Consider the following 72089-nt stretch of genomic DNA (forward strand, 5'->3'; position numbering starts at 1 on the left):
GACGTGGATAGCTGTGGTTACTCTGGAGGGAGAACCGTTCAGTAGTAAGGTGGGGTAGAACCTACTTTGACTGGAGGGTAGCACCCAGAATGATGATAATTTTCTTATATCAATTAGGTATTGAAGGTGTTAGGTATTCATATCTGATGAAGCTTGATAACCATATATTATTATGTCACATTCTATAATGAGATAATGTAAATATAATAAATATATAAATATAAATAAATATAAATATAATTTTTAAAAGTCATTTTGGTTTATCACCCAAACCTCAGCACTGCCATGTCTTGTTACTATCAAGGGATAACATAAATTAGAAAAACAGAACCTTAAATGTCAGCATCCATTCTTCTTTCAAGCACAGGGGGGAATGCTGTAATAAGATCATAGACCCTAGTCAATATGTAGTATTGTCCCAGTTGGGGACTATGACAAGAGCAGGAAGGGAACTTTTCATCAGCTATACAATTGTTACTGTCAGAAATTACTGCCAAATCTAAAAATAGAGAAAACCCTTCCATACAGGCAGTAAAGCACTGGTTGGCCATTTACTCTTTTGTAGACTTTGCAAAGGTGAGAGCCTCACATTAGAAATAATGATGTTTCTATTTTTTTTTTTTTTTTAAAGAAGACAAGGATATGCAGAGTTCTACATTCTGCAGCTCTTAATATTTTATGTGAGGTACTCTTCTGGTACTGCTCGGTGATGCACACACATACTCTCCAGTCTTTCTCCTGTTAACTGAGGGTTAATCTCCATAACAAGAGCTGGGTTTTCATGAGGAATAAAAAATGAATTAATTTTATTTGTTTTCCCTTCTATCCAACTACTTAAAAAAATTATTTATTTTTTCATTCATTTCTTTATTTGAGAGAGAGAGGACACCTTCCAGTAGGGGGCAGCGCAAGGGGGAAGGAGATGGAGGGGAGAGAATTTCAAGCAGACCCCACACCTTGAGCCGATGGAGGACTCAATCCAGGGACCCTGAGGTCAAGGCCCGAGCTGAAGCCAAGAGTCAGGCACTCAACCAACTGAGCCACCCAGGCACCCCACTTCCCAACTACTTTCTTAAAAAGCACCTTTTCTGGGGCACCTGGGTGGCTCAGTGGGTTAAAGCCTCTCCCTTCCGCTCAGGTCATGATCCCAGGATCCTGGAATTGAGCCCCACATTAGGCTCTCTGCTCAGTGGGGAGCCGGCTTCCTCCTCTCTCTCTCTGCCTACTTGTGGTCTGTCAAATAAATAAATAAAAATCTTTTTTTTTTTTTTTTTTTAAAAAAAAAGCACCTCTTCTATAGTTTGTTACCTTTCTAAAATTTCTACATCAGGGCCTGGGAGTAATAGTTCTGAAATCTACTCCCTCTCTGAATCCTATAGTCTATACCCATATATTTCTTTTGAAATGTGAAGGGCCAGAAAGCCTGGCAGCAGGGCCCCTTACTGTTGGTTCAAAGAAGTCTGAAGGAGGTCTGGTCTATCACGGCTTCCCACGCTCTGCATCTGTCACGGGAGGTCTACAACGCCTTCCACTTTCTCCTGCTTCTGGTCTGATGGCCTGCATAGATTGGAGGTCTTGCCCCCAGTGATCCTTCCCCTCCTCTATTATTGCCAATGCCCAGCCCAATAGTAGTTAAAGTTAATAGTTACATCTACTATATATTGAATAAATTTTATAATTATTTTTTCAAATGTTTTTTCTGAACTATTTTTCTTTCTTATCCTCTTGGCATAACAATGAAATACACATTAGTGTTGTCCATCACATCATTCTGCTTATTTTTTCACCCATTCTTCTTTGTGTGCTTCAAATAAGACAATTTCTGTTGATTTTTAAAGATTTTATGTATTTATTTGACAGACAGAGATCACAAGTAGGCAGAGAAGCAGGCAGAGAGAGAGGGGGAAGCCAGCTCCTTGCTGAGCAGAGAGCCCGATGCAGGGCTCGATCCCAGGACCCTGGGACCATGACCCGAGCCAAAGGCAAAGGCTTAACCCACTTTCCTGATTTGTGTTTAAATAGAAAACTTTTTTTTCCCATTTATAGTCTTCTCTTAAGCTCATCTAGTGATTTTTTAAAATTTCATATAGTCTATTTTTATTTCTAGAATTTCCATTCTGTCCTTATAGTTTCCATTTCTCTCATGGGTTTCTCTATCTCCTCCCTCATTTTGACCCATCTTTTCGCTTTTGTCCTTGAAGCTATTCATAATAGTTTTGTTAAAGCCTTTGTCTGCTGGCTCTAAATCTGCTTCATCTCAGGAACTGTTTTCAGTGCTGCCTTTTTCTTGATTTTCCTGAACATGATAGAAAGACTGGATTGTAGTGTCTATGTGAAATGGGTGTTGAACTTTGTTCTGATAGGCAGTTGAATTACTGGCATTTACTTTGCATCCTACCAGTTTGACTTTATCTTTTGTTAGGGTGAGTCTGTTTCATTTCTCCTTAGTCTAAGGCATGTCTCTAATGATAGAGAATGACCCTTTCTCTTAACTCATGACCTTCTTAACACAGCAACTTAATGCCTGATGTTGCCAAAATGGTCCCCTTCCCTGTCTGGACAGAAAATCTAATATCTCACAGCATTCCATGTCTTCAATATTTACATTCATCTCTTACTCTCACAACTGGTACTCTGATGGACTTTGGAGCTTCAAACAGTGCCTGCATTGTTAGCTCTTGGCCAAAGAACTAGGCTGGAGGGGCGCCTGGGTGGCTCAGTGGGTTAAGCCTCTGCCTTCAGCTCAGGTCATGATCTTGGGGTCCTGGGATCGAGCCCTGCATCGGCTCTCTGCTTGGTGGGGAGTCTGTTTCCCCCCCTCCTCAGCCTGCCTCTCTGCCTATTGTGAGCTCTCTCTGTGTCAAATAAATAAATAAAATCTTAAAAAAATAAAAAAAGAACTAAATCTGGACTGACTTTGAAGCCTTGCTCTTCCCTCTATACTTCTTGGGTCAAGGCCTCTCGGTTCAGGTCTCTTCTTTGTCATACCCTTTACCAGTCCCAGGCTGGAGCTGTAATTTGCCTGACTCCCAGTCTTCCTATAATTCCAGCACTGGGTTTTACTTTCCTGTGCCATAGTAGGCAAAGTGTCTCCAGTCAGATAGCTTGGGCAAAGGTGGGCCTCAGTGTACATGTCCCCATTCTCTCAGTGATCATATTGCTGCTGCCTGATACGTGATGTTTGAATTCCATTGCCTCATGTATTTTGCCCAATAGTAGTTTTTAGGGTGGATGGACAAATACTATACTAGTTACTTCATCAAGACTGCAGGCTGAAATTTACCCTTTCCTTTACATTTAAATATTTAAAAATACTTCCTTAATTTTTCCTGGTGATAAACAAAACTGCCATCCAATTCCTGCACAGATGATTAGATATTTTTCCTTAAAAACTGCAATAGTAGTGGTAATTTTGGAAAAACCCAAGTCATCAAGTTTAATTATTTTAATATAAAAATCACGAAATTATTAAATTCTCACAGAATACCAGGCATTGTATATAACACTGTATGTGGTTTTCTCATTAATCCTTACAGAACTCCTTAAGGTAGGCACTGTACGCATTTCAACTGTGAGAGAAAGGAAACAGAGAAACCAGCTAACTCGTTACAGTCTCATAGTTAGCTAGCACCTCCTGAATTCAGGAAGGAAACTCAGGGATTTTGCACCCAGAGCCCACGCTCTACTGTTACATCAAGCGAAGAATATGGAAGTAACTAATTAAACTGAGAAATGACACATTAGTGATCAGTGCTAAATAAACAATTTTTAGGGAGAAAACTTTAAAAGTCACAAAATGGAAGCACAGCTAATTAATATTTGTAAGTAAAACAAAAGAGGGAAGAAAAACATATATTTTGCAAATATGTCATAGTACAGAAGGTACCAAGGGAAACATAGGCTTGGTAATTAATGTGTAGAAGAGTGAAGTTACCGACTATAAATAACTCAAAGTTCAAACTAATTTCTTATTCTGTCTTTAGAGGAAGAGGCAGGAAACATAAATCCCTAAAACTGGATGCAGGCAGAGAACTTGTTTGAGAATCCCTGCTTGCAGAAGATTTGTAAACCAGCATGAATTTGCAAAACACTTAAATGATTAAAGGAATTAACTATCACTGCTAGGGATTAAACTAGTTAGAAAAGTCACTGGTTTCTGGCAGGACTGCCTGGGGGAAAATGAGCCCTGAATCATCAAGGCCGAAGGCAACTGGTGCTGGGCCCATTCTGACAATGATTGAGATCATTGACCTTGGGCAGGTCATTTCTCCACTTGAGCCGTAAGGGTAAAGAGAGACCTGGAGTACATAGTCTTTAAAGTACTTACTAGTTCTATCTTCTGTGCTTACTTTATCAATGAAACAAACAAACAAACAAACAAACAAAATCTTTAAAATTTTTACTCCAAAATAAAACTACTAAGTGAGCAATGCTTCATGGGAATTCTGTTATATTCTAATAGATTTCACTGCAAATAATTAAAGATAACCATCCTTGGAGTTTGAAACAATTGCACAGATAATCTAAAACAAATTAATAACTGGCACATTTCACTATCAGTATTCATTCAAATGTACTTTCAACTAGCCCTGGATTCAAGTTCTATCCTTGGAGGTTCTTGTAAATAGTTAGCAGAGACCATGGGAAATTCATCCAGGATAGGAAATATGAAAAATCCTGAACATTTAGACATCACAGTGCCCTTCGAATGTGGAACTTCTGTGATGATAGAGAGATGAGAAGAAACCATCAGTCTACTGACCAGAAGCTGATTTTGTTTCTTAGAAGCTGTGTGAAGTTAGGCGTTACTTTAATTTGTTGAGGTTCAATTTCTGAGTCTTTGAAATAGATCAATAATGCCAAATCTACATAGAAATTAGAGGATTGCTGATGATGAATATAGAGGAATGAATAGTAACCATTCACCATCTTTCTTTGATTCAAAAGAAAGAAAGAAAGAAAGAAAACAGAGCTGCTATTTTATCATGTGTATTTTTTAACAACCTTATTGGGATATCTCTGACCTAAAAGTAATACATGTTGAAGGTATACAACCTGATGTTTTGACATATGCATATACTGTGAAAAGATCACCATAGCCAAGCTAAATAATTTATCCTCATCTGCACAGGTACAATGTGTGTGTGTCTGTGTGTGTGTGTCTGTGTGTGTAGACTCAAATGAAGGTCTGTCCTCTTGAAAATTTCAAGTATATAAAAAAAATATTAACCATCATCACCATTCTGTTCATTGAATGTCCAGAACCCACTCATCTTGCATAACCAAGACTCAGTGTCCTTTGACCAACATTTCCTCATTTCCCAGTCTCCCATCCCTGCAAGCACCCTTCTACTCTGCTTCTATGAGTTTGACTGTTTTAGATTCCACATATAAGTGAGGTCATGCAGTATTTTTCTTTCCATTTCTGGCTTATTTTGACTAGCATTTTGCTTTCTAGTTTTATCCATGTTGTTGCAAATGGCAGAATTTCCTTTTTTTTTTTTAAGGCTGATTTGTATAAACTGCATTTTCTTTATTCATTTATCTGTTGACAGAGATATGGTTGTGTCCATATCTTGGCTATTGTGTGTACACCATTGGTGAGAATGTAAATTGGTGCAGTCATTGTGGAAAATGGTATGGTGGTTCCTCAAAAAATTAAAAATAGAGCGACCATATTCAAGGATTTCTACTTGTGGGTATAGATTGAAAGGAAATGAAATTTGGAAATCAGATATGGTTTTAAGTTTCTACTTATTCTTTAATTTATGACAGAAATAAGATCTCAAGACATGAAAGATATCAATATGCTTAAAACAATCCTGGCAATTAAGAATTTTTATAAAATAGCAACACATAAGCAAATATCAGATTATTTAAACAAGAATTTATAAATGTGTGAAGTTCTGGGGCACCTGGGTGGCTCAGTGGGTTAAAACCTCTGCCTTCAGCTCAGGTCATGTTCCCAGGGTCCTGGGATCAAGCCCCGCATCGGGCTCTCTGCTCTGCAGGGGGCCTGCTTCTCTTCCTCCCTCTCTGCCTGCCTCTGTGCCTACTTGTGATCTCTGTCAAATAAATAAATAAAATATTTAAAAAATAAATAAATAAATGAATGTGTGAAGTTCATTAAACATTTAATATAGTTTACTATTTTTAAAAAATGTAACTTAATTTATATTAAAGCAATTTAAAATTGAGTGATTTGCCAAATTATAGGCATTAAAATGTTTTTTTCATTTTATCTCAATTTCAGATTTAGAATGAAGGAAATATTCTGCTTCTTAGTGTTTATTCTTTGAATACTTTATTTAAAGAAAACTCATATTGCTTACTCTCTGTGCTAGATGTTGGAAAGATATAAAAATGAGTAAAATATGGATCCTGCTGTGAGAGTACTTATAATGACAAAGTGTGGTCATAATAGAGATAAAAACATTCTGAGGTTGGAGATAATTTTGTCCAAGGTATGAAAAGTGATATCCCAGAAGAAATCACATTTTAAATGGACTTCAAAACAGAGAAAAGCTTTGATAGATGGGCAAAATGAGAGGAACAGAGCCATGGGTAAGTGAAAAGTGTAGCTTAGCTTGGAAACCCATAGCGTGGAATAACTAGAGAGTGAAGTGTATAGAAATGTTAGTGGAGATGGTGTGGAGGTTGTTGACTTGTGCTAGATCATGGCAGCTGCTGAATGCAGTGTTAAGGAGTTTATGCTAAATATGGAGAGCAGTTTGGGACCCCTGATGTTTTCTAAGATGGTGAGCGGTCTTAACAGAATTAAATTTCAAAAAAATCACTTCAGGTTTGGAAGTTAAAGATTTGAAGCAGATCTGATAGGATGTGGATGAGAGGTGGGGAGATCCTAGGGTCATTCAAATGCAGTGCAAAAGAGGAGGTGGCGTTTCAGGACATCTAGATTCTTCCTGATATTCCTGGCACACTGTTCAGATGCCCAGCTATAACTGAGACATGACCAGGCCAGTTTTGTTGTCTCTGTTGGCTGTCTCCATGATCTTCCTTTGGGTCAGTAAATCCGGCTCCCCGTGGTCCTACTTTCTGGTCTCATTGGTCTGCTCCTGGTTCCTGAGACCTCTGAATCCCCTTTCTCCACTGAGTTGAGCCCTGTATCTCTTCCATCTCTCAGACCGCAGGTTCTTCAGCAGTCACAGATGTCCTCATGATTTGAATGTAAAACTGGGACCTCAATCAACAGCTGGTCAAGTGATTTTCAGAGGTCATTTTAATTTTCAGATGTCTCTCTCTATATTGTTTTCATAAAAGTCTCTCCTCCCAGCTGTTTACATGGACAATTTCCTCAATGCCAAGTTTCTACTCAAACATCACCTTCTTGAAAAGGCTATATGGACTTCTGTTTAAAATTTGAACAGCCCGCCTCACATCCCAAATTTGTCATAGCATGGTCTATTTTAAAAATATGTATCCTGCCTTAAGTATTTATTGCCTTCTAATGTACCATATTGTTATATTGAATTTTTTGTCTGTCTCTCCTACAATCTCTAAAGAATGTAAGCTACATAGAGAGTAGAGTCTTTATTTTCATTATGTGTCTGACACATAGTAGGTATTCAAAAAATGTTTTTGAATGAGGTAAAGACAGTTGTCATAAGGTATTCTATGAGTGAAAAAGACTTCAAAGTTATAATTAAGAAATGACATGGCTTCTTCAGGAAACTAAGAGATATTGATGAGAATAGATTATGGATTTAGCATGAGTTGGGAATAGCATTGAATGGAGAAAGAACCTGATGTTGATCATATCTTATAGCTAAAATCATAAATTTATGCCTAAAAAGTTAACCCTTACTCATTTTACAAGCGCTCAGAACTCTCTCTCCTCAGTAAAACTGTCCACAGATGGCACTCAGTAGGTATTTCTGATGGACTGGATTGACTTGAGAACATTTCTATGATATGAGTACCGTATCTGCTTGGTACCTGTGGTAGGTAGACTAGCAGCACCCCCCCCCCCCAAAGATATCTATGTCCTTATTTCTGGAAACTAAATAAGTTGTGTTCTATGGCAAAGGGAATTAAGGTTTCAGATGGAATTAAAATTCACAATTGCCTGACCTTAACATAGGGAAATTATTCTGAATTATTCACATGTAATCACAAGTTCCTTAGAAGTAGAAGTAGAGGCAGAAAATCTCTTAAAGATCATAGAGATATGATATGAGCTTAATTCAATTTGTTGTTGCTTGCTTGAAAAATGGAGGAATGTAACCATGATCCAAGGACTATGGATGGCCTCCAGAAGACAGAAAAAACAAAGAAGGATATCCACCCCTAGAGTTCCACAAGAGAATGCCACCCCACCAAGATCTTAGATCCATCAGACCTGAACAGGTCTTCTGATGTACAAACTGTACCATAATAAATGTATGCTGTTTTGAGCCACCAAATGTGCAGTAATTTGTTATGGCATCAATAGGAACCTTCATGAGTGAAGGGCTAATGTAATCACTTCCCTTTCCATGAGCTTGTAAGTTTTATGGCTGCTACTTCTTGAAATCCAGTCCTGTGGTTCTGCTTGTGTATGATTATAATTTCAGAAAACTACTGTTCTGAACATTTGGAAAATCCTTGGTAACAATCTTCTAGCATGTCTCCTGTTAAATAGAAAACTATAGACTAAAAATAAATCACAGAGCCCATTTCCAACCTCAAATTCTTGCTGTATTTTTACTCTTCTTTCTCTTCAGCTATTTTCACTACTAGTAACATCTGTGAAGAGGAGAGCCAGATGTGAAGTAGTATGGAATACAGTTTGCTGAGAGGTGCTCTAAAAAAAAAAAAAATGATCATATCAAATTGTTTTTACTTAAGAAAAAGTGAGAGTAACATTTGAAAACTACACGGACTGCATTATAAACATACTCTTCAAAGTGTATTTTATTTCAAGATAGTTGCTCATTAGGTAGAAAGTGTTGCTATATTATGGAAAGAGTATTGGATTGAGAATCAGGCTATTTTGTTTCTATTATTAGTTCTGTAATTTTAGACTGTATATTAACTTCAGTTTCTATCCATAAAGCCGGAGAACCTTAAAGTGTAAAGGGTGATGTTTAAATGTGAGGCAAACTACTGTAAGTAATGGAAAGAACATTAATTGAATAGTCACCAGACGGAATTTCATTTGTAGGAGAAAGAGCACCAGTTTTAGAATTACAATGAGCTTGGGTTGAATTCCCATGGCACCATTGCCTCTCCATGCTTAACCACGTTATTTACTCTCTTAGCTCATCTCATTGCTCATCTGTAATAACAACAATTCCAGGTTTAAGGCTGTTTGGGGGACTTAATATAATAATGCTATTGGTTTCTTCACGCAGTTTCTTGCCTTTAATAAATAAAAAGCTGAAATAGATCCAAGGGAGTTTCTCTGTACCTGGGATCTCCTATTAGACTTACCTCTCAGTCTTCATCTATGAGAAGTGACTCTTGCTTCTTTGGTGAGAATTAAATGAGACATCATATGGATTGCTTAGTATAGATTAGGTATTCAACAATTACTTACTAAAAAAATGCAGAGTCCAAAGTCTGTAGGATCTTCCTTCTGAGGAGGGCTTGACCCAGACTAAGATACATTAACATCTCACCAAAATGCCCTCATCTTACACAATGCATTTTCATCTTTCAAAGGAAGTATGAGTGTAATGCTGACCTTTAAGAAGGACAATATAGGCACATAACTCCCAGAGAAGGGGGATGCACATTGTGGGAGCCCTTAGCATTTGAGGCAGCTACCACTACAGAGTTGTAGCAACAAAGGAAAAGAAGGCTTTGGTGTAGATTGTAAGGTGATGAAAGTTAAGTCCAAACTGAATGAAAATGAAAAGACCAATGTAAGAAAGAGACAAAGAGAAGGAAGAAAATCACAAGTGAGATGTAGATGATCGAGCTTTAAATGGGAAATGTAAGGAGGAGAAAGTAGCTGCTGTTGATGTTCTCCTGTCATCACTGTCTCTCTCTGTAGGGCAAGGATGTTTGCCCTTTATGGTGTCATGAATCTCTTTGGGAATTTAATAAACATGTTGACCTTCCTTTACCAACTTTCGCACAGAATTACAGAGCATTTAAGAGTGACCTGAAGTTCATCCATGAACTCTAGGTTAAGACCTCCCACTGCGGAGCATATATTCTTAATCAGGAAATTACTTGATAAACATGAAATCAGAATCCAGTAAATCTTCAGTGACATTCAGGTGGGAAACAGAGGTGCAGTATAAGATAGAGTACTCTGAATGCCTTAAGGCAAATGTAGATAATTTGCTTTTTGAGTGCAGAAGCAAAGGGTACATTGAGTTACTTGGTTCATTCATCCCACAGTGATCAGCAGCCCATCTGCTACTTCAGGTTCAAGGGAAGTTAATGCAGTAGCAAATTCCTGGATGAACTGGATGGGAAGGAAGCTAGAGGTCGGAAGTATACATCCAAAGTCATCACCAAACAGTAAATAAGCAATTGGAAGTGTCAGATGACAAAGACGAAGAAAATGCACAACAGGAAAAGCCCGGTAGGCAGTTGGACACATGGAGTTAGGAGATATTGTTTCATTTCCTCAGAAATTAATTTGGTATCATTTTTCATCAGATTTGTTTAGTGTAATAAATACTCTCTCTTTATAGTAGCACAGCCATTTTGTTGTTCAAACTGCATCTTTGGAACAAATCCAGGAAGCTTTACTTTCTCTTACAAATGGTGTGATCCAGCTTTAGCCTGGGAGAGTGATAGAATAAGGATAAAGAATAGACAACCTATGGATACTAAAAACTGACCTCCAATTTATCACCTTAAACTGCACTGGAACAACTAATGTGCATGCATTCCTATTAGATATAATGTCCAATAGTATTTCAAGTGCACAAACCTTCCCAAGGTTATTACACTTCGAATATAAACCAGTAACATAGTGAAATCATTGAAGTATGAAAGGGAAGAGGTGTTACACCTGCATTTATTTTGGAAAACTGCTTATTATTGCTTGGGTATCTTGAGCCACCTACATTGACATATTACTATTTGTGGGGCAGAAAAACCGGGGTCGGCCTTGCTTCTTTCCTACGATTTCATTTTAAAACTTATGTTGTGAAATGCATACATTTGAGTATATAGAATATGCATATTGAGTTTATAGAATAAGGACAAATGGCAACAGGAAATGATTATCTAACCTAAGAAAGAGACTCCTGGATCATCATTTTCTCTCTCCCACAAAGAAAACCCCTGCACTGAATGTGTTTTAATAATAGTTCTTTGGATTTTCTTTACATCTTAGTGTTAACCCATTTCTCATGTGTAAATGAAATCATACCATAAGCTTTTTATGCATATGATTTTTTTCTACAAAAGCTTCATTTCTAGGTTACTTATCAAAAGGTCTTTCTTTATTGGGGTGCCTGGGTGGCTCAGTCAGTTAATCATCTGACTCTTGATTCAGGTCAGGTCATGATCTCAGGGGGGTGAAATCAAGCCCCAAGTTGGGCTCTGCACTTGGCATGGAGCCTGCTTAAAATTCTCTCTCTTCTCCCTCTGGGGCTCCCCTCCACCTCTTCCCTGCTCTCTCTCTAAAAAAAAATAATAAAATAAAAGGTTTTTCTTTTTATATTCCCTTTTCTTATGGAATATAATATGCACACAGATAATTTGTAAAATATTTATGTACAGTTTAATTACTAATCCTAATAAAATGAACACCTATATGTACCCCAAACAGCTTTAAAAATGAAAAATCACCGATAACTGAATACTACCGTGAGCTTCTCAGTAAATATAGACCCCTTGTCCAACTCAGAAAAAAAATCCATTTTTCAGTATTTTATTGATTTCCTAAGGGTTTGATCATAAATTTATACATTCCTATGCAGTATTTTAACTTTACATGTTTGAACCTTCATTTAAATAAAATCCCTATAAATATAAAAAATAAGTGAATTTTCTCCCAGATATTTTGCATTGTGTATCCATGTAGTTTTATGGAACTAGTTTTAGAATGTAGAATATATAATTAGTTTGAAATAATATTTTTATATTAAGTTATATATTGTTATGTATTTATAATTACACTTAATTTCCATTGCTGTAAACTATTCTGTTGTTTGATTATGCCAGGATTAATTTATCTGCGTTTTGATCATTGATTTTGTTATTGTTGTTATTGTTTATGTTGTTGATGATCTGCTCTGAACCTAGCACATGTCTCTAGATGTACATATGCAAGATTTCTTTAGATTATATACTCTAGAATACATTTTCAAGGGTCATAGGTGGGAAGTGATCAGTTTTCCATTTAATTCCTGATTATTTCAAAGTTATTGATTCAGGTATAGTACAATTTTCATTTTATCAGTATTCCCATTGCTTTATATGGCTAATGTTTATTGGAGTCTCGCATCTTAACTTTTTTTAATAACTCAATCTGTTGAAGGTGATGTGATGACTCATTTTGGTTTTCAGTCCACTAATTACTTGACAGGTTGAATACCTTGTTGCCGTTGTCATCGTTTTAATTTCCTGGATATTTCTGTTGTCTTATCTGTGAAATTCCTATGTGTTTCGCCCTTTTCTTTGATAGTGAAGTCCATCACTTTTATTGATTTAGAATGTTTCATTACATATTTTGGTTATTTGGTTAGACTCACATATTAAAAATATATCACTTAATTTGTTGTATCGTAGTTTCACTCTCCTTGTGGCTTCTGATAAACAAATGTTCTTTATTTTCATGCAATCAGTTTGTTAGCTTTACCTTTACCATTTGTTCTTTTTAAGTCTTAATTAAGAATTTTTTAGTTATTCAAGGTCATAAATACATTTTCTGTTATTAATTTTTTCTGGGTCTTGCTTTTCACATTTAAGTTCCTAAATTTACTGAAGTTTATTTTTGTAACTAGAATGAGATGAAGCTTAATTTTAATTTTCCCATATATACAACAAATTGTTCTATTCTTGAATTCTCATTCTGTTCTCATTGATATTAATGCAAGATCTACCAAAAATCAAATAGCCAACTTTTGCATCAACTTGCATGGGACTCAAGGAAACTATGCTGAGTGAAGTAAGTCAAACAGAGAAAGTCAATTATCATATGGTTTCACTTATTTGTGGAACATAAGGAATAGCATGGAGGACATTAGGCGAAGGAAGGGAAAAATGAAGGGGGAGAAATCAGAGCGGGAGAGGAACCATGAAAGACTATGGACTCCGGGAAACAAACCGAAGGTTTCAGAGGGGAGGGGGGTGGGGGGATAGGGAGCCCAGTAATGGGTATTAAGGAGGGCATGGATTGCATGGAGCACTGGGTGTTATATGCAAACAATGAATCTTGGAACACTACATCAAAAACTAATGATGTACTCTATATCTATAGTGACTAACATAACATAATAAAAAAAATATATGGATTTATTTATATGCCCTCCATTTACTATCATCTTCAGGTATCTCTTACTATGGAAACTTATGGTATTTTAATTACTATATCTTTAAGTTTTGCTTTCTGGTACAGAAGCTGGTTATTTTCCTTTATTAGAGAATTAGTAAACATTGACTCTGCTATTAAGGGAAAAAATTGGCTTGTAAATTTCCAGTTGTAAGAAAAAAATCTGCTCTGAATTCCTTGGAATTATAATTAATCTCTATATAATTTTTTGTGTAGTTACCATTTTTATGATAGTTAATGCTACTATTCATGGCCTTCATATATCTCTTTATTTATTTAGGCTATCTTTATTAGTTATAAAATAAATTTTATAATTTTTTCCTAAAGATCTTGCATATCATTTTTTCATTCAAAGGGTATTTTTTTATTGCTATTGAAAATAGCATTTCTTTTAAACAATACATTTTATGTCTATTGCTAGTAAATAGAAATGCAACTTACTTTTCTTTTTTTTTAAGATTTTATTTATTTATTTGACAGACAGAGATCACAAGAAGCAGAGAGGCAGGCAGAGACAGAGAGAGGGGGAAGCAGACTCCCCGCTGAGCAGGGAGCCTGATGTGGGGCTTGATCCCAGGATCCTGGGATCGTGACCTGAGCTGAAGACAGAGGCTTTAACCCACTGAGCCAGCCAGATGACCCACAAGTTACTTTTTCTTAGTACTAATCATACCTAAAAAAATTGTTCAACCCCTTCATTAATTTCATAGTTGCCTGGAGATTTCTTCGGGGTGCTATTTGGAAAAAAGTATTTTCTGGGAATGATGACAGATCACCTTCCCTTTTCAATTCTTAAAACTTTTATTTTTTCTTTTTGTTTTTTGTTAACACTATAAACTACGCAATCTATTCTCAACACTAAGGTGTAGTACTATATTTGAACTTTGGTTTCTTGGCATTACAGCAGGTATTCTACATAACCATGTTATTAAGAGAAAGTTAACATGAAACATAACTATATAGGTTCATGGCATACAATAAATGCCTAAAAATGTTTTTTGTTCCTGCCTTTACATATGCATAAAGAATGATCCATATTTATGGCTTAAGTTTAATGATTTCCCCAGATTAATCAAGATTAATAAGATTTCTCTCTTTTTTTTAGGATTTAATGTATTTTAGTGGGGGGCAGAGGGAGAAGAGAATCTTAAGCAGACTCTAGAGCTGAGCGCTGAGCTTGAGGCTGGATCTCGAAACCAAGAGACCATACCCAACCCACTATGCCACCCAGGGGCTCCTGAATAAGATTTCTTAATTGTCAATTAGATACCTGATGGGGATGGTGGCAGGGTGAAGTTAGAAAATGCACACACGCCTATACAGTACTAAAAAGGCAGAGAATATCTTGAAATTGCCTTGTATTTCTCTGTATCCAGTTAGAAAACTTGTAAAGACAAGAAAAAGAAAAAATGGACTTGAATTATTTTCGTTTAAAATAAGTACTCATTTAAGTGTCCCAAATCTCTGCTTAATATTTGTGTCCAGGGGTGTTACTTAAAATGTGTCTCCTACAAGTTAAAAATGACAAAGACTGTCACAGGAAGTGAAAAAATATGGAAACCAAACCTCACTTACATTGACACATTTGTTATGAACAGGGCCTTTGAGGAAGATCACTCTTATGTATTTTTTTTTTCTGGGTGAATCATAAGTAAAAATAGAATAAATTTTGTCTCAGGGATTATAAACTCAATTCTGTCAGGTAAATTTCTATGATTTTCTTTGAAGGCAGCTCTAATTACACTCTTCCAGGGGTCCTCTGTGAATGTTCAGTTTTACTACAGTTTTGACTTTCATTAATTTGAACATTAAAGGAATTCTCAGAAACCATCTGAGCAAAATGCTTTTACAATCCCAGCTGTGCTATTGATTCTAATAATTAAAATCTGAAACTAAAATGAGAAACTTATTTGGAAATCAAAAATATGTAGGTATTCCTAATCATAGCAATTTTAAGCCAAACTTTCTCTCTGATAGCAGAGTCAAGGTACTGAAGCAATTTCTATAACCTTAGGGAAATTATGGGCTTTTACATATAAAACTTTATATTTGCTGAATTATTTATTCTATTTTTTATACAGGGTCTGTTCTAATGTTATGCTCTTTCTGTAGATACACAGAGTTGGGTTAGAATTTTTAAAACTTCCACAAGTGTGACCAAGGATCTAGAGGTGGGCAGATTTCAAGGACTAGAGAAAAAATCAGGGGCACTGGGTAGGCAGGAAGCCAGGGTTCTGTTGCTATTTTGTGAATAACTGACTGTTGCTCTTGATCCGCACTCTTTTCCATCTGTAACGTGAAGAAGATATTGGGCTAGAATCATCTATGGCAAAGTATTCCTTTAAAATTGTACCTCAGTATAATTGGCACAAGGACCACTGAAGCAATCAGATGAGACTCAATCACATGAGGCCCAATACCCAGGCGTCAATAAGAAAGGCTCAATCCCAGGTAACTGAATGACTGGGAAAAACAAAGGGAGGTCAGCATTTTTAATCATTTACTTCTCTATGCCTCTTCCAGTTTTCCTTTGCTTGGCTTTCCTATATTCCTCATTCTAGAAGACCATCTTGAATTGATCTCTTACCTCTAGGAGATGCCTTTGGTTTAAGCAAATCCAAGATGGTGTTTCTCAATGAGCACTTGGAATTTTATTGAATGTGGTAGATCTTAGTTGGCTCCATAGCTACGGAAGCTCTAGTTGGTTTAGCTGTAAAATAGCATTGATAATTGCAAAAATTATACCTATTTAGTGTGTTCTAACACCTTGGGTGATGCATATAAAATGAATGCTCAATAAACATTAGCTACTATTAGGAATATCATGACAATTATTCTTTCCTGAAGTGATTATTAAAATTCAAAACTCCTGACCTCATCTCAGAGTCTGATGGGATAAGGTTGAGGCAAGTGGGTTTTTGTTGTTGTTGTTGTTGTTGTTTTTAGCAAGCTCTCATGTGTTTCAGATTCATACTCATTGGATTATTATTAGCCAAAGGAAAAAAGGAGATGAAAGGACCTAATTTTTATTTGTTCTTGGCCAAAGGAACAAAATGGGCCCCCATAGCTCTTTTGTGGTCCAACCCAACCTACTTCAGTGACAGTGTTATGTCTATTTGGTTTTGCATACACTGAAGTATCTTCTGGAATGTGGCAATGTGGTTGTAGTAAGAAACAACTATGTGGGGCCTCCCATGCGTAGAACCATAAATCAACTAGACTTTCTCCCTACTATCAGGAATAGCAATTTTTTATAAAAAGAAATATAGATCACTATCCTTTATTAAACTTGAATTCTACTTCAAATTCCAAGTGTGAACTTGAGTATTTTTGACTTGTGTATCTACTTATTTATTTATTTAAAATTCAATTAGCCAACATGTGGTACATCATTAGTTTCAGATGTAGAGTTCAATAATTCCTTAGTTGTATAACCAATTTTAAAAAGTAATTTTTCTCTCATGGGTCATAGTATGGAAAGAAAAAAACAAGTTAATATGTGGAATATGCCTCCTGGAAGCTCCTCCTCTTACTTCTCATTAAAAGCATATCACACCATACAAATCATTTCCTTTCCTTGCGTTACTGGTTTCTTTTCAGTTTGGTGTTGGGTTATTATGTTGAAATAGGTATTCTAATGCTAGCACTAGAAGATGGATGAATCAACACTCTACTATCGAGCGAGCTGTTTAGAAAGTTAGCCCCCTTTGAGAGATGACAGTTAGTCTTTGGAGCCTCTCTTTTGAAATGGAAACAAATATAGTGAAGATGATATCCGATCCCCTTCCAACAACACTTTTCATTATTACCTAACATTACCAAAGGATAAGGCAACTGACCTGAATGAGGTAGGGAGATAAGTGGGGAATTCATTTTTCCTTCCCCATCTTTAGTCTTCTGAAGCTTTTGCCAAATAAAAATATCTCAAGTTTTCTATGCAAAGTAGGAAAAACATAGTTCAGGCAGTGAATCGCAGGTATTTGCAGTGGTGACATCTGCTGTATAGGAGTGACCCTGCTGAGGTAAAGTATGAGATTGTCTTTAATCTTAAGATCAACGGGCACCTGGCTGGCTCAGTGGTTTAAGCCTCTGACTTTGGCTCAGGTCATGATCCCAGGACCCTGGTATGGAGCCCTGCAGCAGGCTCTCTGCTCACCAGGGTGCCTGCTTCCTCCTCTCTCTCTGTGATCTCTGTCTGTCAAATAAATAAATTTTAAAAATCTTAAAAAAAAATCAATTGGGACATAATTGGCATTTTAAAAGTATCAGGTATTTCAATCTATGAAAATTACATGCATGTAGTTTCCCTGTAATTTCTGTGATATTTTATAGTATTGCTAAAGGTATGGAAGTAGAGAATTCATAAAAAGCATAAAAAATTTTCAAGTCTTTTATTATATTGGTTCCTAGGTATTTTGATGTTTTAAATTACTATTTAATATGGTATAATTTTAAATGATTATTTTCTGGTTTTTGTTGTGGGCGTATAGGAGCACAAATACTTTTTGTATATTGTCCTTGTATCCAACAATTATGATATATTAAAAGATTAAGTCTCATTCTTTTTTTGAGATTACTTTAGATTTTCTGTGTGTATTAGCTGAAAAAAAAGAAAAAGCTAATGTTTTTTCTTACCAATCTTGCCTCATTCCTGAACCCCAGGAAAAAATGCTTTAAGTACCTCATGACCAAATGTGATTTACTTTTTTCTAATAGATAACAATTATACGATGAATTAATTTTCCTTTCATTGCTAATACAAAGAAACATTTATTATTATATTACATGTATTATTATATTACATTATATTTATGCTATATTACATATTAGCAATTTCCTTTTCTGCATCTATTCAGATCATCACATGGCTTGTCTCCTTTTTACCCATTATGTAATCACATTGCTGAATTGCATTAATTTAGTTTGTTAAATGTTAACCACCTGTGTTTCTAGAATAAACTGTACTTTGCCTTGATATATTATTCTGTTGGTAAATTGTTGGATATGATTTGCATTGTATTGCTTAGGATTTTTACATCTGTGCTTATGAGAGAAAATAGTCTGTGAATTCTTTTTTCTTGCAATGCCTTCATCAGATTTTTGACACTGAGTCTCATAACTTAGGAAATGTTACTTCTATTTTGTCCTCTGAAGGATTTTGTTTAAGAGTTGTATTATTACTTCATTAAATGTTTCTAAAAATACATGAGACTAGCCATTTAGACCCAGAGTTTATTTGTTTGGGAAGTTTCCAGTATGGATTAGAATTTTTAAAATCAACCAATGAGAATTTTCATATCTTGCCATGTGATAAATTTCATAGACTGTACACCCATGGCATTGTAAAATATTGATTCTTCGAAAATTGATATATAGAATAACTGCAATAATAAAATCTAGCAGAATTTGTGTGTGGACATTGACGAACAGATTCTGAAGTTTACTTTGAATTGCAAAGTGTCAATGTTAGTCATGTTAGTCCAAAAATAAAAGTAAAACCAAAAAGTTACCATTTCCAAACATTAAGCCCTTTTACTTTGAAACCTTGACAAATAGAAGTGTAATATTCTTTACATTACAGGATAGACCAACTGAACACTAAAACAGAGAGTTTAAACACTATTCACAAACACTCAAAAACACTGCCCTAAAATATGAGGAAGGAGACATGGCAGTATCTCAGACTGGGGTCATCACTCCAGAGATGTCAAGTCCTACAAATTTCAACTTGGAATACAGAAGCCAGTAAGCATATATTTGTCAAACAAATAAAGATTGGTAGGCATGGAGACCAGTAACCTGTGTTCAAATACAAGCCTAGTTATTACAATGGATAATTTTATGTATCCACTTGACCATACTAAGAGAGACCAGATAGCTGGTAAAACATTAGTGTGGGGTGTATCTATGAGGGTGTTTCTGGAAGAGATTTGTGTTTGATCAGTAGACTGAATGAAGATGGTCAGTCCTCACCAATAGGGGTGGGCATCACCTAATTCTATGAGGGACTGAGTAGAACAAAAGGCAGGGGAGCAGTGAATTCTCATGCTCTCTCCTGGAGCTGGATATTCATCTTCTCTGGCACTAGGACATCAGAGCTTCTGGTTCTGAGCCTTCAGACTCCAGGACTTACATTAGTATTCCCTCTTCCCCCCACACCCCACTCCCACATTCACTTTTGGACCTTCAGACTTTGACTGGATTTCCTGGTTTTCCACCCTGCACACAACAAAGAGTGGGACTTCTCATCCTTCATAACCATGTAAGCCAATTCAAATAAATCCATTTCCTCTTAATGTATCTGTACATATTTATTGCTTCCATTTCTCTGGAAAATCTTGACTAATAGAGTCATGTTCTAGCTGCATAAGATTTGGAGTGAATCACTTAATTTTTTTTTAATGTCAATTTCTTCACCATTATAGAGAAATAATAATGGAAGCTGTATTCTATCATTTCTGAGACAATAAAATAAAAAAAATGTCCAATACTTGGTATAATGAAAAGACCATAGTAAGTATTTAATTAAAGTTGGTTATTACTATAACTATAATTTCTTGAAACATGATCAGCTCTTTAATCGATAGAGATCTTTTGGTATAGTCTATACTCTATATCATGAGTTCCTCCAGAGTTACCACATTCACTTTTGTTTATGCTCCAGTGTGACTATTTCTCTCTCTCAATGACATTGGTTATATAATATCCTTTAGAGTGTGTACTTTGTAGTCTAAGTTGACTAGACCATCCACTATGAAAGTAAAATTCACATCAATAATATAATTCAACACAATATGTGTTGTTAATATTGAAGATGATGAACATTTTCTGTGATACATATTATAGTAGCACTATTTTGTCTGAAAAAAAAATGGTTTAAGTATATGTTTAGACTAACATGCTTCCTCACTTGCAAACTGGTGAGAAATAAAATGTTCATATTATGTGTAGACTGTCTTATATGACAAACCTTCAGCAAATACCTATGGTTTTGTATTGATCCAAATAGAGGCATGATGGTCTTTACTTTTGCTTAGTCGTATGTTGCTGTCTCAATTTCAGTGAAAGAAAAGGGTTCACAGAGGTTTACACTGAAGTTAGAGAAAAGAAACAAAGATGATGGAAAGAAAAGAGTTACTTAAAAATTGATTAAGAAGTTGATATTATTGATTCAATCTTTACCATGTAGCATTATTCATCATGAAAGTTGTGGAAAATCTTTTTATAGGTGTATCTTTCATAGTTACCTAATTAAATCATTGGCCATTAACATACTTTATTTCTATCAGTCTTTGGAATTCCACATATGATTCGATTTTGTAAAACAGTACTTAATTTTCTTCTATGTTTTTAGTGACACTTTAGTTGGTCATGGGAGACTGATGAGGACGTTCTAGAGTGGCGTTAGAAATCTCAGAAGCCTGCATTGAGACTCCTCTCTCTCCCCAGTCTGTTTTCCACTGGCTCCCAGTGTGTTCTCCTTAAAATGTAAATGATCATGTCACTTCCTGAGTATGTCATGTCATGGCTGTCCTGTACAACAAAGCTAAATTCCAATATCCTTTATAGAATATTCAGCGATTGTCAAGTTCTGGCCTTTAATTTTTGTCCTCAGGCTCACATATCGCTATTCCCTCATGTCTTCATGCTTTGATTGGCTCACCTCCACCTGTGTGTCTAACAGAAAGCCTGGTAGACCACAGGCACGGGAGAAATCCAAGTGTGAAGTCTGAGCAAGCCAGGGGCGATGGCAGCATACCGTTGCAAGTTCTGTCTCCTCTCTGAAAGCACACACAGCAACCAAAGAAACCAAAATGCATGCAACGTTTATATAATAAAACCAAGCAACCGGGTACCCTCATGAACTCTAAAATATGAGAATGAGTTACCAAGTAACAATCACTAGCAAAGCCCAGCCCAAACTATTCCCTGGGCAGGAAAAAAGGGAAGGAAAGCCCTGGGATCCGGCAACACAGAATCTAATCATTACCACACACTGACTCTGGGAAGGATCCACACGCTGTGTGAGAAGCCAAGTGCACCGATCAGTAACAGATGAAATGAGGAGGGATTTAGACGGCTTTATTTTGCTAGGAAGTGTCAAGAAAAGTCCAGCAGTTCATGGGAATCTGTGACTTAGGAATATCCTTGAGGCTAATGACCCAAGTGCTTTAAGACAGAGCCTTCAACTAAAGGAAAAGTCTTAGGAACAGAATCTTAATTAGGGCTGAGGTACTAGAGGCAAAAGAAAGAGAAACCTTAATGGGAACCGGAGGGGGAGCTGTGAGGGTGGATTTCAGAAACCGCAGGGCTTAATTTTTGAATATTTTGCGTTAGCAACATGAGAAGAGACTACAGAATCGTGAATCTAGGAAAGCTATCCTCGTCTAACCTTTCTTCTTGAGAATAAAATAAAACACATCTGATTTAAATATGGACAAAGAAAAGGAAGTTGAATGAAGGTACAATAAAAGCCCATGCCATCCTCTAAAAAGATTTTAGCCTGCTGCTCAAAACTTAAAGAATTTGAAAAGACAGCTGTTAGAACTAAAAGAAGAATCCATCTATTATTTTCAAAATGGAAGATTACAAGGAACGTAAGATCAAAGGAATATTAAAAATAATGCCTCAGCTAAAAGCAATGTAGAAAAGAAGACAAATTTTAAATGAAAAATTTTCAAGGGGAAAAAGATTAAAATTATGTGATATAAGTGAGAGATTTAAGAAACTGAAAAGAAAGTCAGACATATAAAATAAGGGTTCTGAAAGAATTCCAAAGCAATGGAAAAAGGAAACATTATAAAGCATAATTGAATAAAACTTTCCAGAAATAAGGAGTTTTTGAACCTATATATTAAAAACATCCACTAATATTTTCAAATAACCTTACTAGATTTTATTTTTTTAAAGATTTATTTATTTTCGAGAGGGGGGCTAGGGGAGGGTGAGAAGAGGAGGGGAGTGGGAAGAGAGAGAGAGTGAGAGAGAGAGAGAAGCAGACTCCCCCTGAGGATGGAGCCCACCGTGGAGCTGGATGTCCTGACCCCGAGATCATGACCTGAGCCAAAAATCAAGAGTCAGACTGCTGAACTGACTGAGTCACCCAGATGCCCTAACTTTACTGGACCTTGGAAGTTAATAAAAAAAAAAAATTATGGGCACATCACAGGTTCTAAAAAAAAATAAAATAAAATAAATAAGGTAACAAAAATCAGATTGAGGTCAGAATTTCTAATAACAACATCCAGCAACCTATGTAAACTATGAATAACCCTAATAGAAAAAGTTTCTAAAGAAACAAGAAAATGTTCAACAACCTAATAGAAAAGTATGCAAGAAATAAGAACCACCGAGATGCCTGGGGTGCTCAGTCAGTTAAGCAACGGCCTTTGGCTCAGGTCATGATCATAAAGTCTTGGGATTGAGTCCTACATGCATAGGGCTCCCAGCGGGGAGCCCGCTTCCCCTGCTTATGCTCTCCTTTGATCTCTCTCTCTTGTGCCTCTCTCTCTCTAGCAAATAAATAAAATCTTGGGAAGGAAGGAATAAAAGAAGGACGAATGAACAAACAGTAGGTTCACACTTAAGAGAAAAGAAAAAAGGACAAAGAAATCAAGTGGTCCTAAAACATAGGAAAAGACCTTAAGAGCAATGAACGTTAAACTACATGAGATAGAATTTCTTGACAGTATTTTTTGGGGGGGAAATTTAAGATTGCCAGCATATTCTGTTGGCAAAGATGTAGGGAAACAGATTTCTCTCATACATTGCTGATAGCAATGCCAAAGGATATGAGTGCTATGGAAGAGAATTTGGCAATATCTAGCAAAATTAAATATGCACTTTTTTCTTTGAGCCAACGATTTCACCAGCAAAAATCTATCACAGAGGTGCACTGCCAAAAATATGAAAAGTTGTATATACAGATCTACTTGTTGGACCAGTATTTGCAATAGCAAAAAGCTTACAGTAACCCAAATGTCCACGAGGGATAGAAGAAAAAATATATAGTAATTACATGGTGGAGTACTATACAGATATGAGTGAGGGATATTTGGATAAACTCTTCTGATAAAAGCAAGGTAGAGAAAAGTGTGTATAATTTGCTACTATTTTTCTGCAAATGTGATCATTCTTCAATAAAATAGTAGCAAATAAGCTATTGCCTTAGGGTATGATATCTTCGAAGCCCACATTAAAATACATACCAAAGATACCTGAATCAATAAATGCATAATTTCTATAAAGTGAAATAAGAGAAAAACATTATTGGCCACCTTAGCAAGGAGCTATGAAACCTAGTTTTTATTTTTTTTTGTATTTTTTTAAAGATTTTATTTATTTATTCGACAGAGAGAGAGAGATCACAAGTAGGCAGAGAGGCAGGCAGAGAGAGAGGGGGAAGCACCACTGAGCAGTGAGCAGCGAGCCCAATGTGGGGCTTGATCCCAGGGTCCTGGGATCATGACCTGAGCCGAAGGCAGAGGATCTCACCCACTGAGCCACCCAGGCACCCCTTAACCTAGTTTTTATTTTGAAAATCAAATATCTCAACTGTTTTTTCCTGTCAAATTGTACCTCTGGATAACCCAAGTATTGATGGGAAATACGTTATTTTATTTTAGAGGAATTGTAGATAATATATACTAGAATAGTGATAAAATTACAATATTAAAATTTTAAAACCCCTACTTCAATAATTGAGTGAGACAGTAGTCATCAGTAATCACAGCAAATGAGTTGATAAAGTAAAGTGTGCATTTTGATGGAAATACAGTATACCAGCTATGAAGTGGTCAGACCATAAAACCTAACCTGAATCTAATCATGTTCCTGGACCTAACTACTAATTTAGAAGAAATACAAGGTGTAGAGGGACATAATAAAGAAATCATCATAGATTCAATCATCAAAATTCACATTATGAGACTATCCAAGGAAAAATTATCTGCTATTTTAAACGCAGACATTACCAAAAAATATTTAAAAATAAAAAAGTCGAAGGAGGGAAACCTATAAAGTTTTTTAAAATACATAAAAGACATTAAATATTTGTAGTGTGTGAACTTTATCTCAATCCGATTAAAATACGAAACAAAAAATCTGAGAGGTGATAGAAGAAATTTGAACCCTGCCTAGATATGATATTTAGGGCATTAAGAAAATGTTATCATATTTTAGATGTCATGTGGTATTTTAATCATGCATTAGAAGAGACATGTTCTTAGAGATATGCAGTGAAATATTACAGATAAAATGAGGTGCTACTAGGGGTTTGCTTCAAATCACTCTATTCATGGGGAGGTTGGGGGTACTGTTAAAATAAGACAGTCCATAACTTAATGATTACTGAAGCTAGGTGAAGGGTACATGCTTACTATACTCTCTCTGCTTTTGAATATATCAGAACTTGTCTTATAGAAACTTGGGAGAAAAAAGAAAGAGAGAGAAAATGTGTGGAATTAAATTGAATTCCGGTCCTAATGCATCCATTTACGACTGCCATCCATAAATATTTCCTGCTCAGGCAATGTCTGCTCACTCTAGATTAGAACATGACTCATACTCACAGCCACTCGGACTTTCAGGTGGGAGAAGTTCCCACATCTTACAGCTCTACCGTCAAGAACACCTGACCTTCTTTCTTGCAGTAGGAGCAAGAAAAACATGAGAATCATTACAAGGGCTTTTCACTGCCTCAGCCAAAAAATGGCAGTATCCCTTCTGCTCACATGTCATCGGCCAAAACTAGTTACATGGCCCTGCCTATCTGCCAGGACTTTAGAGAAAGAGCATCTCACACAACAAGGGAGGAAATTGATGGGAATAAGTACTGGTAGCACCCATAACATTTATCACAGCATTCCATTGGATCTTTAAAAATAAATAACATTTTATGAAGCATTTTAGAATGTATTGTCTCATAAAATTCTTGAAGCAGGCTTGAGAGACTTGCATAGGCTAATACTCGCATTTAAACACGAAGATGTTAAAAATCTCTTAAGTTCATGCAGTGAAGCAAAACATATATTCAAGGCTCCTGACTTAGAACATTTCTACCGATCTCCTGTGTTTGTGTAAGAACTAAATAGGCTTATATATTGGGAATCACTTGGTGTGCCGCAAAGCATTAAGTGGGTTAGTTAATTTCTCTCTTGAGGAAAGAGACTCATTAATGTTGCTCTGTGCCATATGGGGGATAGCTTGGTATGCTTTGAAAACAAGGTGCTGAAAGGCACGGTGAAATCCTGTTACTATCAGCTGGCCAAGTCGCCAAGGACCCTCCTTTGCCAGAAAGAGAGAAGAATGTGCTTTTCTTTCCAAGGACCATCATTTTGTCTTGTCCTCTTCCATTATGTCAGCAGCTGAGTCTATACCTTGAAGTCTCAATCCACTGGCATAATTCGCCGGAAATAGTCATCTGTGACGCTCACAGAATACATAGCCATAAACCATGGCAGAGTGTTTCCAGAGGGGAAAGTCCCACAGCCATTCCCTGGGTCCGTGTAACAGATGGCAGCCTCCCATGGCGCCCCATCAATCTGGTTAGCACCAAGTCCTTTACACAAAAAGAAAGGAAAGGGAGAATTTGTTTGAATCGTAGTTTTGGAAAGACATTTCCTGAAATAGACCCATGCAAATGAAAAAAAAAATAGAAGAAGAAGAAGAAGGAGAAGAAAAAAGAAGACAAAGAAAGAAAAGAAACAAACAAACCCCACAATGGACATAGCTTATTCACTGCCATACACACAAGTTCCAGGCACAGTATGAAGCCACGGCGTGAGTACAAGATGAAAACCCCGGCTTCAGTGAAGGACTCCCTACTCTACCTAAACGCCAAGAACTTCCATGTTCCAGAACCATGCCAACAGTTCTCCCTCTGGCCAAGAGTCTGGGACACTCAGACTATATTTAGAGATGTTCTTCAGCATTTAAGGACCCAAGATTGTCAGCCTATTAAAGCCTTCTTCAATTCCTTTAACTGTGAGAAAAGCCTTCTCTCCATGGTTCCTACATGTCCCCCCAATAAGCTGTGCCTAATCACTGTACTTCTATAAAAAATAACTAGTTTGATTGCACTTAATTTTTGACATGCTTTCCCATATTTCTTCCTGTAAGTTTGCAGAAGAAGAGACTGAGTCTTGTTTTTCTCTCTGTTTAGACTGTGTATTACGCTGATGATTACTAGAATAGAGCAACAAATTTGTATTTAATGGATAATCATAAAATGATGGAGCGGAAAATGAATGAAGGGGGGAAAAAGGCCTTGAATAGAAAGATGAAATCGCAAATATAGTTGGCATAGACTCGGGACCTCTGCCTTAGAAAATGAAAATGTGTGTGCCTAGATTGTCCAACTCAACAATTTCAGGACTAAATGTACTCTGAGAACTCTAAAGGCTTCTGCTAATACTCACTTATACTGAGGGGAGAAAAATAGTTAAAAATCAATTTCACATCCTCCCTCATCTTTCACACTTTAGTGCAGATGCCCAACGGTTTTGGACTGTCATCTGTTGTGCTAGATCCTGGCTGAAGGAAGTGTTAGGACATGCAGCTCCTTGCTCTGCAGAAAATCACCCTATTCCAAAGTTAGGACACAACAAGCCTGACTGAAGAATGAGATCTGGCTTTTTGCAGGGGGAGCAACTTGCCTTCTGAATCTGGAAACCGCTTATTCAGGTAACAATCATGTTTCTCTTTGTATTTTCTCTCTTTGCTTAATATGTGTCTTTAACTACTTAGGTGCTAATTAAATTTTCATAGTCACATATCTGGGTTTTTTTCTCATATAATATTTTACATTGTCTAGGACTTGAGTTGTGGCCTCATATTTTTTCAGTCTCCATCGAGACCAAAAGAATGACTTTCATATTTTTGCTGTTCAATTAATATTTGTTTGTAAATTAATAGTATGCATCAAATATATCCCTAAGAATTAAGAACTGAAGTTGGCTTTCAATCTGAGGCATCATTACTAAATAGTCTAGATATACAATTTTGGTCTTCCCATTGACCCAGCAGATATTAAAGTTGCCCTCATTTTAACCTCTAATAATTGGTAATATAGAATTTTATTTCTTTACTATCTTATTTATTTATTTTTACATTTTTAATACTGCTAGGAGCAGAGAATATGAATCAAAACTTGTTGAGATTTTATTTGTATGTGTAACTTCCTCTTAGTGGTTATCTGCTATTTTATTCCCTTAGATGCTCTTTTCATTAGAGGTTCAGTCCCTTCTTGTGTGGAAGGGGCTGATTCTGCCTTTTACCCAGTCAGCTACAGGGAGGGGACCCATTGCTCAGACTTGGATAACTTCAACATCATGGCCACAGTGAATGACTAATAGTAAAGGCATGATAAACTCCAATGAGAATAACTCTGGGGTTTTTCTCTTACACATATTAGAAAAAGATTCTTCACTGAGGTCGATCACACTGGCAGAACAGAAGATGGATGACATTGATCATCTTGCTCATCAAGTAGAGAGTCTATCTAAGAGTAAAGTAGACAGAGCCTTAGTGCCATCTTCTGGATACCTCATTCCAACTGTGAGAAAGCCAGCAACACCTCTGGACTCCTGTTCACAGAACCAAATATGTTCCCTTTTATTGGTCAACCCATTTGAAATAGACTGCTGTCAACTACAATGGAAAGAATACTGATAAAATATCTCTAGGATTTTATTGGTTCTGATTTGTGTTTTCTGTCAGTACTCTTGTAGTACATCCAACGGTTTTTGAAATTGTGTCATAGTTTAATTGTCATCATTGTCTTTCTTCACAGTACACAAAATAATGATATGTCTTTCAATTAGTGCTTAGTGTCTTAGAGCTGATGAAATGTTGGACAGAATCAATGCTCTGTCAACATGCCATATATACTGGAAAAGAAAATATGGTCAACCCTTGAACACCATGGGTTTGAAGTACACTATACACAGGTGTTTTTTGATAAATGCAGTACAGTACTGGAAAGGCATTTTCTCTTCCTTATGATTTTCTTAACTTTTTCTTTTCTCTAGCTTACTTTATTGTAAGAATACACTATAAAATATATATAGCATACGAGATATGTGTCAATCTACTCTTTGTGCCCTTGGTAAGGCTTCCAATCAACAGAAGACCATTAAATAGTTACGTTCTGGGGGAGCCAAAAATTATATGTGGACTTGTGTCTGTGTGTGTTGTCAGTGCCCCTGCCACCCATGCTGTTCATGGGTCAGCTGGACATTCTCTAAAGCTGCATTAAACCAATAGTGTAGACAAATCATTTGGTCTTTGACCATGAATATGGCTAGTTTTAGTTGAGATATTTAAAGTTGTTTAAATTAAACAACATAGAGTTGAATACAGGCTTGGTTGCCTATGTATTCTCTCTTCTATGCTCCCCAAATTGTTGGGTCTGTTATCAAACAACGAGTGAGCTTTCAAAAACTTTGATCATATTGTAACATTTCCCTGCATGATATAAACCTCTAATAAATTTTCTATAACACTGAGATTAAAAACCAAGTGATGTGCTGTGACCAAGAAGCTACAGATGGTCTGTGGCCAGTCCATCTGTCTGTCCAACTTGATCATGTTCTGTCCCTCTCTCCTCCTCTCAGCCCTGCCCTAACTGCAGGATGCCCCATCCCCTCACATCTCCAGGTCTTTAACCTTGTTCCTCCATCATTCCCTCCAGCTCTCTGCTCAAGAGTCATTTGCTTAGAGAAGCCATCCTGGACCAACCTAAGTTAACATAGCATATCCCTCATGATTCATTTCCTTCCCTCAGTTTTAATCTTTCTTTGGAGCAGTTATTACAATTTTCTATACTATGTGTGTTCATTTGTTTTGATTTTTACAATTCATCTTCTCCCATCAAGATGCAAGTTTGTTGGACATAGAAAAATCCATCCATCTTATTAGCCACTATAGTCCCAAAACAAAAAAAGACATTCACTACTTAGAAATTTAACAAGTGGCAATTCACACATACCATTATCTTTGCTACATTTGGAAAAATTATTATCAAAGGTGGTTATGCAAAATTACCTTTCAAACAACATGGCATCAGTTAGTGGTTTTCCTCATCTTTGTGACCACTTACTATTAGCAGACTTTGTTTCAATTGCTGGGAAACAAATGGGTATAAAATTATGACCACTTGGAGGCACCTGAGTGGCTCAGTGGGTTAAGCCGCTGCCTTCAGCTGGGGTCATGATCTCAGGGTCCTGGGATCCAGCCCTGTATAGGGTTCTCTTCTCAGCAGGGAGCCTGCTTCCCTCTCTCTCTCTCTCTCTGCCTGCCTCTCTGCCTACTTGTGATCTCTCTCTCTGTCAAATAAATAAATAAAATCTTTAAAAAAAAATGATCACCACTTGTGTTTTCATTTGATTTTTCTCTATTTACTCTGAGGCTGAGTATCATTCTCTTTCTTGGCCTTTGAGGTCTCCTAAGTTATGGCGTCATTGCTCACACATGTTTTCAGAATATTTAAGGATTGATATTTTCTCATTCATTGTAGGGGCTTTTTTGTACAATCTCAATATCAGTTGCACACATGCATCTGTTAAATTATCTATGCAAGAATGCCAGTTGCTTTTTTTTTTTTTTTTAAGATTTATTTATTTGATGGGGCACCTGGGTTGCTTAGTGGGTTAAAGCCTCTGCCTTTGGCTCAGTCATGATCTCACAGTCCTAGGATCGAGCCCTGAATCGGGCTCTCTGTTTGGCAGGGAGCCTGCTTCTCCCTCCCTATCTGCCTCTCTCTCTGTCTCCTTGTGATCTCACTGTCAAATGAACAAATAAAATCTTTAAAAAAAAAAAAGATTTATTTATTTGAGAAAGAATGACATGGGTAAGGGGATGGGCAGAGGGAGAGAGTCCTCAAGCAGATTCCCTGCTGAGCAAGGAGCCCAACACAGGGCTGGACCCTGAGATCATGACCTGAGTTGAAACCAAGATTCAGTTGCTCAACCCACTGAGCCACCCAGGCACCCCTGCCAGTTGCCTTTTAATGTAAAATGATGTTTCCCCCTTTTTGTACTAAGTACAGAAGATATACATTTTCTTTCAAAATTTAAAGATTTTCTTTTTTATATTTAGAATTTTAATCATCCTTGGAGTACATTTTAGTGTATGACCTAAAGTTGAAATCTAGTTTTATACTATTGTTATATGCAAAGTTTATTGTCATAATCATTTATTAACATCCCATTAGTCTGTCATATGTGAAATCACCATCTATCAGTGGGTCTGTTTCTAGGCTCTTTATTGTGTTCTGTTGGACTCTTTCTATGCCCACTCCCTGCTGCACTATTTTAGGTACGACTGCTTCATATGAATCCTTTATGATAGAAAAAGTTCTCCCTCATTATTTTCTTTCCAACAATTTTTGATTCATTTAGGGTACTTACACATCCATATATATTTTAGGATTAGGAGACACATTCTGTGGGGGAAAAAAAAACCAGCACACCTTGTTAGGATTTTGATTAGAATTTTATTTAAACACCAGTTTAAGTTGATAAGAACTGACACTATTAAACTAGAGATCCACTGAAATTTAAAATAATAATAATAATAATAATAGTCTTTGATACCAAAATCTATAAATAACTTTCGGGAAATTCAGGAAAGATGTGAAGAGAATTTTTTTTTTTTTTTTGAGGCTGGACTTTCACCTGTCCAGTAAGCCATGTTCATAGACTTATTTCTCTGCATTGAGATTGTGGCTAAAAGAAACAGACGTTTATATATGTCCTTCAGCCACTGTGGAGGGATGTTTATCGAGGGAGACCAGAGAGAAGTGTTCTGTATCTTTCCAATTATCTCAAGCACTGAATATATATTGGTGTAAGTAAGCAGTTAATTACTGCCAGAGCCATAGAAGCAGGCCAAATCTTTAATTTCTACCAGCCATTAACAGTTTATTCTTGATAATAGAGATAGGTTTACTGAAGCTATCTATTTAAGTCCTTAACTGCAGAATTAATTTTTGTATGGGGAATGTTTCCATAAATTCATGAGATGGAGGAGTATTCTCCTCAGCCCCTGACCTTCCTGTGGTGCTAAACCACGAGGAGATGCATATTCAGCTCTTCCCGAGGAGAATAGTGACCTGCAGAAAAAGAGGGAGAGGATGATCATCCATTCAAGTTGAAGATTTAAAAAAAAAAAAAAAAAAGTCCTACCCACAAAGCACAGAACAGTGAATTAGGGAATATATAAAGCATCTGATTCTGAGAAATTGAATTTTCATTGCAGATGTTGCAAAGAGATAAAGTTCCTCCCTGAAAATATATGCCTGTCATTGCAACAAAAATATGAAAATGATATTAAAGCAACTCTAGAACATTTTATTATTTCTATGGGGAGAGGAAAAAATAACATTTTTTTGTGCTTTGTAATAAATTGGTTCCCTTAATTTTCTTTTCTGCCAGGAGTGACAGATGATTACAAAGTTGATCACACAAACACAGAGCTGATTTTAAATTATAACAGTGCAAGCAAAATAAGAATACTTTCTTTTGCCCCCAAGGCAATTTTGGAAGACAAATCATTAAAAGGAGTTCACTAATTTTATATAGCAATGCCAACATTTTTCAATTACATTACATTAATCTGTGTGTTTTTAAAACTTTAATAAACACTTAAAACTATATCCCATTATAAAACAACAAATAGAACAAGGATCTGAATGAAGAGGAGGTTGCTCTAAGAGCAAGAAAGCCAGTGAATGAATAAAATTGGAAAGAAAACAAAAAATAAAAGTATTACTCAAAGGGATAATATTTGTTATTCTGCCTCAGGCTATTGATACTCATGGCTTTAGATTTACTTTCTTGACATGGGTGTAGAGTAAATGTAATGGGAAAATGTTTTAAAGATTGAAGGAAAATATTGTAGGCTATGAATTTGCAAGGTTCTACTTCCCGTCAATTACTGATAGTGTTCTATGCGCTCTCTCTGCATAAATAGATAAAATATATATGTATATATTTAAATATATGTTAAATATTAAATATAATAAAATATATACATATATTTATATGTGTGTACATTTATAAATTTATATATTTATAAATAGATAAATAAATATGGAGGTATTTCCTTCCCCAAAACACAGAAGGCTTTAAACAGGGAGAAATGCTCAAAGTCACCAGTGGGAAACATCAGAGAAAATGCAAACAGCACCGTCACTGGCCTCATGTCCGTCACAGCTCTAACCCGCCCCATCCAGAGAGGTTGCAGGCGTGCTAGTTGGTTGAACACACACTCCTAGCAGCTTCTGGTCATCAGCAGTTATACCATTTATCCCCCATAACTTCAACTCTCTGTTATTAACTGTTGTCTAGTTTCAGATTCTCCCAAAATACCTGTAACTTCTGTATGTTTTCCCTTCTCACGTCCTCTGAAAACTATGGTAAACATATTTTTAGACCCCAAACTCAACTGAGATTATTTTTTTTCTTCTTTAAATATTTTATTTTTAAATAATTTCTACACTCAACCTGGGGCTCGTACTTATAACCCTGAGATCAAGAGTCACATGCTCTACCCACTGAGATAGGCAGGTGCCCTTCAACTGAGATTGTTTTAATAAGAATCACCATTAAATGGCTATTTGATAAACGTGGAATATTTTTGATCCTTTTCAAGTCTGTTGTGTCTATCACTACTAGTCTCCTCTTCTTTGAAATTCTGTGCAGTGCCAACATCCAGATTTACTTTCCTCTTCCTTCTTTGACCTTCATAAACATCTCATTCTCAGCTCTTTCCTGTACCAAGTCTCTGCCCATAATGCATTATTCCTGCCTTAATTTAAGTCCGTTGTATCCTATCACACTGTTTCACCTGCCATCTATCTACTATGACTCCAAGTGGTTACTTCCAGCCTTATTTTCTTCTTTGTTGTCCCCTGTGTCAGACTTGTAAATCCAATTATGCCTGGAAATAATCACCTAGACATTTTGCACACGCCCAAGTTTAACGTATATAGATCAGATATCATGTTTATGATGAGATTAGAGTAGGTAACCTTTCTTTCCCGGAAATGTTCCCCCTTAAGGGAGAAAGTGGATCATAGGCCCACTGCTTTAATTCCTCTCACCAATAAGCAGCTCTGAATGATTTGTGTTTTTCTCCATCTTATTATTATGTCAAAAAGGCAGAGAGATACAGATACGTGTGTGTGTGTGTGTGTGTGTGTGTATGGTTGGGGACTTTGTTGTTGTTTTGACAAAAGGATATCTTTCCTTTGAATAGGAGAAAAGTATTAGAGGAACCTCCCCCTAGACGTGGTAGAGGTGGGAAGAAAGGGCAGCAAGAGAGCTGCCTGCTGGACTCTTACATGAGTTCCTTCACAGTTAGTCTTAACTCCTGATCCTAGGATTGTGAAACTCTAGACTTTCTGTTTTCCTCTGTCATTGTGGACTCGACGACCCAGATAGTGGGTAAAACATTAGTTCTGGATGTGTCTGTGAGGGTACTTCCCGGAGAGATGAGCATCTGAGTTGGTGAATCGAGTAAAGAAGAGGACACTGCCCAACGGGAGTGGGCATCATCGAGTCTCTCGGGGGGCCCCACAGGAGCCCCACAGAACAAACAAGTGGAAGAAGGGTGAACTCACTCTCTGTTTGAGCTGATACATTTACCTTCTTCTGCCGGTGAAGAAGCCTTCTCCTGCTTTCTGCCTTCTCAGACTTACAGACCCAGCTGGATTCAACGCCAGCTTCACTCATTCTCCAGCGTCAGAGCATGAGACTTCTTGGCTTTGGTAACTGTATGAGGCTCTTCCTGATAATGAATCAGTTGCTCTCTTTCCTTCTCTCTCTACCTTTCTTTTAAGATATCCCATTGGTTGTCTGAATGACCCCAACAAATACATCGTGGATCCACACTGTAATAGACATACCACCTGAGAACAGAAACTGCTGGAATATTTTTCCCCGGAGCAAGGGAAACTGAAGGGAATAATTCTATGTCTTTTATCAATGGTATATATTCAACCTTATGTCACTCAATCACTCTGTATTCCTTATATCAACACTTCAAAGGAGATAGTATTATCTCTTCATTATCTCATTTTATAATAAATTGAGGCTCAAGAGATTTTTAGCTGCTTTTCCTCAAACTACAGCAGAATTAGAATAGAACACACATGCACTTTCTGGAGCTGCTCTCTACTCTGCCACCATGACCTTCAGCAGAGTTGAAATGATCATCTAAGGTCAAGTTCTGCTAAAACTTTTATTTTCATCTCTTGCCACTTTGCCTCGCCCTTGGCATACCTACCTTGATACAGCATGCTATTCCGTGTCTCCGTTCTTATAGTCATGATCCTTCCTCACTTTAAATAAATTCCCCACTCACTCCTCTTCTGGCTATGACTTATTCAACTGCCTGCCTGCCTTTTTACCATCCTTCCTTCCTTCCTTCCTTCCTTCCCTCTGTTTTGTTGTTTGAGTAAATGTATCAGAGAGCTGTTAGGGACTTGACAATGAAGAACGAGACACAATCTTTACCCTGGAGAAGCTCTATTTAGTGGGGTAGATGGACTTTACACAGGTAATTTCAATAAGGTGTGATTAAAAACCATAATGAGATAATTGTAAAACACTTTACCTAAGCCCTTTACTTCCCGATCCAGGAATCTCTCCAAAACTCCACCTGGGTAGGTACAGTCATCCTCCTATAAGCTTCTGTAGTACCTTCTATGTATCTTGCTGCAGCAATTGCATTCTTCAGTTTACATTATCTGTTTCTATGTATATTTTCTCCACCTGATCATTAGTTTTCAAGGCAGGGATCATGACCTATTCATATCTGTGTAGCCATTTTGGGGGAAAAGTTAATGATAAAGAGCATTCAAGAAATAAGGTTGCAGATAATTTGGTTTCTTAAAAATTCAGTGTTGCTATATATTATATGACATTTACAAAATAATTTTTAAAAAACTGATACATAGAAGTGTTTATGCTCAGAAATTTTGGTTTTGCTCCATAAATGTTTCATTAGGTAAGTCATCTTTATTCATATGAAATATTTTGTAACCATACAATCTGTGTTCTGTAAGATTACAGATTGAATTCACCATTTTGGGAGTCTTGTTCTTGCCACACCTGGTGTTTCTCAGTAAGGCTCCACTGCTTTAACTTAACACCTGAGAATCTGTGCCTGCCTCATCACTTCCACTGAGGAAGTGGGGTATGTAGGGAAGTTTTGGAAATTAGACACAAGATGTTTCATTCTCTAGAGGAAAGGTCAGCCACAGATGGTGTGAGAAAGGACCAGATATGGTATCAGGACCAATAATAGGCTGGGCCCATGAAAGTAATTCCCATGGACTCTGTTAGAACATCTTTAAAGCTAACCTAATACCACACAATTTAAGTAAACAGTGTAGCTGTTTTGCAAAACAATTCAAGATGTATATTCTAGTCTTCATCATTCCTTTACCAGGAGTGACTCCAAATAAATACAAAATCACTGTTTGCAAGGTGCATAAAGGCAGGTTTCAACACAATCCCTTTTCCTACCAAAGTGTTATCCATGATCTACAAATTCTGAAGAGAATGAAGCTAAAGGAGAGCGTGTTAAGAAGTGAAAAACCTTCCCAAAGTCATCCGAGTAACTATAGTATGTGTTGTCATCTTTGTGGGTGACTAAATTGGCACAGGAGACCAGTTAAACTCTCAGCCTGTGGTGCCATGCTGGGTCCTTTAAGATATGAATGGTTCATAGGCTCTTATAAATTAAGGATGACATCATTTTAATGTTAAATTATTTATTTGGATCTTCATTTTCACCAAGGATCTTGTTTCTGTTTGTAATTAATGATTATCCAATACTGATCAGAGGCATTCTGTTTCCCCAGCCCAGGTAGTATACACTGGGGGAAAAGATCATGTTTTTATGAGACCATCGACATTTTTTAAGGCTTTCAGTTTTGCTCACAGAGGAACACTCTGATTCATCCCTCCCATGCTGGTTCATCCTCTGGCTTTTTATTCCTCAGGATTTCACTTGCTAATTTTAATTTGCTAAGGCATCAGAAAGTGGACATCTGGACTAAGATAGCAACAATAGGTCTTTTAGGATCTTTTCTGTGTGACACATAAATATGTGGCCCTGAGCTTTTATCTAGAGACACATTTAAAATATACACGTATATGAATTTGAGTTCTTCATTTACTGTGCAAATCTGTGAGAAGACTTGGTTGTTCATATTTTATCATCTGTGTAAAACACATGAAGGGAAAAAATCTTTCAAAATTTAGTCTAGGATATTCTGAAAATAATAATATCAATAACAATAAAGCCTCTGCCCCTGAGAACCTTCTCCATTTCAATCATTCTACTAAGTGCTTAATGGACAGTAGACCCTCTCCGTGCTATAGGCATGAAGACTACATTCAAGTACTTCTTTAATCATAATGAATTTTTTTTTTTAAAGATTTATTTCAGAGAGAGAGTGAGAGAGAGAATTGTGAGGTGGGGAAGGGGCAGAGGGAGAGAATCTTTTTTTTTTTTTTTTAAAGATTTATTTATTTATTTGACAGACAGAGATCACAAGTAGGTAGAGAGGCAGGCAGATAGAGGGGGGAAGCAGGCTCCCCACCAAGCAGAGATCCTGATGTGGGGCTCGATCCCAGGACCCTGGGATCATGACCTGAGCTGAAGGCAGAGGCTTTAACCCATTGAGCCACCCAGGCACCACAGGGAGAGAATCTTTAAGCAGAGCCTCCACTGAGCATGGAGTCTGATGTGGAGCTTGAGCTCACGACCCTGAGTTGAAACCAAGATTTGGTCGCTTAACTGACTGAACCACTCAGACACCCCTCATAATGTATATCTCGACACATCATGTTAGCAAATATATTTCCTCCTTTTCTCAACTCTGTTTTCTCCTTTCAACTTGTGTGTTGTTTTTGTAAGCTTATTTAATTCCTTATTTTAAAATTGAGGTTGTAACATCAATGTTTGTTTATATTAGCTGGTTTTCTGTTTTATTGCATTTCATGTAATTAAATCAGAGTGTAGTGAAAAAATGTAGGATTTGCAATAAGAAAACCAACCTATAATGCTCAACTATGAATGTAAACATAAACATTCCAATGAAATACTAGAAAGCCTACAGGAACTGATAGGTTTTAGAGAAATCGAAGTTATGGGAAACTAAAGATTTTTCCTGGGAATGTGAGAATCACTTAATATCAGAGTAGGTATTACAATATTATACCATACCAGTTTGTCCAAAAGGAAATATCACTATATACTATCAACTTGTGTTTAACTGATATTTCACTGATTTTTCAAGATGGTGATGCTTACTTCTGTTTCCCTACCTATGGTGCTTTCCGCTCAATCAGAGCAGCTTCCTGAACTTTGATTAGACTAACAGATTCATTGAGTTTACTTTTTATCATTCAAAAATACTCACTGGATAGGATTTTTATGACAAACCCTATTCTAGACACCAGAGGAAAAAAAAAACTAAATGTAAATGTGTGGTCCTGTTCTATAGGAGCTCATATTATATAACATAAGGGGTTTTATAGTTCTGGACACTCAGCCCTGACACCTGAGCTAAGCCAGCTCCCCAAGGTCCACCTGGAGAAGGAAAAAGTTAAACTATAGATTCCTGGTCCCCAGCAGAGCTACTGAATCAACACCCTCAGTTGTGGAGTAGAGAAATTTGTATTTTTTAAAGGTAACATGGATGAAATATCTGGGGCCACTGGGTAATCATATGTTGCTTCTAACCATTGACTGTTTCAATATCTTAAGAGTACAATGAGCAGATTTCTTTCCTCCCTTTTTTTTTTTTTTTTTTTAGAGAGAGAGAGAGAGAGCATGCATGTACAAGCCAGGGTTGGGGAGGAGCAGAGGGAGAGGGAGAGAGAGAATCTTAAGCAGGCTTCATGTTCAACATGGAGCTCACAACCCTGAGATCATGACCTGAGCCAAAATCAAGAGTTAGACACTTAAATGACTGAGCCACCCAGGTGCCCCTAGAGGACAATGAGTAGACAGAGTGAGAGATAAGAAAGAACAAGGAACTTAAAGTCTGGAATTATAACCTAAAGACTCAAAGGTCATTTTTTTTTTTTCTTGAGAATCACTTCGTTATGTGCTTTCTGAAATATTTCCTTCAGACTCCAACGAAAGTAGGCCTGAAAGATATTTTGAATATGTATATCTCCTTATTAAATTGAACACCCCCAAAGTTTATGGGACTCTTATAAGATAAAAAGGGGGTAGTTGTATTCACTTCAACACTGATTGGATCCCACCTGGAGCTGAGTGGACAGTGGGACAACATAAACCCATGGTCTGTTCGGAAGTGCAGCAGGATTATCATGGTATCAGAAGTGCTATTATTGTATAAACAGTAACAGAGATGTTAAAATGAGGTTTTCTAGTCTATAACATCGAAAATGAATCTGAACTTGGAGTCCAATCCTTGCTCTCACACTTACCAGGTAGTAGACCCAGAACTTCCTCCGTGAGCCCCTCTTCAGGCTGATACACTCACCAGTAGTTACCAGACGTATGTGGGCCATACTCTCAGTCACCAGATTCTGCCTCCACAAGTCTTTCTTCTCCACAGGTGGCCCATTGCCAGTGGCAAGCTGATGCGGGTTTACCTATGTTCAGCGCCTTTGTCTTAATTCGGGACATCATGGAAGGGCCATCCCAGCTCCAGATCTCCTCATAGGAACAAAGGAAATCTCACTTGAAACCATTGTGGTTCAACTTTTTCCTCTGCTGGGTCCTGCTTTCCTCCTTCCTCACTGTGTACCTCCTGAGAAGACAACCCACCCCCCACCCAAGGAAACCCCTGCATACAAATCTCAGTCTCAGAGCATGATTCCAAGGAGGCTAAACTAAGACACTGGGTGTATATAATTTAACAAAGCAACATCTTAGTGCCTCAGTTTCCTCATCTGCAAAGTAAAGAATGAAAGAGGTCGTGGAGGATTAAATGAGAGAAACCGTACATGTACACACACAAGACATAGACAGATGCAGATTACTCAGTGGTTATATGTTTACTTATTTTTTAAAATGCTATAACATATACCAACCAAAACCCAATTATTAGTTGGACAATTCCTCAATTTATAAATTTACATTATATAGAACATCATTAGATTCACGATTTCATGAGAAAGCAGTGATTTTCTGTTGGGAAGATAACAACCTTTCCCAATTAGGAGCTTACAGAAAGCTTCCTGTTTATCCTTTCCAGTGGGAAATGACTATTGTTATTTCATGACATCATTTCTGTGGTTAATTGAGCCTTTATTTATCATTTCTTATTTTTCTCAAAGTTTGCACATGCTATATAAATGAAAAATAATTGGAAATCTGGTTCCCTATTAGCTACTTTTTCTCTTTTTGAGAGACAAGAAACCAACTTCTATCCATAGGTAAGCAAAGGGGAGTAACTTTTTTTGGTGTTAAAATGCAGGTGGTGGGGGTGCCTGGGTGTCTCAGTCAGTTAAGCAGCTTCCTTCGGCTCAAGTTGTGATCCTAAGGGTGCTGGGATCGAGCTCTGCGTTGGGCTCCCTGAGTCGGGCTCCCTGCTTAGCCGAGAGCCTGCTTCTCCCTCCCCCTATGCCTGCCACTCTGCCTACTTGTGTTTTCTATCTGTCAAGTAAGTAAGTAAATAAATGAATACATACATACATACATTTTATTTTATTTTATTTTATTTTATTTTATTTTATTTTATTTTATTTTATTTTATTTTTAAGAGACGGGGTCTCGCTATGTTGCCCAGGCTGGAGTGCAGTGGCTATTCACAGGCGCGATCCCAATACTGATCAGCATGGGAGTTTTGACCTGCTCCGTTTCCGACCTGGGCCGGTTCACCCCTCCTTAGGCAACCTGGTGGTCCCCCGCTCCCGGGAGGTCACCATATTGATGCCGAACTTAGTGCGGACACCCGATCGGCATAGCGCACTACAGCCCAGAACTCCTGGGCTCAAGCGATCCTCCTGCCTCAGCCTCCCGAGTAGCTGGGACTACAGGCGCGCGCCACCGCGCCTGGCACATACATACATTTTAAAAGAGAGATAAAATGCAGGTTGTGCAAGTAACCAAAAGCAAGGATTTGGAAGGGTGTGTGGTGGGGCTGGGGAGTGAAAGAGAATAAAAGAAGAATCAGAAGAACCTAGGGCCAATCAGGCTTTAAAATGGGCTATACACCACAAGTTTATTGTTTGAACTGAGTTTTTACAAAGGGTTAAAAAATGCAAAAATGGGATTAACCATCTAAAAAAATAGGGAGTGTATTTTATGAGCCGGGTGCCCATCAACAACTAATTGACCAAGACGTTACAGAACACAGTGCATGAACTTCTCTGTAATCCCAATCATGGTCTAAAGCTTTCCGCTTGAAGAAATTAACTTGTCCAAGGCCTCACAGCTAATAAAAGGCTGAGCCAGTATTCAAATCCAGGTCCTTTATTCCAAAGTCCTGCATGGCGCCCCATAAATCCAGCGTATGCATTATATCAAATGTTCCTCCCTGTGGAACACATTAGCGGGTACACTATTTTTATGGAGCATGTAAATAAAAACAATGAATAGGAAAGTGCCTCGCACGGTCCTGGGAATACAGACAGACACTCAGCCAAATACTTGTTAAATCTAAACGCATAGCTGCATCCGCCAACCCATCTGTGCTGTTTATGCATTCTTAGGTAGTTGAAAAAATTAAGTGACCAGCAATTCTTTTGTGTATGAGCTGCAAATAGAGAGCTGTAATTTTAATTGTAATGTAGATCACTCTGTCAGTTGTGGCTTTGGGACAGCCTTGCTAACCTAGATCTACTTGTTCCTAAAAGGCAAGGGTTGTCTGCTTCTGTGTCATACACTGTCTCCCTGTGGTCTCACCTCCGAAGGCACCAGCTTCAGAAGGGCCTGGGAGTTCAGAATCAGATATGCCTGGGCTTGTGTCCTGCCTCAAAGCACATTAGTTTGATGACTGTGTCATTTCACATTAAAAAAAAAAAAAAAAAATCTCTGTAGAGAGAGAGCACGTCTGATGGGGGTGCACAAAGCAGATCCCCCAACAGTGGGGGGGCTCCATCACATGACCCTGCCATCATGACTGGAGCCAAAATCAAGAGGTTCCACTTAACCAACTGAGCCACCCAGCTCCCCTCACATTTTTGTGCTTCAAATATACATATACAAAATAAAAATCACAATATCTCTCACACAAGTATTGTATGATAGACACTAGATAAAAGAGATATAAAATAAATAAAAAATAAAATAAAAAGAAATATAAAATAAGACTCATAGTATCATTTCAATGAACATAACTTTCCCCTTCTCTCCCATCTGATATTATAAACAAATGCACACACATATATGCATATAAACATTCTATATACATATAGAATATACATACACACACGTGTGTGTCTATATACATATACATATATATATATATATCTTTAGTAAACATTAGTTTCCATCCCTTTGTAAGTAAAACAATAAAAATATCAAAGGTTACATTTAAATACATATATTTGGGGTGCCTGGGTGGCTCAGTGGGTTTAGCCTCTGCCTTCAGCTCAGGTCATGATCTCAGGGTCCTGGGATCAAGCCCAGCATGGGGCTCTCTGCTCAGCAGGGAGCCTGCTTCCCTTCTCTACCTGCCTGTCTGCCTACTTGTGATCTCTGTCAAATAAATTCTAAAAATCTTAAATTTAAATAAATAAATGCATATATTCAGTAATCGTAGTAACCTTGTAACTTTAAAGGCAATTGGCCACCATTTGCTAAAAGTCAATTTTATTATTTTTATTGCAGCAAATATTCTTTCTCCTGTTGAAATGGAACTGTGTCGGTGATCTAAATGGTACTGTGACAGCGGATGTTCTTTCTTGATTCTTCTAAAGCCCCCAGTGGGCTTATTGTCCCCAGAGCAGCAGGTGGACTCTCACCCTTAATTGAAGGGAAATCTGTGGCTCTTTACCGACCATTTCTACTCCCCAAATGAAAACCCGGAACAACCAAGTAAAGCATTCACACTTGATGCTGAGATTTTCCAGCATTGATTTTTTTGTTTTCACAGCTCAGCAAAAGGTTGTGAGAACCAATTTTTTTTCCTTTTCAACTTTTCTCCTAAATTATTACAAAGGGCTCTCATTTTACCGAATGTGTTCTCTTACGGATGCATTTCCCCTCCCTGCCCCAGTCACTAGATAAAAAGAGAAAGCTCTTTTAGATGAAAAGAGGAGTGAGAATTCTCTGCTTTCCTGAGCACTGCCAGAAATGGTATGGTAAACACATCTTGCATTTGCTATTTCTAATTTTCCCCCAGAGTTCTTTAATTTTTCCCTTTGTGTTTGAAGGAACTCTATGCTCTTTTCAGCCAACGAAGAATTAAAACCAAACCCAGTTTTTCAAATACAGACATTTACATTTCAATGTTCTTTAGAGGAAGAAAGAAAGGCAGCACGGGGCCTCTGAGCCCTGCAGGTGTCTGCACTTTGTGTTTCCTTTCCTGCTCTAGAATAAACCCTGCCCTTGGCCCAGAATGGGAATGGGAGGGCTGAAAATAAAGACACAAATTTGGCGCAGGACTGCTGGCCTTTCACAGCTCAGCTCGGGGAGCTGTCCCTTCACCAGTCATCAACAGAGCAGCTAATCTGCCATGCGTGGGTGACATGGCTGTGAATAAGGCGAACAGGAAGCCCCCTGACAGGCGAATACCACCGTCCCTCTCACTGATCTCTCAGGGCAAAGCTAATAGGTGATCCGGGGCCGGACAGAATGCTTGAATTCGTCAGAGAAATACAGTCATGCAATCACGTTTCTATGTGCAGATAGATCGACAGATTGCAGCAACTAAGGAAGGGTAGCGCTGTTTTAGAAGACATATTCAAGTTTTAAGTTTTTTTCCCCAAATACAAGCACACAGTTTAAAGAGAAAACAAAGGAGCACAACAAAAAGACACAAATTGGGAAATTGGGTAGGTCTCCAGGTGCTCATTGAAACACCCAGCAGTCGGCCATGCTTCACACAAACCAGGTCCCCGTTCTCCAGAGACGACCTGTGACTCATGGCTGATTTCCTTGGCAGTATTTTCTCCACATCTCTCAACAGCAGGATGACACTGCTGTTTGTAGGTTTTCAGTCTGAGGCATTGTCTGAAGACTCTGCCTGGACATCCTCTGCCCCACCACATAAAGCGTACACCTCCCGCACCCTCCCAATTTTGCAAATACAATCATGCGGTCATTTGCATAGGATGAATAGTCAGTCCCCAAGTTATTATGACCAGGTAAATGCTGTTCACTACGATTATTATCCATTCTCTGCAAAATATTTTGTTAAATTTGGAATGTTATTTCAGAGATAATTTCCTAATTTATTTTCCTTGCCTATTGTGTTGTTCACTAACATTTCCTGGGTATGTACAATTTTCCATCCCCAACATTTCCCTGGTTAGGTACAATTTTCTCTACCTAAATCCAAAAGCATGAGGTGTTCTGTTCCGTGGCCTCTTCGGAAATGTCTTGCAGAGCTTTTGAACAAATTCAGTGTGGGCAGATTGTTATCTGCCTTTCCCTTCACCATTCGCCCCGTGCAAGTGCAATCTCTTCATCTCTAATTTGTTTGACCCCCTCTCTCCTCCATCCCACAGCTTTCTCTCTTTGGTTTTATTTCTCCTTTAGGTAGAGCATAGCATCTGAAAGTTTCTTTAGAAAAAGTATATAGCGTGTAATTTTGTGATATTCTAAAAATCTAAAAATGTGTTTATTCTACTCTCACATTTAAGTGATAGTTGGGATGTAGACATTTAGGTTGGAGAGGCGTTATTATCGCTGGTTTTCAGTGTTGCTGATAAGTGCACTGCATTACTGGTGCTTGTCGTTTTGTTGGAGATTTTCCCCCACTCCCTGGAAATTTTAGGGCCACCCCATTGCTCCTCTTGTTCTGCGATTTCACCATTTTATCCCTAGGTATGGCCCTAAATTCATATTTTGAGCCAAGTACCATCTATCCATCCCTAATGTGAAGCATTATTTTCCTTTTGGGAACTGATCTGGAAACATTTGATATGTTCTCCTTCTCTTTCTAAAGGCGTGTTTTTCTAGTGCACAAATAATTCAGACACTCAACTCCTGTACTGGTCCTGTCATGTCCTTCTCTTCTTTTTCTCCTATTTCTGTTGCTTTATTTTCTGTTATGTTTTTGGAGATTCACCTCACCTTGTCTTCACAGAATTATGAAACATTAGATGTGAGAGACCTCAAAACACAACACAAAATGAAACAAACATCAGTTCCCTCAGAGAGATGTTCTGAGTCTTTGGTAACAGACACATTCCTCCAGGGACTGGTGGTCTCTCCATGTCTGCTTTTATTTACAAATAAGGCATGAAAAAGTTGACTTAAAGAAGTACCCTATAGCGATTAAAAGGGATGAGCTACTGAAATATGGGACAGCATAGGCCAGTCTTAAGAATATATTGTTGAACCAAAGAAGTTAGGCTAAGAGTGTACATGATTTCATTTATATATGTTTTAATCAGGCAAACCTCAATCGTGTTGTTAGATTCTCTTGGAGGAATTGCTGGTTTGGGGAGGGCAAAGACTTGTTCAGGGGTGCTGGCGATGTGTTATTTCCCGAGCTGGATATAACCTACCTAAATGTGTTTTCTTTTCTGATAATTCATCAGGCATAACCATTTTGCATTTTCAAATTTTAAATCTTAAAATTCTTATTGGGACAGTCCTTACACATTTTTTTTTCCCCTAATGCACCAAAAGCTTTTTGTAGGATAAAGTAAAACACAAGGATTTAAAAGCACAGGTCTTGGGCACCTAGGTGGCTCAGTTGGATAAACTTCCAAGGCTTGGGTTTGGGCTCAGGTCATGATCTTGGGATTCTGGGATGGAGCCCCACCTTGGCTTCCATGCTCAGTGTCAGTACAGAGTCTGCTTGTCCCTCTCCCTCCCCCTCTGTTCCTCCCCCAGTCTGTGCTCTCTCTCTCTCTCTCTCTCTCAGTCACTCTCTCTCAAATAAATTAATAAAATCTTAAAAAAAAAAAGTCCCACAGTTGTTTATTGTAAGGTCATCTACCTAAGCTTGTCCTATGGAGAGGAAATCCCAATATTAGTATCTTTCATTCTTTCCTATTAGGCTGATTTTTCTAGGATAGACTATGCGCATCTCCTGATTGAAAGGTAGAGCTTTACCACATTCAAGCAGCTGAGTTCCTCCCTCAGATATGAAGGAGCTATTTGCACATATATACAGACTTCTTAAAAATTAATAACCTATTTATTAAGATGTAATTCACACCATAATGCTTTTTGAAGTATACAATTCAGTGGTCTTAGATGATTCAACTCAATCCTCACAATTCAATCCTACTAACTATAAAGTTAGTATTAATATTGTCCCCACTTTATGTATGCTGACGCTGAGGCCAGAAGGGATTAAATGGCTTCAAATACCTTTAATGAGAGCATAAATACAAAGTACTAAGCAACATGCATTCAACAGGATAGATAGTCTATTAATATGAGCTATCTTTTCCTTTTGTTGAGTAATGAAAAGACATTTTGGAGATTGTCATAATACACTGATCATTATTTAACATTGACTTAGTCTGTGTTCCATTCCAGGCACGTGTGAAATCCTAGGGTACAGTGATGATTGGCCTTTGACCCTGTCCTCAAAAGTGCTCACAGATGCCTCAGAAGGAGACTCAGAAACAAACTCATAAACAAGTATGTGTTATCTGGCGATGACTGTCACTGTATCTAGCACAAAGTGTGAGTTAAAGAAAGCAAGTTGGAATCAATTTTTCACATGTACATCATTTTTTAAGCATGTACTCTCTTAAGCAGAATGTAAACATATGAATAGAGCAAAACATTCATTGCTCATGGAGTTCTCCCACTCAGCCGAGAGATGCAGCCTATGACCACCCAGTAAAATGAATAATATCTAGCTCCTATGGGAAGCAAGAGCCCAGAGGAGAGCAAATGACCTCCAGCTGGGGCTAGTCTGAGAAGGCTCGAATTAGCACTTAAAAGGAGAGCAAGAATTTAGAAGCTCAGAGAAGCAAAGTGGACACTTAAGATAAGAATGTGTTTAAAGGATAAGAATGTGTTTAATTTTATTCACTGATTCATGCCACACTTATTTATTAAGCGTATAAAATATCCAGGCATAAGGAAATCACAAGAGGCACAAAGATGAATAACATATCATTTGTACATGAGAAGAGCTCACTATCCAACAGGAAACAAAGAATAGCACAGAATGAGCCCAGAGTCATGACTCTGTGAATGAATCCACACATATGGGGGTGAAGAGGGCCCTTGATGGGAATTTGGTCCTCCGGGAGGGTCTTTCTCAGAGCGATCCAGAAAAGTGGGTTAGCTATATTGCTGCTCGTGGTGCTGGTGGTCAGGGTTCTCTAGGGCAGTCTCCGCAGCCAGAATCAGCAAGGACAAGTGAAAATACAAAACAGGCAGAGTAGAAGCAGAGGCAAACCACGAGAGTGGGCTGAGATGCGAGTCAAAAGAAGTATGTTGGCAGCAGAGTGACAAAGCCCTCAGGGGTTCTTGCAGCAGGTGCTGGAGTGGTCCGCTGAGCTTCCATTGATTGATAAGTGGACAACAAGCCTGTCTACAAGTAGAGTCAGGACAGATGTTCTGCTACTGCTCTGAACAGTATTCTCTGATCAAATAAGGAGATAGGTCAATGTTGCTGGTCAAGGAGAAACTTCACGGAGGTGGTGATGTGTGTGTTGGCCAGATAGGTTTCTGCAGGGTGCAGATGGGGAGCCGTGAAAGGTCACTTGATGCGGGGCTCACAGCATGCTCAAAGGTTTGGGGGTGAACGAGTGCATGGCTACATGGGGTGTTCAGGGAATATGAGCATTCTGGCTTTTTTTTAGCACAATGCATGAGTGGGAAGAAACAGTGGGATATGAGGCTTGCAGAGAATTTCAGAGAACTCTAATTAGATGTGAAGGGGGGAAGCTTTGTTGCAGAAATCATGTGTTTTTTTCTTAGTTTTCCAGTTATATTTATTTTCCCTTTACAAATTGAATGGACTTCATTTTTTTTCCCCCAAAAGAAGGACTTAACGGTGGTGTGGGGGTTAATTTTATGTGTCAACTTGACTGGGGTGCCAAGTAGGTGGTCAGACATTATTCTGGGTGTTTCTGTGAGGGTATTTTTGGATGAGGTTAACATTTAAATCAGTAGACTGACGAAAGCAGACTGTGTATGTACACACACACACACACACGTGCACACACACACACACAGACACACACTAGTGGTTCTGTTTCTATGGAGACTCCTAATTCAAATGCTAAGAACCTCTTTTCTGACCTACTCTCCAGCCATTCTTTATCCAGTTATCAGACTTAGGTTTTGAAATACCCCATCATTTCGCAAGCAGCAGCCTGAGATGAATCTGTGGAACAAAGAAACAATTTAGTAAGTGCAAAGCATCCCAGCAGCTTTCCAGGGGACACGGGGCGAGGGGTCATGAGTGCCTTGATTTCTGCGTAAACACGTGTGCACTAACATCACAGCACAGAGAACCCTGCTCAGGAATGTGTCTCATGGCGCTCAGTCCAAATCCTTGCTCGGTTTCCTGCCACTCATGTAATCAGAGGCAATAGCTTAAGTCCAGAGGCCTCGATGTGCTCTTCAGTACAATGGAGAAGCAAGAAGGGGCTTACCTACAGGTCCGGGTGAGACGACGTATCCAAAACCTTGGCATGTGAAAAACCACAGTAAATCCCAGTGCCTTCCGTGAGTCCTCGTGAGTGCCAGACTATGCTAGTCCTCTGTCGTCTCTGCCTCTCTGACCTCCCCCATGAAGAGAAATGCACGGTAATTGCAGGAAAATCCCTTTTGTAAACCTTTTGGTTTCCTGTGTCTTCTGTCTTCTGAGCACATACAAGTTTCAGTTGTTCCTTGGCTTATCATCATTGGAAACACCAAAAAACAAAACAAAACAAAACAAAACTTTCATTATCTATGGCCAGGTGTACCATATACCATGTAGTCGTCATCTGACATACAGCTGGTTGTACCCTAAAATATTTTGCTTTTTAGTATGTATGAATTCATTCAGATAATGAAATCTCGGGAAGAAATCTAAGGGATCATGCAAATCCGTTCTTGCAGAGCTGGGCCTGTGATCACACACACACACACTCACACACACACTCACACTCACTCACACACACTCTCACACTCACACACACACACTCACACTCACACACACTCACTCACACACACACACACTCACACACACATTCATAAACATTAACAACCACCCACAAATATGTTTTATGAACTTTCATGAGACGCCTCCAGGGCCTTTTGCAAAGTCACCTGGTTAATCTCTAAATTAATCTTTGTGCAAACAAAATTCCTGTAAGCCGTTTAGCGGGTGACTTCAGAGACAGGGCAGTATACAAGCTTCTGACAGTGCATTGTGGGCTCGATGTCTTTAAGAGCTCTCTTTTCCACCCCGACCAGCATACTGTGTGCTTCAAACTGTACTCCTTAAGTCCTGGCGTATGTGTGCCTATATATATATATGTGCAGTAGCATTTTTTTTTTTTGCCTTTCAATTAAACTCTCCAGATTATAAACATACCCTCAATGTCCTAGGAAAGAAAGAAAGATCATCTGGCCTGAACCCCTCTTTTTTGCAACTGCATAAGATGATAGAAGGAAAACATCAACTTTTTTGTGTTCCTGTTATGGGTTGAATTGTGACCCTTAAAATGATGTGGGAAGGTTCTAACCCCTGGTACCTGTGGATGTGACCTCATTTGGGACTAGTGTCTTTGTGGGTGTAGTTAAGTTGAAATGAAGTCACACTGCAGAGGGTGTGCCCTTACTCCAATGTGACTGCTATCCTTCTAAGAGGAAAACTCCATGTGAGGAGAGATGCACAGAGGTAGGTCCCATGCGAGGGCACGGGCACACGGAGAAGGCGGCCGTGTGACCCTGGGGAGAGAGAGACTGCGGGGATGCTGTTCTAAGACAGGAAATACCAAGGGTTGCTGAAGACAAGCAGAGACCAGGGGAGAGGGCATAGCCCTGCTCGTGCATTGATTTTGGTCTTGCAGCCTCCAGAATTGTCGGAGAATAAATTTCTGTTGTTTTGAGTCTCCCGGGTTGTGGTACTTGGTTACAGAAACCCTATGAAGTGAATAGAGTCCCACAATAGCAAACAAGCAGACCGTTACTTGAATCCTCTGCTGAGTTTCTAGGTTGATAAAATATGAAATGAGAGCAGCAGAATTTCTTTGTAAGAGGGATTGAATAACGGTTACCTGATGGGCGACTGAAGGTGCCTGTGCACGATATGAGAAAATGTCAGTTGCTGATACCAGAACACGGGAGGGACGATTGGAATCACCGTAGGTTCCGCCTCCAATCCCTGTGCCAGCTTTTCCTTAATACTCCTACCGTGCACTATGTTCAATTCCAAAATAAGGAAATAGTAAGCATCTTAATTATCTAGACAGAGGATTTGGTGCTCCTTTGGGAAGGCAGAACATGTAAGAATTTTAAAGCTGGACCTATATTGTGTATAAACCAGACCCGAAGCCAGTAATGCAAAATGGATACCCATCGGTGCTAGAACCAAACTCTTGGACTTTGGGCAAACTGCTTAAATCTAAACTTCATTTTCCACCCCTGCAATAGGCATATAATAATAGCTTCTATATATAATTTTAGAATGAAGCGTGGTGATGCAATGCATTCCGAGGGGTTAGTTCAAGTCCTCGTGAGAGCACTCTGTGTATATTATGTGCTCAGAGGAGCAAGGGAGGAAACATGGCATAGGGCGGGGGGAGGGCGGCAGGTGGTTGTCCCGGTGAAGGAAAGAAGAGGTGGCCCACGATGAGCTTTGTTCAAATTACAAATAAGAGCATTTTAAATATGTTTATAATGTGTTTGTCATCCCACCCCCTTGTCTCTGCCTTTCAGAGAAGAAAGTGCCTTATTTTTAGAGGTGGATTTCTTTCAACATTCGGTGTGAAGCTCATGGTTTATAAAAGTCATCGGTCTGGTTCCTCTTTACGCACTCTACGCACCCACCCTCAGAGCCCAATAAAAGTCATCCTCGCTCTCATCCATAGAACTTTAAACTTGAAAATGTGATTTCACACATGGTAACCTATTTGATTATTCAGCAACCAGCAAGTGGTTGGCATGAAAATGTGTTCTGTGCACATAACAGATGAGGACACAAAGGCGTGATATGGGGGGAGCTGCCCGGGCCACAGCCTGGGGGGGTGCTGACGTGCAATGCTCCCCTCCTCCCCAGAGCCTCTGCACACACCCAGGAAGGTGTCCTCTCTTCCCATTCGCCCTGCCTAATGTCTCCCCATTATTCAAAATTCAGTGTTTCTTCTGGGAGGACATAACCACGAATATCTTCTGTGGTTCCTTGGATTTGTCTTACTCTCCCTCCTATCACTGTCGTACCACACTTGAGTGAAGCATTCCCTTCTTCTTCTTTTGTTTTTTTTTTTTTTTTTAAGATTTTATTTATTTATTTGACAGACAGAGATCACAAGTAGGCAGAGAAGCAGGCAGAGAGAGAGAGGAAAGCAGGCTCCCTGCCGAGCAGAGAGCCCGATGCGGGGCTTGATCCCAGGGCCTGGGATCATGACCTGAGCTGAAGGCAGAGGCTTTAACCCACTGAGCCACCCAGGCGCCCCTGAAGCATTCCCTTCTTTGTCAGATTATCCCCACTAGACCCTGGTCTCTTTGAGGAGAAGGAACATGGCAGCAGAGTGTAACACAGAAAGGGGCGGGGGTCTTCTCTGCACAAGACAGAAGGTGGTGTGGAACCACACACAGAGCACGGAGCTAGAAGAAAGCTTTTGTTTAATGGCATACTTGACTTCTTCTCACCCCTTCCTTAGGTTAGCCGTCATTCCTGAGCACTGTCCACATGCATCTGATAACTGTAATATAGTCTGCGCTCTTTCTTCTCATGGCCTTGCTTAGGGAAGTTTGAGAAAGATACCACTCATGCTTGAGACAGTTTTTATTTTGAATTTTTAAAAGGTTTTATTTATTCATTTATTCATTTATGTGAGAGCGAGACAGAGAGCACGAGTGAGGGGCTCAGTCCTAGGACTGGAGATCATGACCCGAGCTGAAAGCAGACGCTTAACTGACTGAGCCCCCCAGGCACCCCTTGAAACAGTTTTTTTCACCAAATCTTGATCAAAAAGCAATGAATATGATTCACTTTGATGGTGATGATAAAAATAATCCAAGTTCCACCAGATCTGTTGCAAGGTTAACCTTACCACAAACGTGTGCTCTGGGGCCAAACCCAGCCAAACTGAGAAGGCTAACCCAGAGAAGGAATCAGTGAGCGTGACAATTTAGACTCAACCAAGAATGCTTTCACGTCAGTTTGCCATTGAACCAGCAATCAAATGAAGCAAAAGGTTCTCATGAGACCAGGGGGACTTGGAAGCTTGAGCTGTGACCAGTCTTTCCCTCAGTCTACCAGTTCTCCTTATCTCAAAGGGGTAGCCCAAGGTCCACGTGTTTTCAGCAGACCTCATGATAAAGTTGGAAGATCATAGAAATGCTGCCTTGAGGTGGATAAGAAACTCCATGTAAGTCTTCTAGATCCACTCGAGTAACAAAGTAACTAAAAAGTAAAAATAAAAAACAAGAATACACTCAAGTTTCATATTTTACATGGCTATTTGTTATTGCCTCATTGGGTCTTCTTAAATTGTCCTCTAATAGGTCCAACCATAGACACCATGTTATGTATGCCCTTTTAATATATTTTCCAGAAACAGACCAAATGTGTTACAAAAGCAAAGGGTTTTTTTTTCCTTTCATCTCCTGTCTTGAGACATGCTGTGTAGATCCTCTCTTCGCTTCCTAATGATGCTATTTTAGACATACCTCATAGGTGTCCTGTGACTTTTCAGTTATAAGAGTAAGTCTCATTTTGGGCGCCTGGGAGGCTCAGTCAGTTAAGTGTCTGCCTTTGGTTCAGGTCAGGATCCCAGGGTTCTGGGACCAAGTTCTGCATGGGGCTCCCTGCGCAGCAAGGAGCCTGCTTCTCCTTCTGCCTCTCTCTCTGTCTCTCATGAATAAATAAATAAAATCTTAAAAAAAAAAAAAAGAAGAAGTCTCATTTTGAAAATTAAGACACTCTGGTTTCAGTAAAACCCTAAAATAAGGGAGCATATCCAAATGGCCAATACACATGTGGAAAAAAATAATTGAAGTCACTCGTATCCAGGGACATAAAAATCAAAGTAACAATACCATAATGCTTTACATTTAAAAACTGGTAACAATTTTAAAGTTGTGCAGTACACAGTGGAGTCAAAAGTGTCACAAAAAGATCCCCTATTACGTTTTTGACAGAAATGTGAATTGTTACAGAGTTTTTTAGACAGTGGTCTAGCAACAGCCATGAAAATGTGAAATTAAACATTTCCTTTGACCCTCAGATCTCACTCCTGGGAATCTCTTTTGCAAAATGAAAACACAACTGTGTCAGGGTATACATGATGGAATCGTTATTAAAACATTGGTATGTAGAGGGAAAAATTAGAAAACCAGTGAAAGTCCATCAACTGGAGACTAAATAAATCATGCCGCAGTCCCCACAGCGATATTGAATAGCGTGTAGTCATTAAAACAAAACACAGGAAAGTTTATATAATAGGGCCTCATTGGGAAAAACAAGCAAAGAGCAATGATCTTATTAACTTCAACGTATGTACAAATAAAGAGATATATTTATGTTTATTTACTATATATAATTATATATTCTGTTATATAGGAATAAATATTGATTCATGTTACATATAAAAGAGTTTAATGACATGAATTATGAATCACCTGGTTGTCGTGAAGGGCAAATTTGGAGTTGGGAAGACAGAAAGTAGAGGGAGAGCTTCAAGCAAAGTAAAAACAAAGTAAACTGATAATAATAGCAGTGTGTATGTATATTATGATCACACTGGCATGTGTATGACACAATGATATATGCACAATTAAATCAGAGACAAATTAAATCAGAGACAAATACAAGTATGTACAGATAACTAGACTTGGTGAATCTGACCATTTCCAAAAATTTGGGACACAAAGAAAAAATAAATCAGTAAAGCAAGTCCTTCTTCCTGTTTGTTGTTCTTGCTGTTATTGTTTTTAGAAGGAGAGAGAGGGAGCCTGAACTGGGGGAGGGACAGGGAAAGAGGGAGAGAGAATCACAATCAGACTCCACACTGAACACAGAGCCTTGCACAAGGCTCAATGTCACGACCTTGAGATCATGACCTGAGTGGAAACCAAGAGTACAGCGCTTAACCAACGGAGCCACCCAGGTGACCCCCTACTTTCTATTTTTTAACAACCTGTTTATAGGAGTTTTTACTTTATTTTAAAAAGATTTTATTTATTTATTTGACAGGCGGAGATCACAAGTAGGCAGAGAGGCAGGCAGAGAGAGAGAGGGGGAAGCAGGCTCCTGGCTGAGCTCCCGATGTGGGGCTCGATCCCAAAACCCTGAGACCATGACTTGAGCTGAAGACAGAGGCTTTAACCCACTGAGCCACCCAGGTGTTCCAGAATTTTTTTTTCTATGTAAAAGTTTTATATGTGCCAGAATGTGCCAGAATCAAGAGGACAAGTTTGACAAGCTATCTTCCCTGGTAGCTCCAGTATTTCCTAGTCCAAACTGGTGTCAAAAGATCTACATTTTTCTGTCTAGTCCCTGAAGCTTAATGGCTTTGTGCCGAATTACCATTTGCTCAGAAGACACAAAGTGCTCCATCCTGTATTAAGGAAAGCTCTCAAAACTTTTGGGTTCTAAAGGAATATTTACCCATCAAAAGGACCACATAAATACATCAGAAATTCTAAAAATTCAGAGGTTGATCGTGGAATGATTAAGCCTCTCTCCTGTGTGTGGAAAGGCATTTATGCTTCATTATTTATATTTCTAACCTGAACAAACATTCCAGGAAGTCATTCAGTCTATAAATTGTGATTATCAATTGTAATAAATGTGTTTGTATCTTAGAAGGAGCTATTCCATAATTACGCTTATTTCTTAAACAATAGAAAATGCATGCGCTGCATAATATCTTTATTGCAGATATTCTCTTGTCATTGCTGTTCTTTTTTTTCTTTTTTAAGATTTTATTTATTTATTTGACAGAGATCACAAGTAGGCAGAGGGGTGGGGGGGGCAGCAGGCTCCCCGCCGAGCAGAGAGCCCGATGGGGGGCTCGATCCCAGGACCCTGGGATCATGACCTGAGTCAAAGGCAGCGGCTTTAACCCACTGAGCCACCCAGGCACCCCTAATGTTTCAATTTTTAATGGAAATTTCAGAATCTTGTATTATCACTGACATATTTGCCTTAATGTCTTAGAGAAACACCTTGCACTTGTCTTTGTTTTGTCTTTCAAATATTGAAGAAATTCTGGTAAATAAGACACATTTTCCCAGAACACCCAGAAAGAATAAATATCATGGCATGTTGGACAACTGTCCAGTTTCAGTACTCAGGGTACTTCAAGAACAGGGCTTACCCCTGGATGCATCTGGACACATCCCCGTCAGTCATGGGAGAAAACAGAGCTGCATCAGCCCTAAAGTGGGAAATCCTTTCCCAAGTATTTTCTAACAAATTACTGTTTTATGGTCATTGAATTTTTACCCTCGAAGACGAAAGAGAAAATACATTTACAGGAAAGAGGAAGCAGGCCTAGTTCAATTAATATCAGAAGAGAAAAAGAAGGAAAGAACATTTCTTGAAACTGTTTCCACAAGAAAGGAGCAGAAATCGGCATATAAATTGAGAAATTCAATCTGTTTTCTGCAAAAGTGTCATGTTTCACGTGGGAAAGAAGGAAATCCTGACATTTGCTACAACACAGATGGACCTTCAGTGTATTATGCTAAGTGACGTGAGTCAGGCAGGAAAAGACAAACACTATGATCTTACTCCTGTGTGACATCTATTAATACAGTACTGTTGAACTCCCAGGAGCAGAGGGTAGTATTGGTGGTTGCCAGGGGCTGGGAGGGGCAAGAGACATTGGGGAAATGCTGCCAAAGGGGACAGACTTCCAGTGAGAAGATACGTAAGTTCTGAGGTTCTAACACACAGCAGAGTGATTATAGTCAGGAACCCTGTAGTAGATACTTTCAAGTGGCAAAGAGAGTAGATCTTCAACGTTCTTACCACAGAAAATGAAATGATAATTATGTAATTTGATGGATGTGTGAGCTAACTCTAGGGCAATAGAGGCAATCATATTGCAATATCAAACCAATAGTTGTGCACCTGAAACTTACCCAAGTTTATATCAGTACCCAATTATATATCAGTATGGCTTGAATGGGGGTAGGGAGTGGCAAAGCAAAATTTCTAAGCAAAAAAAAAAAAAAAAAGGGGGGGGTGGTAGCTACCCTTTATTGGGTTCTTATCAAATAACAACCATAGTACTATTTGAAGGTTGTATTACTTTCATTCTCATACCTCATCTCAATGCTATACCTCATAGCAGCATTTTCAGAATATGAAACTCATTTTGCCTGGAGAAAAGGACATTCTCAAACGAAGCAGTATAACTCTTGGTTTTAGAGCAATGGAGCCAGGAGAAATTGAGTTTTGCTATAGAGAGTAAATGGGTTCCCCTCCTTAGTACAGCACAAGTCCCCTGTGCCACACATCGCTCCAGGTCAACCCTTAAAATATTTTCATTTGCAGAGACAACGGAGGAAAGCAGAAAATGTTCCTTCCCAAGTCAGCTTTCTGTCTGAACTGCAAAGATGAGGTGAGGACTGGACTAACAGCAGTTCTTTATGCGTTCCAGTGTCCTACTAGAGACGAAGCATTGTTTATCCACATCCAGCTTTCTATTCTAGAGTCAAAATTGTATTCTGCCCCAGTCTATTAGAGATCATGGTTTGCATGGTTCATACCGTAGGTTTCTCTGCAAGAATGTCAACTTGGACAGAAACTTTTAATCTGTATATCCTTATATATCTGTATATCTGTATAACCTTAGGTATATCCTGAGGTTCACTGAATAAATAGATGCGTGCCTGCCTTAAGGGGGCGCCCTCGTCTGGTTCGCATCTCTATCTTCCGCTGCCATTGCATTCCTTTCTCTTTCCTGGTGAGGCAAACGGAAGACAAGGCAGAGGTTCTATTACACGGCAATGTAATAGCATTACATGGCAAAATGTAATAGCATTACATGGCAAAAACTTGCTTTGCTCAGGAGGAATGCATGCAAGCATCATGATGAAAATGTTCTTGTCAAGTGCTGGGTAGAAGAGAGACGAAGAGATATATTTTCCTCTCATCCCAATCTAGAAGTTACTTTTCCCTCAAAAGGGCAAAATCTGGATTTGTATCTCAGGACCTAGGCGTTCTTGCAGGACATACAGCAAGAAACAATAGTTTTAATAATGATTTTGTTGTTGTTGTTGTTTACATAAGAGGAACTGATGGAGCAACCGCATAAATGGTGACTACTTTTTCCACCTATAACTGCAAAGATTTACTTTAAGAAGCATAAATTCTGGTGCATTCTATTGACTGGGCATCAAAGGGTTCACAGTGCTTTATAGTCATCATTTTATTTATGCCTCATGGCAGCCTTCTGATGTAGATAATTTATGGAATGCTTTTCCAACAGAGATGTCTAGGGGATGAACCTTCTCCATAAACCACGTTTATGAGAATTATTTTTTTTTACTTTTATTGTTATTTTTTTAGCACTCTGGTGACCTGCAGGGAAGCGGTAAGGGTGTACTTCCCAACAGTATCAAGCAGCAGCGGACTACACAAAAAGGTGAGTTCATTGTGGCCAGTTCTCCAGACCCACCACAACCTGCACTGTGTAAGGACCACCAACCCAGTGAGTCTCTGTGACATGGGGATTACATTCTCTTTGGGTATCTATGATCAAATGAAAAAAAAAAACAAAACTGTGCTTTTTATCAACCAAGGAAATATTATTTTACTGTAGCTTTGTTTCTGTTTCTGCTTCTGTTTCTGTTTCTGTTCCTCCCCACCCCATGGCCTCTGATCCACCTATATTACCTATAGGTAATATAGGTAGGAACTATTACTAGTAATTCCATTTTACAGATGAGAAGATACAAATACAAAGAAGAAGTTAAGGGTCTTATTCAAAATCAGAAAATTGGTAAATGTTAAGGCAAGGATCTGGCACATTGAACACTGTCTTTTTTCCACGGGATATGCTTTACTCCTTTGTTGAAGATGAGTTGACCATAGAGTTGAGAGTCCATTCTGTTCCATTGATCTATTTGTCTGTTTTTGTGCCTGTACCATAATGTCTTGATGATTACAGCGCTGTGATGCCACGAGCTTTGGTTTTCATTTTCAGCATTCCTCAGGCTATTCGGAGTCTTTTCTGATTCCATACAAATTTTAGAATTGTTTGTTCCAGCTCTGTGAAAAATTCTGATGGTATTTTGCCAAGGATTCCATTGACATGTGTAGGTTGCTCTGGGTAGCAGTCAAGCTCTCTCTTACAGATGCCATGATACTTTATGTGAAAAACTGAAAAGACTCCACTCCAAAATTGCTAGAACTCATACAGGAATTCAGCAATCAATGCACAGAAATCAGTTTCCATACACTAACAATGAGATAGAAGAAAGAGATTAAGAAATTGATCACATTTACAATTGCACCAAAAACCATAAGATATCCAGGAATAAACCTAACCAGAGAGGTCAAGGATTTGTACTCGATAAACTACAGAACACTTATGAAAGAAATTGAGGAAGAAAAAAAAAAAAAGAATAACATTCCATGCTCATAGATTAGAAGAAGAACTATTCTTAACATGTCTATGCTACCCACAGTGACTTCTTAAATAAGGTTGCTTGCTCAAAGTTTATTAAGGTCTTTTCTGATTAACTTTATACCAGGTCTGTACATGTATTTAATGAATATTTGGTGAAAGAATGACTGGCTGAATTAATGAATTAATAAGTGAATGAAGCCCTAAAGAACACATAATATAAATTATGGTATTAAATTTATAAACAGGAAATGATATTTCTGCTCTGGAGGAAATAAAATTAAAACGTATTTCCTCAGGCAGTAGTAATAAAGGTAATTAGAAAAACAGAGACTTTGAAAATGGTGTATTTTAGAATAAACAGACCTGGATGTGGGCAAAGAGGCCAAAGTCTGAGATGTAGCCTAAATATACCCTCGCCATTTAACCTTGCAGAAATCCCTAGCATCACTGAGTTTCCATTTCTTCTTCCATGAAAGGAGAAAATAATTGTTAACCTGCCAGACTCATAGAGCTGATGGGAAGATCAAAAGTACTCATGGATAGAAACATGATTTATAAAGTGAACACACTACGGAAAGTAATTACTGGTAGAGAGCGTCGAAATGGGGAAAGGGCTTGAATGTGAATGAGGAAGTAGCACAGAGATTAAACAGGCCAAGAAATATAGTAAAGCCGATATTAAGTAAATATCACACAAATGAACACACACGTATGCCTGGGAAATCCATTAGGCCCGTAGGAGCATCTGCCAGGATTCTCCCTGGTGGAGTGGAGGCCAGCAGGATTGTTGTTCTTGAGTTGTTGGGCATCACACCCCTACCTAAGGAAGGCACTCTATGAGCACACAGGAAGAGCAAAGGGCTCCAGAATATTCCAACAGAACTTTGGGTCTCCCGTCCACTTTCTATCTCACTGGTATTTTTCCCTTCCAGGAGAAAGAAAATATTTCCCACTATAGAACCAGATCATGAGAAACAGTTAAGTATTTTTAACAGGGATGGGTAATGAAAATGCTACGATGTAAGGGCACCTGGCAGGTACAGTCGGTTGACAATCCAACTCTTGCTTTGGCTCAGGTCATGATTTCAGGGTCGTGAGATCGAACCCCACATAGGGCTCCATGCTCAGTGTGGAGTTTTCTTGAGATTCTCTCTCAGTGTGGAGTTTTCTTGAGATTCTCTCTCCCTCTCTCTCTGCCCCTCCCTCTCTTCCTCTCCCTCTCTTGCTCTTAAATAAATAAATAAATCTTTAAAAAAAAAAAAAGGAAAGAAAATGTTAGGGTTTGGAGGACATAGGATTTGGGAAGGAAGGAGTAATATCTGCAGAACGATTGGTAAGTTCTGGTCATGGAAAAATGGGGACCCCTAGAGTGACGTCAGACATTTTTTTTTTCTTATAACTTAGGCTTGCCACAGTTTTTGATTTAGTAGTTTTCATGAGTTACTTTATCTTTACAAACATTCTAGGGTACAGATAATACTGCCATTTAAGATGTATTCTGTCAAGGGGAATATCTTCAGTTTTGATGGAAGAAAAATAATCATAACAATAAAAAATCTGCTAATATTTACTAAATGCTACATAGTTTCAGAACATTCTATAAGAAAACTGACTTAGTACTGATCCTCCTGGCAGGGCCGGGTAAGTATCCAATTGGCTGTTTGAAGAGAGAGAAATTAAGATGGAGAAAGACTATGTAAAGCATGTCCAAGGTCACAGAGTTGATAAGTGATAGAATAAAGTATCCTTCCATTACACCGCACTGCCTCAAACACATTCTGAGAAGTTTGGTCAGCCATTTTGTGGCCACAGACCAGACTCATAGGCTAACAGTTTGCATGGTGATGTGGAGAGAAAAAATGTTTACAGAGCACTTACTATGCTCTTTACGTACGGCATGTCTGTGTTTCATTTGATCACAGAGCAGCACTGTGAGCTACATGTCTCTGTGTCGGGATGACATGGGGGAGTGGAGGTTGTGTCGCCTTCTAACAACATGCTTCATCTTTGAGAACATACACTGCTCGGTAGGAAACATTTTATTTGTTTTATTTTATTTTGTTTATTTTATTCAATTAGTCAATTTTTTTAAAAGATTTTATTTTATTTGACAGAGAGCACAAGTAGGCAGAGAGGCAGGCAGGGGTGGGGGAAGCAGACTCCCCACCAAGCAGAGAGCCCAATGGGGGGCTCGATCCCAGGACCTTGGGACCATGACCTAGGCCAAAGGCAGAGGCTTTAACCCACTGACCCACCCAGGCGCCTCTAACTGATTAAATTTTTAAAGTAGGCTCCATACCCAGTGTGGAGCCCAGGTTGGGGCTTGCACTCAAGAACCGAGCTGAGATCAAGAGGCGGGCTTGACCAACTGAGCCACCCAGGCTCCCCTAGGAAAAATTTTTATTTTTAATTTCTAACAACAGCAGTCCTAAATCATGTGAATTTTCTACTCTACTCATGCTCCCTGCAGAGTGGAATCACTAGATTTTATCTTCATTGACTAAACCACACTGGCATACCTTCAACTATATCTCTCTGGGCCACCATATGGCATTCTGCGTCCATTGTGTTTCTTTGCACATTGAATTCCACTCAAGTAATTGGCCGTTTAACGTAAGCTTTCGGTGTCTTCATTTGTTAACAAATGTGCTTGAGCCAGCCTGTTGCGTAATTACATGGTAAATACCTCTCACTGCTTTGCACATGTGACTCTGTAGTGACCAGCATATTCCTGTTTCTCCTGGCAAAGAGCCCTTTGCTTTGACATTATTAGGTTTTGCTTTTTAAACTTCTTATAACTAAATATATGAAAAATACAAATAATGATTTAAAAAAAAACATAGCTGAGAAAAGAAATATGCACTGTTTGCATTACTGAAGACATAAGTACATAAGAACAGAATAAAAGGAGAATACTCACGCATGTAGTGAGATATACCGTTTTGGGAAATACTGCTACATTACTTAGAGGGAGACAGACATGAGGTGAATCCGACAACCCACCCAAGTATCCACACCTCCTGGCCTCCTTAAGTTCCTCAGGGACATCCATGAAAGTCAGCCTGAGAGGTCCCATAAAATGTTACCTGCTGACTTTCTTCCCGCCACATGCTATGGTGTAGGCGTCTGTTCCCTGCTCTGCATGGACTGCATTGGAGATGCCAGCCACATAGGGCTGATCAGCAGGAGGAGTCAGCCAGGATTAGTCGGCAGCACCTAAGGAACCGTGCCCATTGTAAATGTGGGCTCTGTGGGCAAGTTCTTGTCCAGTGAAGTCCTCTTCACAGTTCCAGAAGCATTTACTAATGACCCACTCAACACCCAGGAGTTAGAAGAAGATAGGTGGTTACTGTAGAAATGATGGTTGAGTGTTTGCAGCGACCTACCAATGATTTGTTCCAAGTTAAAAAGGAGATGACTATGTGGGTAAGAGAAGGACATGTGTACCCCGGCAATGTTACCCAGTGTGATAATTGGAAAGACAAAGGGAGCAGTGAAAACAGCCATAAGAATCTTACATAATGTAACCTCAGACCTCACAGTGGGGGCTGTCATCACACTATGTGATATTCATTACAAGAAACCTGTTCTCCTGGGCCACCTCCATCATAGAAAAAAGTCTATGGCATGGTCAGGATTACAGTTTTGAAAAAGAATCTGGAGCTATGGAGAAATTAGGTGTCAAGAAGGAAGCCCAGTTAAGCTGAAACCATTGGCAATGGACGCTGCAAAGAACTAGACATTCAGATGAGAAGCTGTGACCAAACAGAGTAGAAGAAACTCAGGGGGTACTCCAAACTGCTCTGTGGGAAACACTGTACTGGGGCAAATACACTTATGGTCCCTAAGGAATTCACCAGCCATGAACACACACAGTAATCACCCACATACACTAAGAAAGGAGAAATAGACTGTTCACCTATGTTTGTGTCCTTGTCCCCAGCAAAGTGTCCATGACAGGACACAGCCTAAAACAGATCACTCCACATTATCCCGAAGAGGTAGGATCTGTCAGAGAAAGGCATTTTGATAATTAGAGCTGAATGAGAGGAAAACGTCTAGAGTAAGAGAACTGAGAAAGCCAGAGATGTAGCATCTAGGTATATGCAAGTGACTGACATTTGCAGAAGGAAATGAAGCTAGAGGATGTGTAGCTGGCAGGGATGGTGGGCCAGGACTGACCTTGGAAGAATTTCTGAAGGGGAAGGGGGCTTTAGGAAAGAATGGAAGAGAGAGTGACATCCAAGCTTGAGTAGGTCAGTGCTGACGCCGGGGATGGCATGTGGGTTAGCAGGAACAGAGGACGCTTCCCTGGGCAAGAAATGTGGAGAGGCGCAGAGAAGTGTCATAGGTTTCAATGTGGAACGACTGATAAATTGTCCTCATTATTAAGAGTACACAGTTGCATTCTAACTGTGTTCAAATGAGCTGGAGAATATTCCTCATTGGAGAAGTGGCTATTTCTCAGTATGTATGACAGTACAAAGAAGATCTTAATTACACTAATAGCTTGAAATTATAACTTTGTGCACTACAGAAGCAGTCCCTTGCCATGCTCTGAATGAATTATTTTTCTGTAACTTTTATGATCAGGAATCCAAGTTTGTCATTCAGAAGCTGTAGAGAGAGGGTAGTGCGGTAGGATTTGTGAAGTGCCAGGGTGCTTACCAAGAGGAAAAGAACTCTGTGGTGTTATCGGCATACAAGTTTTTGTGGCTGATTTCCTGTTCGAGGCTTCTAAAACCTGGAGGCATCTACAGGAAAAATGGCAGTTGACCTGCCATAATTTAATGAAATGTACACATTCTATTATTACAAGTGACCATACAGAGTAGACATCATGCGTCTTCCATTTTTCCAAACATTAACCAGTCATTTAAGTACACACACACACACACACACACACACACACAGCAGATTGCTATTTCTGCAGGTGTTGGGGCAGGGCCATTGAACTCAGGTCTTTACAGAGAGCTCGCTAAGTGCTGTGTGTGGCTGCTGATCAGAGCTTGCCTGTCTTGGTCTTGCAGCCACACAGGGCTAGCCCATCCCCCACATTCTCCACTGAAATCCATCTTGACACCTAAGTCATTGAGCCAAGCTAGATACCCTTTTTCCTGGGCCCTCACTCCACCCAGTGCACAGGTAACTGGTGTAAGGGTAAAAGCAAAGTTATTACTTTTAAACCTGTTCCACATATGTCCAGAGGGTCATGCAGAAATGGAGGAGAATGGGGCGCCTGGGTGGCTCAGTGGGTTAAGCCTCTGCCTTCGGCTCAGGTCATGATCTCAGGGTCCTGGGATCGAGCCCCACATCAGGTTCTCTGCTCAGCAGGGAGCCGGCTTCCTCCTCTCTCTCTGCCTGCTTCTCTGCTTACTTGTGATCTCTCTCTCTCTGTCAAATAAATAAATAAAGTCTTAAAAGAAAATGAAAAGAAAAGAAATGGAAGAGAACATACGGAATCCAGCCTCCTGGGTTTGCCTCTGTGCTTTTGAGGAGATCAGAGGTGTGGGTGAGACAGTGACCACACCAGATCCTATAAAATCTCCAAGGACATGACTGACTAAAGTAGTTTACTCTTATACTGTAATCATTCTCCAAACCAGACAACACTCCAAAAATCCCCCTCTGATGATGCCAGTCTTCCTGAGCCTCTTCAACTGGCCCTCATTATCCCCCAGAATTCCCACAGCATTTTATTTGATTGGCACACAGCCTGGCCCTTCATCAAGGACTTTAACTATAAATCGAGTTTTATTTCTTCCTAACTCTCCTATAAGCTTCTCAGTAGCAAAAAAAAATGATGTCTTTTCTTTCTGTTGCTTGTGCAGTACCCTAACTCGGAACAGGTCATTATGTAGTACCTTGATAATAACATTTGACTAACCAATAGTTTTGACCTTTTAGCCCATCGATTGTCTCAGATTTCTTTCTCAGTCTGATGCTGATTGAAATCTATAGAATGAGGATGCAAAGTTCTTCCTCTCCAAATTCCCTGTTGGTAATTTTACATCTGGGTTTTTAGCTCTGAGTATTTCTTATAATTTATTTCCTAGTTTATTATTGATAAACTGTTCCTTCCTTCTCTTAGACTCTGGGTAAAAATGTTAAGCTCATATTGAAATCATAACAAATTCTTGGAAAAAAGACTGTTTGTTTTTGTCCTCAGAGAAACTATTATTATTTTAATTCATGATTAGAATTACAGCACTGCTCATTGGGATAATTCTCCAATATGCCCAAACTACATTTTCTATAAGCATGTTGTGTTGTTAATGTACCTTAGATTCCTGGGAAGAACTAAGCTATTAGTTCGGTATATCTGGGTTTCTTGCCAGCTGGAAGAATTAGTTTCTGATACATTTAGAGTATATTTAATAGCTCATTGATGCTTAGCTGAATTTTAAACTGGGATTGTTTTAAAATTATGAGTCACAGAAAAGATTGGGGAAAAAATGGAAAGTCTGAATTCCCATACATCATTTATTTCCGGCTTCCTTTAAGTATTATTCTTTCAAATCTGAATAGATTCAGAATGAGGAAAATAAGATTAAGGTATAAGGGGCTGTGAGCTCTATCCTGGATATCACAGATATAGAATAGAGCGTAGGATATAGAATAGATCTCACAGATAGACTCCAGAACTTCTGACGAGTCAATCCTGTGGCACTCAGTTTGAATCCGTGTGTGATAAGGAACAAAGACAATTCATCTGTATGCTTGCTTGCTTTCTCCTCATTCCCCTTCTCTCCTTTCCTTCCTTTCTTCCTGCCGTAGCAGTTGTTAATGAGAACTCATAAAATACAACAAAATTCAACTTCACTGTGTCATTTCCCACCATTACTTTGAGTTACAAAAAAAATAATTTTTCCCCATTCCAGGACGGACATTTGAGTAGATCCCATACAAGTTTTTCCACGTTCATTCTTAAATAGTGATGCAATCCTACAGTTATTTTTCAGTCAAGAAAAAAATGCCATTTTTAATATTTCCAACCAATACCCGGATACAATGAATGCTTTATTCACATATTCATTCCAACATAAGATGTCATCCTCTCTCTTGTGACTTGTGGTTCCCTGTAGCCTGCCTTTGCAGAGTGACCGGTCCTCGCCTCTCCACTCCCCCCAGACTTGTTCCTTAGTAACACTGTAAAGAAGAGGGTTTTGGTTTGTTGTTGTTGTTATTTTTGTTTTTTCAGAAAAATCTGGGCAAGTCTCATACTTCTTAGTTCCTCTCCCTCTGCTTCATTTCTGTTTTTGGTTACTTTGCTTGCCTCTACTGAGAACAAAAGGGTGATTAAGCAGACATTATGTCAATGGATGCAGTTACACTTTCTGCCTTTGGCTTTGTTGTTGCCTGGCTTGATTCTCTAGCATTTGATGTCACTCTGTCCCACAGACCCCTGTCCTTGTGAAGTTAAAACTTGGCTCTATCAGGTCCTCCCCGTATTTACTTTCTCAGAACTATGAAGAGGATGATAACCCCTGTTACAAAGATTGGCTGTGGTGATCACGCCTGCCTGCTTGTCACACAGCTCAAATGGGAAACCCGCCTCAGCTTTGGGAAGATGCCTAACGTCACTACCCAGGGTGACAGGGTTCGATTTCATACAATCTTGGTTTTGGGTGAGTTGTAGCCTGGGCAGTTAGGCTTCCTACCCAGAATCCCATGTATATCCCTTACTCCAGAAGACATGTGTCCCTCCATCGATCAGAGAATACCTGGCCCCTTTGTAGTAAGTAAAGAGTTGTCCTAAATGGAAGATTCTCTCTGGAAGTCTCCCTTGTTTTGAATTAGACAACTAATAATGCTCTAACGTAATTAATGACAACTAATTAACCGGATTATGTTACTTTGCAGACCTTTTTAGTGGAAGGGGAGTTTCTGGGATTGCAATGACTGACGCTCAGAAGGTTTCCCAGGTACCAAATCTCTTTTCCCTCCAAATCCAGGTCTCCGTGACACAAGAGACCCCTATTCCGCAGGCTTCTTGATTCCAGCTCTCTCTTGTAACATGCAGAATTTGGGCCTCATTCTGACTTCCTAGGCCAGATTTTTCTCGGTCTTCGCATATGGATCTGAAGAGCAGAAAGTGCTTTTTCTTTGAAGATTAAAAGTATTTTCTCTCAGAAGAAAATCTATTCTCATTTACATGTACTTTAGTTTAATAATGATGGTTAATCAACTTTAAACCATGGTGCTTGAAAGTAGAAAGAAAATAGGAAGAGGAAGTACATTCATTTCAGTAAAATGCAGAAAATGAAGATAAAATCGTGTTTTTCCAACTACTTAAATCATCTTTATCAGGCTCACAACAGGAGGATTTAATTTGAAAAGATAAGAAGCATTGACTGAGAAGTGGATCTTTGGGTATTTGACAGAGGAATGAGGTCACTAACTAGAAGCTTATCTTTCACAGAGGTTAATTCTCAAGTGGGGAGATTTGTCGACTCAAGTTCAGTGTTTGTGTCATTATAACTGGTTTTATTTCCCTTTCAAAAGACAGTTTAACGTAAGTAAAAATATTAGTTAAAATCATAAAATATAAGCATAACTTCTTGGCAAAGTCACTGAATTTTGGCGATTAGTATAGTTAGAACCTCCTGTAAAAGAGCGTTGCTTTTTTTTTTTTTTTTAATTTCCATCATTTTTGCCCTAAGTGAATTTAGCGATAAAATTAGTAGGAAAAAAAGGATAATTGTTATTTTCTTCTGAGTATATTATGATCATTTTTCAAATTGTGTTGAGAAGAAGCACACCTTGCTTTTTTGAAAGAAAAATAGAAACTGTTCTTTAAGTGGTTACCCGTGTGTGTGTGTGTGTGTGTGTGTGTGTGTGCATGCATAGGGCAGAGAAGGCTCAGTCGCTCCTACCATCAAAGAGCTTCAAAATGTCGTATCACTAAGTATCCTTTTCCCCTGACAAATAATCAGAGGATTAAAACTGGTAATAATCTTCATATGAACATTTTAATGGCTCAAATTATGTCCCTTATATACCCCTCATTTTTCTGAGCTAAATAATGAGATGATTGGGTCGACTGTGCTTCCACTAGGATGGGACATTAATGATCCGCTATGATCTATCACTAAATTTATCATAAAATTGTTGTTTGTTTGCTTGGGTCCTATTGCATTGGTGTGGGGTACTAGAGAGGAGGCAGGAAATTATTAGCAAATAAGCACTAGTCTTCCCTATAATCTTTAAGCCTGTAGCCAGTTGCATTATTAATCCCATGTAATAAAAGATCATACAACAAAATAGAAACGTCCAGGGGCACCTGGGTGGCTCTGTGGTTTAAGCACCCCACTCTACTTTTCGACTCAGGTCATGATCTCAGGGTGGGACATGGAGTCCCAGGTCAGGGCTCCAGGCTCAGCTTGAAGTCTGCGTGCGATTCTTTCCCTCATCCCTCTCCTTTCCCCTTTCCCCCTCCCCCAGCTCCTGTACATGTGCAGGCTCATGCTCTCTCTCTCTCTCAAATAAATAAATAAATGGAAATCTTAAAAATAATAAGAAATGGTCATTAACAAAAGAACTATGGGTCAGTTTTATAGCTCGTCAAATTAATGAAAACTTATGCTCATGGCTTAGATAGTTTATTTTTGTATTTTGAAAGAATATAACTTAATGTTTCTAAGAAATTTTAATTTAAAGGAATATATTACTTAATTTGGTTCTGTATTAATAAAAATAAGAAAATCCTTATTTTTAGAAAGTGTGCCCTGGCTGTGCTGCAGAGGACAGACTGAGCTGCGGAAAGTGTAGAGATAAGTTAGCAGCCTGCTGGAACATTCTACAGGAGACTTAATGAAGTCCTGAACCAAGGTGGAAGACGCCAGAGAAACTGAAACAAATTCCTGTCAAAAGTCTGGAAGTGAACTTTTGTAACAAGGAGGTCAACCGTCAGTAGTTACTGTAAAAATTAAGTAAAACTGTTTGTGTCTATAGGTGGTGTGTGCTGGAGAGAATCATTAAATCATGCTGCCAAAATAGAAATAAAGGTTTCCAGGGGTTACGAACAGAACTGTGCAGCGATTTCAGAGGCGTGGCCTGTTATTCATTAGTGTCTCCTAATGACTCAGCCTGGCATTGGCCAAACACTGCTGTTCTGGGAATCAAATGCCCTGCCTTCTCAACACAACACAAAATCGTTGTTCTGTGGATCTTCAAAAAACGTTGTTTAGATCTCCAAAGACAGCAGTCAGGATTAATCCAGCACCTACCATGTACAAAATGCTATGTAACGTTAGGACAAATTTATCATCTATAATTAGTTTGTGGATAAAAAATTTTGAGACTCGAGGGACACCATGTTGGTGTCTGCCTTTGGCTCAAGTCATGATCCCAGGGTCCTGGAATCGACTCCCACATTGGGTTACTTCCTCAGAGGGGAGCCTGCTTCTCCCCCTGCCTGCTTCTCTCCCTGTTTGTGCTCTTTTCCTCTCTCTCTTACAAGTAAATAAATGAAATTTAAAAAAAAAATTGAGACTCCAAATGCTGAGTGACATCCTTGGGATTATACAATCACTAAATAGCCAAACTGGAATGTGAGATCAGGCTATGATTAATTATTAGGTTGCTTCCTATTCCATTACACCAATTCTTCCTCTGTAAAGAAATGTGTGTGTGTGTGTGTGTGTGTGTGTGTGTGTATGATATATACAATGTGGGTATATATATACACATATTCATATATGTATATATATATACACACTATATGTAACACATATAGTGCATATAATATGAACACAATATATATAATGTATATATGCACAATATATAGAAATACATATGTATATATATACAATTTTAAACAGCTACTAAAATTACACTATAGAGGTAAATGTATTGAGTTGTAGTGATGTTGCCAGTAACTATTAGCTGAAAACAATTATGGTCACACAAAACCCGTACACAAGTGTCCATAATAGTTTATCATGATAGCCAAAAACCAGAGATGATCCAGCTGTCCTACAGTGAAAGAATGGAAAAACAAAGTGTGGTACATCCATTCAATGAAATGTGACTCTGCAATAAAAAAAGAATGAATGGTCGATACATGCAACGATTTTTATGAGTCTCTAGGACATTGTGCTGAATGATAAAAGCCAGTTTGTAAGGGTCAATTGTGTCATCTCATTTATACAATGTTCTTGAGATAACAAAATTATAGAAATGGGAAGTAAACTAGTGGTTGCTAGGAGTTAGGGACTGTGATGTGTGTAACAGGAGCAGATGACTGATTATACCAAGGTTAATACAAGAGGTCCTTGCGGTGATAGACACATGAATCTACATATGTAGTAAAATTATGTCAAATTAAACCAACACACACACACACACACACACACACACATGCGCGCGTGTAGAAACAAAACTGGGGAAAGCTGAATAGATCTGCAAATTGTATCAATGGCAATATCCTGGCTTTGATGTGCTACAGTTTTGCAAGATGTTACCATTAAGGGAAATGTAGTAAATGGTCCAAAGATCTCCCAGTCTTATTTCTTATATTTACATGTGACTATACTATACAATTATTTCAAAATAAAATTTATTTTGAAAAAAGATAACAGACATTTATTGGATGTTTAATGTTAAAGATGATTTAAGATAATACTAGGAAATATTTGAAAATGTACATACAATAAAAATGCTTTGAAATATATAAAAAATTATTCTGCATTATTTAAGTAATGTAAAGTAATTCAGAACACTTTTAGAATAATAGAAAGAGATCACCTACCATTAGCCTGCCCAATAACAACTTAATATTTTGATATGTATTCCTCAGACAATTTTCTGTTGTATTCTGTTTCTATTGTATACCTTTTGGTTTTTGCTTTATGAAAATGTTATTGTTCAGTTTTATAATCGAGGTTTTTTTTTCAGTTGATAATTATTGGCAACATCATTGCAACTCAATACTTTTATGTAATTTCAGTAGCTGTGTGACATTTCTCTGGGATAAATGCCCAAGAATTCAATTGCTAGGTCATATGGTAATTGCATGTTTAGTTTAATAAGAAGCTGCCAAACTGTTTTCTGGATTGACTATACCATTTTACATCCCCACCAGGAATGTATGAGGTTCCAGTTTCTCTGCATTCTTGCCAGCATTTGGTGTTGTCATGTTCTTGTTTCTGCCATTATGATAGGTGTGTAGTGACCTATCATTGGTTTTCAAAACAATTTTAAGATAGACATTTAGGATGCTCAGTGCTAGTACAGGATGGGATAGACATCAATTTCCCGCAGTGAATTTAGTGAAGTTCATTCCGTTTGACATGGTAAATCCACTTCTTGGAGTCTACCCTACATGTAAGGAAATTATTCTCATTTCAAATTCCCCAGGTCACCTTCTGATTATTTAGCATTCCAGAACAATTTGCCATTAGTTGGGGACAACTCAGGTGATGGAGATGTCAGCCTCGAGATGTCTGCCTCCCTGTGTCCTGGATAGTTCTCTTTCTAGTGCAAATGAAGAAATTAGCATTCTGGCCCATGGGTCAGCGTCCTCCAGCCAGTCCATGTGAAGCTGTCATACAGCAACAGGATCTCAGCTGGGCTTACTGACCGGTCAGATTTCTGTGAGCCTACAGGCATGAAGGCCACACTCAGGGTGGTAGAAAGTTTTCCAGAAAAATAATGGTCAGTGGAGAGCCTCGGCAATGGGGCTGAGGGTGTCCCCTCACTGGGGGATATGCCATAGTTGCGCCTGCATGCAGTTGGCAACTCCGAATGAATCGTTTAGATTTATAGGTGAACCTTTCATGTGTAGAAACTTCATGATGTCCCATAGATATGATCACAGTATTTACTTCAAATACCAAACAAAATAGAAAAAAAAAAACTTTAAGTGATAAAGGGGTTTGGATTCTTGTTTTAATGGATTTTTTTTTTAAATATCATCTCAGATTTAGTTCCGGAAAATTAATGAGCTGAGGGCCAAGATTATCAGCAGATTCAAAATTGTTTCTCCCTGAGAAAGAAACCAGAAGCCCCTCTCATTCACTTTAGTGGAATTAAAAGAAAAATTGAATAAGACCTTCAAAATTCTCTCCTTCTCTCTCATTCTCTGATTTCCTTCCTTCCTGCCTTCCTTCCCTCTCATACACACACACACACACACACACACACACACAATGGAGGCAGATGAAATTCCAGATTATTTCTAATGAAATTAGTGTATAAACCCCTGGACTCTTTCTTACCTTGAACAGCAAATGTGTTCAACCCAGACTTGCCAAAGTTAGATTTAAGAATTACAACCATGTGTTCATGAATGAAGAAAGAGTCATTAGTAAGGGCAAACACTGTCATACTGATTTTTTTTCCTCTGTGACCCTAGTAAAATCAGTTACTAATCCTTGAAGATTTCTCAATAATTATTCCCAAAATATTTAAAGTAGGATTTGTGAGATGTTGTGTTCTTTATGATGAGTGTCTAAATGTCTTATTGCTTTTAGAGTTCATTTATTAAAATCAGAATACTTAATTCTAACTTTTTGGGTGTGCCAAACACTTTTTTTCACTTAAGAAAAATCTTCACATGTATTAATCCTTTTAATCCATATAATCCTGTTTTCAGCTGCTAAAATCAGCCTTGCTGGGGAAGAATAATAACTTTTCATAAACTTATCTGAAGTCCTATAACTAAAAAGAGTGAAGCCCGTCAGAATCCAAACCCAGTCAGTCTAATAATCCTGGTCCCACTGCTTCCTTGAGCCTAGTAC

Source organism: Mustela putorius, unplaced genomic scaffold (assembly GCF_011764305.1).
Source record: "Mustela putorius furo isolate JIRA1106 unplaced genomic scaffold, ASM1176430v1.1 tig00000813_pilon_pilon_pilon, whole genome shotgun sequence".
NCBI classification, from domain to species: Eukaryota; Metazoa; Chordata; class Mammalia; order Carnivora; family Mustelidae; genus Mustela; species Mustela putorius.